Source organism: Lagopus leucura, unplaced genomic scaffold (assembly GCF_019238085.1).
Source record: "Lagopus leucura isolate 7727_CA_CO unplaced genomic scaffold, USGS_WTPT01 Super-Scaffold_100002, whole genome shotgun sequence".
Taxonomy (NCBI): domain Eukaryota; kingdom Metazoa; phylum Chordata; class Aves; order Galliformes; family Phasianidae; genus Lagopus; species Lagopus leucura.
In genome coordinates this window covers 13,228,881-13,300,969 of record NW_024962263.1, presented here as the reverse complement: position 1 = coordinate 13,300,969, position 72,089 = coordinate 13,228,881, and the positions used below count along the sequence as shown (strand labels likewise).

Sequence of the window (72,089 nt, the reverse complement as noted above, 5' to 3'; positions counted from 1 at the left end):
CAAACAGCTGCTCCCTCATGATGCAAAGGATTCCCCTTGCTCAGAAGCAATGGCAGCAGCACACCCAGTGCCGCAGTGGGCCATCAGCAAGTTGCCCAGACAGCATGCTGCTCAGAGAGCCAGCTTTCATCTCTTCTGGGATAGGGTGTGATGGAAGTGGTCTTACCGAGCCATCCTGCCCCACACATGCAATCAGCTTGAGCACCACAGACTGTTCTCCAAACTTATTTCCCTGTAAGTATGTGAAAGAAACAGCTTGAGGTCTCATCTTCAGTGAACTTACCAGCACTAAGGTTGAGAGGATCCAGCGGGCTGATGCTATGATTCACTCTGACCTAGTTTTGATTAAGACGTTTTAACAGAAAGTTAAGGCCTAATGTGACCAGTTCTGGACTCCCCAGTACAACAGAGACATGGATATAATGGAGAGAGTCTGGCATAGGAACACAAATTTTATGAAGGGACTGGAGCATGAAGAAAGGCTGAACGAGCTGGATAAATTCATCCTGAAAAAGAGAAGGCTCAGGGAATGTCATCAATGTCTATAAATACCTGAAGGCAGGCTGCAAAAAAGATGGAGCCATGCTCTTCTCAGCTGCGTCCAGGGACAAGACAAGAAGCAATGGGCACAAGCTGAAAGGCAGAAAGTGCTGTCTGAGCATGATGAAATGCTTTTTCTCTCAGAGGGTGACCAACCACTGGCACAGGCTGCCCAGAGAGGATGTAGAGTCTCCATTGGAGATATTCAAAATAAATGGCCATGGTCAAACACCTCTAAGTTTCCTGCTTGAGTAAAACTAGATGACCTCCAGAGGTCTCTTCTACTCTCAGCCATCCTGTGTCATTTGCTTGCCACACTATGATATGGAGACAACAGGTATGTTACACTATCATATCTGTTAGGGTGTACAGTGGCATATTTTCATGGAATCATGGCTTGGGTTGAAAAGGACCAGAGTGGAGCTGCCTAACTTCATGTACCTCTCTACCTGGCCATTTATATCCCGGTTTTAAGCTGTCAGGCGGAGATGTGGGGAGACCAAAGAGGCAGAACCTGGGATTGAACCGCAGGTACCAAACAGGAAAAGGTGGCCAGACAGTAACCTCCTCCTCAGCCCTCTCCAGGGATTTATACTGTGTGCTGTATGGAAAAGTACTTCCCTTTTTATATGCACACTTCCCATCTTCATTTCTTCATATCTGTACAAGAGCTGGGCGCAGAAGACCCTCCATATGCCTGCATTTCTCCTAAAAGGAAGACCCAGAAAGCTCATAATATGCTTGGCCAGCCTGTAGCAAGGGTCAGTGGGAGAAAAGGTAAAATTCACAAGTCAGAGTCCTCATAGCCAGTAGGCCCAGTTCACTTATGCCTTCTGAATGCTATGCCGATACTGAAACACAGGTGCTTTACATGAGCCACACTTAACATAATAAATGATCTCTCTCCACTTGAGGATCAAATTCCTACAGATGAAACATCCAATCTTCCAGCCAGCATTTCAGCATTACTTTTAAGATGTACCTTCCAGTTCATAATAATAAACGGAATATGCTTTCAAAATTGAGGCACCTGAGTAAAAGAAATGCTCACATCTCAAATACATTCAAGTAGCCGGGCCTTATGAGATGGAAGAAATACTGTAGGCAGCATGGAAAAAGCTCTGAATGTTTCTGTATCTTAGCATACTGTGAACCTTAGTCAAGAAAATGCAGTGCTTCTCCCAGAAAACGTATGACCTGAAAAGATCCATCTGTCCTCATACAGGGTTTTCCTAATTTAATTTTAATTTTTATCAAGCTCAATTACATATGCATTTTGTTTGTTGTTAATGCAGCTCAAAATGTACCAAGAATATTAACGAGAGGATGGAATGAAGAGTTTTTTGGAGCAAAAAAACACAGGAAGTTGGAACACACCCAGTGAAAGGTTAAAGGTTTGATGTGAGGAATTTCTATTGTTTATACACACATGTATTCTTTTGGCTAGGGTGGTGCACCTAAATGGTGTTCTTGCTTCCTCTCGCTGCTCAAGGCCTAACAACAAAACACAATTAGAGGTAAAAATCATTTTCTGGCTTGTTTCTTATCTCTGACAAGTCTCTGAAGTTCTGGGGCTAAAATACATTTCACACGCTTTGCAATCAATCTAGACTGGCTACAGAATTAGGTCCATTCAAATGTCATTTCATAAAGGAAACAAACAGTTCTGATACAGATGCCATACCTAAGAAATAGCCATGCAGCCTGGGACCCTTTACAGGGAAAAACCTGGAATTCAGGCATCAACTCTTCTCAGAGCAGACTCTTCCTGTGGCAGAGAGTTTGGACACATTTTCTGCCCACATATAGCTGTTCTTCATGGCTCCTGTGACCTGAGGGAGAGAGGGGTCACACACAACACCTGCAGAGGACAGCTCATGTTGTATATCCCTCTTTGCATTTACATACCGCTTGCTACACTTCCAGATGGGAAGAGATTGATTGCTAGTGCAGTCATCTTTATAAGGGGAACAACACCTGCTGCAGTCTCCCAAGTCGTTGGCTCACACAGCTGACACCAGCATTTCATTAGCACCGTCAGAATTACAATGAGTGACAGCCAGAAAATCTTTGAGTACTTCAGCAGGGTAGCAGTAGAGCTCTGATTAATATTTAAGCACCCATGTTTGCAGAAGCAGCGTTTTATTTGCTTTGAAAATACTTCTCATTGCAGTGAGGTCTGGTGTTCATAAGGGAAAATAGAGCTGTGTGACATTCATGAAGAGTCCTGTGGTGTCTTTTCATCATTTGAGATATTTTTCACAACCGTATGAATGTATCTCAGCAACTCACACTGTAATTGAACTAGCACTGCTGGATTAAGACAGTTTTCCATTTTCAATGCCTGGCTGCTGAACCAATTTACTCCGGGACTTATCTCTCAATGGAATACTATGGAAATAGTAAAATTTCAGCTTGGAGCTATTGGCTGTCAGGGCTGGAACAGCAGGAGATTGTGCTCTGTGATTTCCCTCTGTTTCAGTCTCATTGTCACAAACCACACCAACTTTGGGGGAAAAAAATTGCTCCTAAAGTTTTGAACTATACCTTTGTCTGCAGCAAAGAAAGATAAAACTGAGGTGCAGGTAGGGTAAGGCGCTGAAACCATTTCATTGGTTTGGGTAGGAGTTCTTGGAATTTCAACAAGCTGAAGTGAACCTTTCCCAAAACGGTAAATGGTCTGAGTTCAAATGTGGAAAATTGTAGACATGAAGTATTAGGTCTGAAAGAAAAATTAATGAGCTGTTGAGGGCAAACTGGAGCACAGCTTAGAACTAGCAGGACTCTTCCTCAGTGGCACTTATACCATAAATTTCTCATGCTCTTGACTGCTATGCAAACCTTGGGAAACTTTCTTAGTGACTGAAGGAGTTACAGAAATAGACTTTAAAGAAGAATCAAAATGATAGATTTTCACCATCAGTGCCAAGATTGCTGTACTTGTAGACACTGTCAAGGCAGCAAAAAATGCAGTGAAATCTAATGGAGAAATCCTGTTTCTGAGTCAGGTCTATGTCAGGTGATATATGTGTAAATCTAAGAAAGAATCATCTTAGGAGTGCTGCAAGCTTGTGTATTTCTTTTGTAAATGGGAAGGACTTCCTTCACTGACTGTGGCCAAACTGTAAAGAGCTAACATATTAAACTGCAATTACTTCTGATAAGTGATATTTTTTAAATAAAAACCTGGAGATGTTATTCCTGATTCAGAGCCATATGGATCCTTCTTCAAAGATAATGGAATGACGTGAGCATGCCCCTGACTGGGAATAGACTTGGTGTAAAACCAGACATGGAATTACTTTGAGTTAAAAATCATCTAGCTCCAGCCCCATGCTATAGTCAGGGCTGCCACCACCAGCTCAGACTGACCAGGGCCCCATCTAGACCTGGTCTTGAGCATCTCTCGGCATGGGGCACCACAGCTTCTCTGGGCACTGCTTCACTGCCCTCTGACTGAAGAACATCTATTCTGCATCTCACCTCTTTTAGTTTAAAATCATTCTCCCTTGTCCTATCACTATCACACAGGATAAAAAGTCTGTCTTCCTCCTGAGTATAAGCTCCTTTTAAGTTTTGGAAAGCCACTTACATCATATGAATCTAGGGCTGGAATTCTACAAAGCAGCTCTGCAACAGTTTGGAAAATGAACCTCTTTAATCAAGGGGTTGATTTTCTTATGATGGTTTTTATCTGTTTTAATTTCTTGCCAATGGTATATCTGTCTACCACATGAGTTTTCAAAGTACTTTCGCAATGCTTACCTTCCCAAACCTGAAGGTGATTTCATGTATCTTAAAGTACCACACATTACTGCTAAAATGGTAGCTGAAATTATATAATTCAAACCATTCTGAACATACTATTATTTATCTTGAAACTATCAATGGAGCACAGGAGAGGATGTTTCTACTGAGTCACAAATGGCAAAACACATAGTTTTTATCATAAAAAGACTTAAATGTCTACCAGTGAGTACAAATCAGTATGCTATGGATCAGCTCTTGATGGAAATAGAAAGCAGTGAGTTTTGTGCTGAGAAACGTTCCATGAATGAGTCCAACTTAGTCATTTCATTTGATAAAGGAGATGTCAGCCTGTAATTCATAAGGCACTTCAGTTCCGTGAGCATTAAAACATGAGCCAGATTAAAAGATTGTATATATTAAGGTCCTGGTCCCTTAGTCATGCAAAATAAAATATTTTGCCTTTGTCAAGGAAAAGCTTTGCTTCGAAGCCTTCAAGATTGGATTGTAAGGGGGAAATATTGCTTTTTCCCCAGGCAATAAAAACCTGGCACTCAGTGAACCAATAACTTTCTGAAATATGAATATGACAGGATTTCTGAGCAAGGCGTAAGTCAAGCGGTTTTGGGTATGCATCTGCACACTGAATGGAGTCTGGAGCAGCTACTCTCCACAGATTATTCCATTCTAATTAGAAGACTGTACTTTGCCTAGGTGTCTTTCCAGCCTTTGTTTTGGAAGGTAACTCATAAGGTACTTTCACACGAATAATAGTGTGGGGCTGCTGCTTCCATAGATGCTTGACGTGGTCACTTGTAACTACAAGATTCTGCTATGCAGAATGGATTTGCTGAAGGTAGGTGGCTTATACACTAAAGTCATCATTCAACTGCCCAAGCTGTCATGGGCTTAAACCTCTCCAGGAGTAGCTGTGGCGTGCCCTGCTGGCAGTCTATTGAGGGGCCAAAAGAGGTAACTACCAAATCTGGTCAGAGCATGTGAGCACAAATGTGTTCGCCTTTATCCATACAGCAATTTGGAAGAAGCCACTTAAAGAAAAGCAGGGGTACTGCTCCTTCTCAACCCTTACCAATCATATAAGCCTGTGCAAAATTACAGACTTAACAATTTATGGATTACATAAACTGGCTGTGTATATTAGTGAAAGTGTTTTTAATAGTTCTTAAAAACAAAACAAAACAAAAAAACTAGCTAAGAGTGTTACCTATCTACAGGCCAGTGAGGGATCAATTAACAAAATTTTACATTATGGAAAGTATTTCTTGCTCTACTAGCCGCAGCAACCTGCAGGGACTGATGCTTGGCTAGGAGGCACCTTCTGCACATTCAATTCAGAAAACAACTCAGTGGCAAGTACAATTCCACCTGTTAGAAAATGTATTTCTACTTGTCCCTTTAAGACAAATACCTAGCCAAAGCACACTTCGAACTCTAGATTGGAGGAGATGAGAAGCAAATAACCAAGACAGAAATCCTCATTTAGACAATAGGGTGATAAAAGATAGTCTGTTCCCCAGGGCTTTCTGAGCAACTCCTATGAAGTATCCCAATCTCTGTGAGGAAGAATATGGGACTTGCAGGTGCTGTCCTGTAAGGCTGAAGACAATTTCTATGAAGACCTATTTTTATGAGGATCAGCATTTCAGGTAATAACATATACTAAAATTAGAACATAGGAGAAAAATATGAGGAAATCTGCTGTATGATTTGTTTCTGTGTCTCTTCATTCAGATGTTGGAGGCAGTTCAGAACAGTCAAGATGACAGTGAGGAGTGGTTGTGACTCTGCCCATGACAGAGGGGTTGAAACAATATAATCTTTGAGGTCCTTTTCAACCGAGGCCATTCTATGATTCTATGATTCTCTGAATGAGATCACAGAGTACCTGCCTCAAGTGTATCACAATCTTACTGAGGAAAGTAAAATCTGAGCTTGATGAAAAACAAGTTTCAGGCTTAGCTAGAATGCAGTTGACTTCCTTCCATCACCAATTTCAAAAATATCTGTGAAAAATAACCTCCTGCTCTCCAGGACAGTGCTTCCCCAAAGCCATACATGGGACAATTTCTACACTAAAGGATTTTCCCTCATACTCCCCAATGTAGTCTACTCCAGATAATTGCATTTATACTGAAATTGAGTGCTAGTGAGGAAAATACCATCTGCTGTAAAAAGCCTCTGGCATCACTGTATTACTTTAAAACTCTTTTTGTCCATGATTTACCTATGAAATACCAAGATTCCATTGTGATCTGTTTTCTCCACATCTTTTCCAAAAACTACTCCTGTTTCACAGTAGCTGGATATAAACTTAGTCAATTCCCCCCACACATATTTTTTTTCCCCTCTAAGAGAAATTGTGGTATAGAGGTGTGCTTGTGTTGTACAGAATGTGACTCATGCCAGAATTGACAAAACATGCAGTAATCAGAAGACAATGGTGCCTCGAGGTCAGCGCCCAAGGCCAAGAAATTTAGAATTCAGGTGACAGCAAACATGTGAGCCATGCAAAAGCCCACACTAAGTTAAGCACTTTTTAACATGCTGTGCATGACTGCATGACAGGAATTATGGCATTATGTTCAAATCCTGTGATAGCATCCGCATCTGAAACCAAAATCCTACATTTAAATGATAAGACAGCAACAGAAATTATAAACTGCATGACAAAACAGAGTCCACAGTCTCAGGACTGAACTATGAGCTTATGCAAGAGAGTTCTGAATGCTAAAGCATCTATCATTTTTATATCCTATAGTCATGACTCAGGGAGAAGATACCATATCTGAGTAAATAATACAAAAGGATACTGATTTCTGAATTCTTTGTGATTGAAAGGAGAGTCCAATAGATTGGGGCTCATGGAGCTTAAGGTCACTAAAAGGCAGTAATTAATCAACCCAAGATTGGCCTCTGTATTTTAAAAACAATTAACACTCACCCAGTCTTCTACTGGAGCCAGTATCCTGCGCTTGTTCAAGCGTACTTTACAAAGAGGTAACACAAACATCAGGAGGATTGGAAAAAAAATCTGTGTTTGTTTTTTGTTTGTTTGTTGTTTTTATGCTGTTACACGGAGCTCCTAGTTCAAAATCTGTGCTTTATTTGATGTTTCTTTTGGTGTAATTTTAGCTTCCAGCTACATCTTGTCTTGCACTTGTCCAGACTTTTCTCTCTGATCGAGACACTTTTCATATCAAACTATTGACAGCTGAACACGGCCATCCCTCACATGGCTTGTATCTCACAGTGCTGTTGCCACTGCTGAAATATACCACCTGCAGCCTCACTGTACTCACATCCACTCTTTACTGCCCATAAACACTCATTAAGTGTCAATGAGTGTCAGTGGATGCCTTTTTTTCCACATGGAGGAATTCAGTGACATCAGTCATACACACTTCCACGTCAGACACTGGTCAGACTGCCCCTCTGATGCCTGCTGTCACAGAGCAACAAAATGTAATGGAGTATTGGTGGGAAGGTTCAATCCCTTCTGCCGTACTACCAATGACCACCTCTAACTTCCTGGGCCAACACAATCAAGTAGGAGGCATTACATACACAGCAGACATAACTTACAAGATGTACCTTTCAGTGTCCAATTCTTACCACACTTTATGCAGATACCAGATAGGTATTTGAAGAACAGTTTTACCAGAGAAAGCAAATACATTTTTATAAACTTCACAGAGTATTGGCAATCTGCATGGACTTCAAGGCCTTGTTTGCAATACAAGTCCTGCAGTACAGATAAGCTTTCTAACAAAGCTCTCAGAGAGTACCAAGAGGCTCGTTCTTAAAGTACATCTTTCCCATTCAATGGACCTATTAAAATGTCAGTGGTTTCTGGGCTGGTTCAGCCCGATTCTGTGACTAATTGGGGCAGAAGACCCACACCCTGGGAGAGGGGGAAGGGGCATGAAGAAAAAAGGCAGGGAGATGGACCTGAAAACAAAACAGTGGCAAAAAGCTGAGAGGGAAAACTAATTTACTAAGCATGATAGCGGAATTTCCCCTTTCTTGTTTCAAGGTCAGTCTAGCACAAGGTGTAATGTATTTTGGAAGAGCACCAAAGTCTGTAGAGGTGTACAGGGCATATGGCAATGTCAAAGAATGTCAGGATGCACACAGGACCTTTACCACCAGTTCCATTGCACCTGAGAAATGCCCTGACGAAGCTCATGAAGGACTTGGGCTATGGTAAAGGCTACAAGTATAACCCCATGTACAAGGAACCTGTGGAGCAGGACTATCTGCCAGAAGAGCTGAAAGGAACAGACTTCTTTAAGGAACGAAGAACGTGACAGCCCTGCTCTGAATACTTCTTGTTATTATGATGCATACGTTTGTACTGGGATGAAGATTTCCCTGCTGATTGCAGCCCAATATTTCTGGAGCTGAGAGTATGAAGTCACTCCGCCCTTGAGATATTCTTGTTTTTTCTGCTGTCATTCCAAAGGAGTTTTGTGAACCACTGCAGCCAGGCAGTATGGAAATACAAAAGTAACCTTAGCAATGTAGTTCTGTCACCCACTGGTTCAAGGGAAGTGGAGAAAAAAAAAGTGTTTTCCACTTTGGCCCTTGTATCTTGTCTTTTCCTTATCTTGAGATAAGGAATATGATCATGCTGCTTTTTAAAATGGGAATCCAATTCAAACGTTTAGAATGTTTATTTTCAGAAAAATTAAAGACTGTATTCTCCCCCCCCCGGTAAAATACGGTAAACAAAATAGAATTACAGTGTAATTCTTCCTTGTATGATGTTCCGGAGAAATTTTCTCCAACAACATTTATTCAACTAATAAACTTGTGGAAATCAGTGCCTTTACATTTGTTTGAATACTTACAACAGCAGTGTGGTTTTGAAAGTCTGAAAATCCTTTGACTTTTGTCATGTCTATTTTCTACAGAAAATGTAAACTATTTCTGGAATTATGGTAGTCATTAAAATTGCTGAAATGGTTGTTTTTGAAGTTACATCACTTACAAAGGTTGGTGTAACATTTTGGTAAATACTTTTGGAAAGCAGATTCCTGATAGCAAAGCACCCTCTGGTATTTTGAGTTGTATTTAGCATGAACTTTGGATTGAAAAGCTGAGCCAGACAAATTGAATGCCTGCTCTTAAAATAGAGAATTTGGCTTTGTCCTCCTACTGAAAACATATGAGGGAGTGTCACACCTCCATGGTAGACTGGCTGGGGAGAAGCCCTGCTCCTCACAGAAAGCCCCACTATCCTCCAAACTCAGCACTGAGCCGAGCAATCCCTGGGCAGTTGGGACAGAGACAGTTAGCACATCCCAGGGCTGAGGACGTGCAAGATGATCAAGGGCAGCTCTCCCCTGCACTGGGGAGCCTATGGCTGGGCCCAGCGCTCCAGCTGCGGCCTCCTTAGAGCTGAGCAGAGGGGCAGGATCAGCGCCCTTTGCACGCTGGCAGCACGCTGGCACCTCGTGCAGCCCAGCTCAGCACTCACCTTTGCGGGCAGCGCTCCTTGCCGGTTCAGCCGAGAGTCTGGCAGGACTCCTGGGTCCAGTCCAGCTGGGTGGCCCCGGCTGCGGTGTGGCCAGGAGGTGTTCCACCCCAGGGGCAGAAATTTGCCCTTCCCCCTGCTAGTTTAAATGGCGAGATCATTGCAGTAACCTGTGCTCCATCTCCGACTTGTTGAAGCCCTCACGTGGTTTGTTAGCACTGCCATGAGTGCCGATTCCTGGTGGTGGAAATAAGGTTGTGTTTCTACGCCCTCCCCAAGGAGCGGAATATGGAGGAAGCGTCATGGGTAGGGACAGCAACACCAACGGCCTGGTCAATAACACAGAGACTTTTTCTTCTTTGTTGTAACAGATGTTCATTTTATTTATTTAGTCTGCAAGCAGCAGGCCGAGAGGTAGATGTCGTCCTCCCGGCCCGCCGGAGCCGTGCTGTGACGGCAGTGCAGTGCCGGCCTAGCGCCGCCGCCGGGGCCGCCTCTTGCGGGGTGGGGACGAGTCCTGGCGGCTGCTGCTGGCCTTCCTCTTCGGGGGGCGCCGGGGCCCCCCACGCGAGCGGTCCCTGCCCTGGGCGGAGGGGCCTGCTGCCTCCGCCTGCCCTGGCTCCTCCTGGGGCTCCTCTGCTGAGGGCGCGGTGGCGGTGCTGGGGCGCCCAGGTCCCCCAGGAGAGCTGCCGGGCAGCTCCTCGGCGCTGGGCCCTGCGGGGCTGGTGGAGCGGCCTGGGCCCAAGGCGGGAGGCTCCTGATGGGAGGTGCTGGTGATGGCGCTGGCTGCAGGTTCATCCTCCCGTCCTCCAGCAGCGTGGCTGTCCTGGTGGTCCAGCTCGTGGCGGATCGTGGGGCCGTACAGGGCTGCTGCGGTGCCGATGAGCCTTCTCACGAAGGGCACCACATCGCCGTTGGTGATTGGCTGCAGCGCCTGCAGCAAGGCCTCCTCGTCCAGTCCATGCTCACAGAGGAAGTTCATGGTGGTCCACTGTCCCGCATGGACTTCCCACCAGTCATCGCTGGACTGCTGCTGGATCTCCTCCTGCAGCCATTGGAGCAGGGGTTCGAGGTCTTCCTGATGTTCCCTGAAAAATGCAGCCCAGACCTCGGCTGGAAAGTTGTGCTCAGGTGGGATGAGCACCGGCTCTGCAGGCCCCTGCTCCTCCTGCAGGCCTTGATTTTGGTCTGAGTGCGCTGCGGGCTGCGGGACAGCACACTCGAGGAAGTCATCATCCGACCTCACCGAGTATCGGATGGTTGTTATTTCGTGCCCGCATACGGCACAACTCGGCTTCTTGTAGGCCCACCAGATGGCACAGCCGTAGCACAGCTGGTGTTGGCAGGGGGTCACGTAGGTGACATCCTCCCGAATTTGCCCGCAGATGGGGCAGACCCAGTCGGATGCCACGTCCATGGCCCCGGGCTGTGCGGTGGGCTGGGGAGAGCTGAGATCGGGAAGCTGCTCCCCTCGCTGGTGCTGCAGCAAGCAGAAGGTGTTACAAACTGCAAAAGAAAGAGAGAGAGCCCACGGTCACTCGCTGCCCCAGTCCCTCAGCAGTAAACCCTCCCAGTCCCTGTTCCCCACCAGCTGCTGCAGGGGCCGTGATGTCCTGCACCACTCACCTCTGCCGCTACAAGCGCACCCTGTGCGGCCCCAGCTGCCCGAGGCAGGCAGGGCTGAGGGAAATGCTGCTGATACTGTGGGACGGGCACCAAGAACTGGTGCCAGCAGCCCCACAGCTCAACGCAACCAACTCGCTCAGTGCTCCAAGTCTCGCAGCTATGCTCAACTGGAGTCCAGGCACGAGTGCACGCTGGCCAGAGCCCAGATCTATACAGAAAGGGCTAGCGAGGTCACAGTCATCTCCATTGCTGACATCACAACAAATTGGTTGGTGACCTCACTGCCCATCATTGCATGTGATGGGGCCCCAGCCTGGGCCTCCATTGCCCACCATCATTCCGTGATTTTCCTTTGTAACGGTGATAGACTTGGGGAAATAAAAATTGCACGTTTCTACTGCCCATGTAACTTGTAGCCAACCTGTGATTAATTGGTGCCACAAGATGCCATGACTAAGCTTGACAGGTTCAATATGCAGCAATGGATCCCACTTTGGCTGGGCTGAGGACCAGCTCCTCACAGTTGCTGTCTGCCCACACTGTGTGGATAATGGACTGCATGCCCTGTTTGCAGAGTGGTCACTGGGGCCTGCTGCTAGTCCATAGCTGGGTACGGTGGAAACAAAACTGGTGGCAGCATGGCATGGTGCATCCACGCTGTCCCAGTTCTCCAAGCCTATGGGCAATGTTTGTCTAATGCCACTTCCATGCTTCCACCAGTTGCGGTGAGCATGGGAGAGCGTGAGATGACGATGTGCTCCCCAGCTGAGATGCTGTGACAGCAGGCGTCACGCTGGAGGAAGACAAGAGACCCCACGGGCATGGGCCGGCCTGGGGAGGGTCCCTCAAGAATCCCCCTCCAGCTGCCGGCGTGAGGCATTGCCACGCTGCCTACCTGCGCTGCTGCACGCGCCTCTCCACGATGTCCCGGCTGCCTGCTGCCAGCAGGGTCGGGGTACAGCAAAGTGGCTCTGAGACGGCGTCTGAGAGCTGCGCTAGCAGCACCCAGAGCACGTTTCAGCTCCAAAGCTCGCCCTGTCCACACTCCAGTCCTCGCACAGTCGCTCGGTCGGAGGCCAGGCACAAACTGCCGGGCCGGGCTGCCGCGCCCGCGTTCAAGCAGCGTGGGCCAAGCAGTCACAATGCGTCGCACGGAGACGTCACAAACCACGGCTCGGCCGTGTCGCCACTGCTCACCTTCACTGGGTGACATCACCACCCGTCCCACAGCGATGTCGCCGTCCATTGCTTGCTCATCACCGTGCGCCGGCCTCACCTGCTGCACGTGTGTCAGCAGCACTCCAAAAAATTTTGCTCATATTTGTTGCTATTTTTTTCTGTCTAACAACCTAACTGCACTTGCTGTACGCTGATACTGCACACTTGTACTGCTCACTGGCGCGGAAAATCACATTCTTCTTTTTGTTCATGGCTTTTTACTTTTATCATTTCAGTGCTGCCCTGAGTGTGGTATCTCAAATTTAAGTCAGATGATAAACTAGATGGTACGTGATATATTTGGTGTTAGGTAATGCAGTAGGCATGCAGCTCCGTGAAATGAAGGACTTCTCCTGTTGACAAGCCAAGACGCCATGCAGTTCAGCTTGCGACTGTCTATATTAAGTACTGAGAGGTTTTGAATTGGCTGGTTTGCAAATCAGTGTTTAACATGGGCTTCCTTTTGGTCTTCCGTTGAACAATGCTGGAAAATTGTTCCCTTTTTGGAACATCCATTTAATTTCCTTGCTGAAAAGGAAGTTGCTGGGATAGCGCCCTTCTTCAGAGACAGCACTCTAAGGCAGAGAACCATGCATATGGTAGTGTGTGGGTCGCTCCGAAAATAGTGCCTCCTACTTTTTTCCATGAGAACTGTCACAGATACAAAAAGCACAAGAACATTATTTAATAGAGAAAATTCTCAGCTACAAAACACTATTTCACCATTCGCTAACCAGCCACAAGTATTATCTAAATTTCACTACTGCTGTAAAAAAAATATATACCCTTCTGATTCCTTCATGTAGTCTCTCTGTATTTGTCTGCTTTGAGATTCAGCTTTCTGTACTCCAGTTGATTTTAGGAGACTAGAACTCCACTCTGTTGAAGCCAGTATATTGCACATTTCAAATTAAACAGTTCTTAATATCTTCAGAAATCTATCTTAAATCACTATTCCAGAAAATTCTTGTCCTTGTTAACCATGCACACCTTTTGCTTCTTCATAATCTGTCTGCCACACCATAAGAAACAACTGTAGTGACTCTGCATGAGCAGCTTTCCCCCATGCAGGTGAGCCCCTTGCTAGATGAGCAGTATTGGGGACAGAGAAGAGTGGCCCCCATAAACGTACAGGTAACAAACTTGTGCTAATGAACTCCCCTGAGTGCTAGGAAGGATATGATCTCACTCCTGAGGACAGCTTTCTTCTCAAGATCATATTTAAAATCCTTTTTTTCTGAACTTTTAGAAAAGCCATTTTTATGATATGATCTAGGGTATTTTGAATTACTATAGTAACCACTGTAAGTGCTAAAGTATATGATACCCTCTATTATGATAAACATTGACACTCATTATGTCTCAAAATGACGTTTTAACCCACATGGTATTATTTCCCTGCTCTGTAAATGGGAACATGACATCAGTAGCCAGTGGGCTTGACTGAGACCTTGATGAATGTAGAATATGACTGAAGCTAAAAGAAAACTGAGAAAATCTGTTAAAACAGATACACCCAGGCAATATCATCACATTAATCTAAGGATGAGGAATTGATATTTGGATGACCGTAGGTTATTCCCACTTGGTGTGAGTCAAAAGCAGTCACCTATCTGGTTTTAGGATAAACAAATAATTTAGATGACGAGTTAATTTCCTTGTTAACATCAATGATCTGAATGACACACAGGCTAGAACCTCTGAAAACAGCAAAACTAATGTAGCAGGATTCTCACAGTTTGTTTCCTGTGCCCAGCCTGGCTGGAGACACCTGGGCAAGGATGTTCCTTGTGATATTTGCTTCAGCACTTCCAATATTGCTGAAGCAAGCAAAACCAATACAATACATTTGAAAAGTCAGACTCACTTTGACCACCAGAATAGAGAAAATCATGCTTTTGGATTATCTGTGAGTGTGGCTGAACCAATTCAGCCCCTTTTTTTCATTCCTGAAGACCACCTCTATTCTGCTCTCTTTCGGAAACTGTGATGAACTGCCCTTTTCAAAACCTCCCCCATGAACCTAAAAACTGAAACTGGTGCCTCCCATGAAACAGGAGGGGAGCAAAGACATCACATCAGCAGGAAGAGAAGCAGCTGATTGCCCTCAAACTGAAAGCTCCTTGCCATTTTCTACTGAATTTGCTAAGCAGGACAAAGCAATTGGGATATAGGAGCTCATTTGTAATGTCATCTCCAGGACTGTTTCAAACAAACAGTGCAAAGCAAAAGCACTTTTCTGTTCAATGGATCATGTTGTGGGTTTTGAATATGGAATGCGAATGAGCTTGTTGCTGGGGAAGAACAACAGGCAGTAGCCTGAAGTGTCCACAAATGGAGAAGTAGGGATGAAAAATGAGGTTGTTTGTGAGGCCGGTGAATGGAGGATAAATGGCCAGCAGGATAAAAACAAAGGAAAGTGAGAGATCACTTGGCAAAGACGTGGCATTATTTTCAGCAAAAAGCTAAGATGAAAATCTGAAGAGCAATCTACTATCTCTGCTTCCCTGACAATCACAAACTAGGTGGGCTCAAATGACCAAGTTGCAGAAAGCTGCATCCCAGCCCAATACTGCTGCAGGGAGGGGGTGCAGCTCCCACTATTTTGGCCATCCAAGGTGAAGCCCAAAGGGCAGGCATCTCAAGGGCTTGGAGGCTCAGTAGTTTCTGCAAATAAGATCCATTTAATGGTCTCAGTCAGAGCACCAGAACAATGAGGCTTTGTTGCTACTGACAGACAGAAACAATCAGTCAGGGACAGAGGAACAAACACGAACAAAGCAAACCTCTCATTTGCACAAAGGAAGCTATTTTTAGATGCAGAATTCAACATCATTAGCATGCAGTCAGATTTCCGTAGAGGAGTGCATGAACCAAAGTTTGCACTCAAGTAGTTACTGTGACCTTGGAGGACTTTCCTCCTGAACTTCACTGAGAGCAAAAGTGGATCCCAAAGGCTAATTCTGTGGTCTGAATTCTTCAGGCTCACAGAGCAGCTGCACGGATTTGGCCTGCAAAGCACAGTGCTACTGGAGGTGAGAAATGATATCAGCATCCGGGCCCAGAGGATTTTATGAATCTGCCCAACTCTGAAAGAACCAAAAATAGACAGATTTTCTGAGCTCTGACCATACAAATGATCCTCGTAAAGCTGTCAGTGCAGAAGACTGACAGACGGTGCCTGAAAGGTCATAAAATCAATAAACAGAAAGTCAGCTCACAGAAAAGCTAATAGGAGAGTAACTGCCCTTTGGCTCAAAGCAGGAGAAAAAGGTACACATCCCTGATGGTTTCGAGGTGGCAGCTTCTTTGTTGCTTCTAAAGGCCAGAGAGGTGTCTTTGTTTTCCATCATTCCACTTGGTTTTGCAATCAGCCCAATCTGCAGACACTGTAATAAAAACAGTTCTGAAATTCAGAGGGAAACATTACCTTTCCCTGATGAGTATGGAATGAGAAAGGTGTTATCTGATCCTCCAACGTTCTGCATGGGCTGTTAGCACAGCTCCTCTGTGCAAATTACACAAGGAGCAAACCTCAGGTACCTGCTCCCCAGGTGGAACCACGAAGACTGCAAGCAAAGCCCAAATAAGCTCTTTTTCACAGCAGCATCTTGAAGACACCCAAGGGATCTGGACCATTTTACACACTGACCAAAATGCCATGGTTAGAATTATCCTGGAAATGACATGTTTTCTTCTCCTGCATAAGGTGACAACCATAAGAAGAGAAAAATGAACTGTGGTTGCAAGTGAGGAAAAAGAAGTGAAAGATGCACAGAGGGGAAAATGAAAGAAAGGACACATAGCTTGTTATTATTCTGTGAGAAACCACAGCAATTCAGCAACAGTTTAGGTTATACACACAGACGGGTAATGCAAGGGGTGTTTGCTCCAGTGCCATTTTTTTGCAAGAGCCTCTTTGACTTTAAGCCAATCTGATTTCTTGCATCCAGTAAAACTCCAGTGCATCGTCTCCCAAAGGCCACTCTGTGTATTCTCAGGATGCAGCTCCAAGTTATACAAGTTACCTGAGCATACAAATTACTCTTCTGCAGTGTTCCCACTGTCCTTGAAGGGGTATGGACTCATAAGTGTGAAAATGTGGTGCTCTGGCAGCAGCTGTACTTCAGAGAAGCTTGAGAGGAAAAAAAGATCCAAGAGTGCTGAAGCAAAAAAAGAAAGGTCATGTTAATCAACAGAACAACCTGCCATGGGCAAGAGACTCAGCTACATTCTGCTGCCAGGGAAAACTCCCAGAGATGCTGTGCTATTTGGGTGTTGAGCTGATCAGCATCCACTTGTTCTTGCTTTCCTCAAAAAAAAACTGAATCAAAGGAAGAGCAGCAGAAGTAAACATCTTATGAATGCAGTTGCAAAGAATGAATTTTTTATTTGGAATTCAAAAGTCAATCAGTAAAAAGAAATCAATGATCTCCACTGATCCAGTTCACCATACTTTTGGCTTTCACACACCTCTGAATAATTTCCTGATGACTGCTGAGCAAAGAAGCACAGTTGAGGATACACTGGGGTGCTCACAGTCAGCTTGTGGTATGCTACGATCTGCAGCCAGTTGTTTTATGGATCAACCCTGCAAAGATTCAAACACACATATTACATCGGTGCATAATATCGGTTTGCATACGACATTCACATTAAATTATTCAAAAGATGAGAGAGAATGGTGTTTTAAAATTTGAGGAATGGTACCAGATAATTGGAGTCATGTATAGGAGAGTATTCCTGTTTGCATGCATGCGTGAAAGAGTTGAAAGAGAGAGAGCAAAACTGCAAAACTGAAAATCTCTGTGTAGAGGTGAGTTCCATTGGAGAGTGAGAACTCCAACCTTATTATTACTTTAGATAATGGATTCTTGCAAGGTTTTCCCTACAAGCTTTTTATATCCTCATGAAAACAAATCCCATGCTCATGAGGCAACTCAGGGAATGCCATGTGAAGTCTTACGACGTGCATAACACTAAACACATGCACATATATATGTATAAGCACATGCACATATATTTTATACATGTATATATGGACAGTTATAAAACAGGCTTCAGTTTGTGCTAAATGTCCTCAAGCTACACACATGGTTTGGGGAAATGAGCAGGAACATTAGTTCTTTCGCTTTGATTTTTTTTAATTGCACACCATATATTTTGAGAGATAATTGCTGTTAGCAAACTTCTCCATCATCCCTGCTGTCAGACTAAAACCATGCAGGCACACAAGAGGAACAATTCACTAAAACAGATACCTACATTAGCAAAAGAAAGAACAAAACCATGCTTTGTCTGAATTTTCTACTGTCACTTGCTTTTGAACTTACTAACCATTCATGGTTTTGTGAAGTATTTAGAAGGTTGTTTTAATTACAGTAATATACAGTTTTGATTGATACATCAATATGCCATTAAATTTTGTAGTGCTTCTCATATGAACCATATTCTAAAATGTCTTTCTGCATTAAATCCTATATAGCTATATCTTAAACAAGTTTTAATTCACTTTGAATTCTACCATGCATTCTCAAGTTATCAAGGTCAGAGCTTTCATTTAAAAACGAGATATGAACACATTTTTAAAGAGGTATTTTAGAATGGCTGCTGCACAAGACCTGAAGACCACAAGACCACAAGAGCTGTAATCTGGAGGCCTGGCAGTTGGGTTTTTTCCTTCATTTTAGTCTTGCAGAAGTAGTCTGCTCTACAGCTAAAAAAAAATATATATAGCATTATGAAAACTTGGATTTATCAAGGATAAATCTCAGCCTGTTTGGCAGATGTGTGTTGGAGACTCCAGTAGCTAAGCTTTCCTACCCACTAAAAAAAATCGAAAGAAAAAACACTCAAAGGGAACTTTCTTGTCCCCAGATCTGTCGATGAGCACAGCCAGGGCACATGAGCAGGGCATGTTCAGGCATCATGCTCAGTGCCAGCAGAGAGCTCAGAGCTTCCCCATTCAGTAGTCTGCCCACAGGCACCTGAAAACTGCCCCATGTTTATCACTGAGGTGAAAGAGCAGTGCTACTATTAGCTTCCCAACAGTGTTTGAACGCCTACACACACTGATCATAGAATCAGCGAGGTTGAAACAGACTTCTAAAATTATCTAGTCAACCATCCACCTACCACCATTGCCCACTAAACCATACTTAGGCATAGGCAAAGAATTCAATATTTTGGGATGCAGACTGTTAACTGGTAAACCACCTGCCCTATATCTGCTTTACTTCTTCCGGATTATCTTATTCCAGACACCTGGTACACCAAGCCCAGTGCTTCAGCCCTGCCCCCTTTTTCCCAGAGATGTTGCCAGGAAGATGCAGGGCCTGTAGAAGAAACTTGTGGAAGAAGATGTAAACAAGAGCCACTTTTTCACAGCACAGCAGGAAACTGGTGCAGAGTCACAGAAGGGACAGATCTGAGGAGAAGCCTGGGGCAAAGCTGGGCACTGGGAAGGGAGATCCTCCTTGGCTCCAACCCTGACATGGGCCCTTGGGAAGGACAAAACACAGAGAGCAGCCAATGGAGGGCCAGTGGAGGAGCTGTGAGACAGGACAGCACTGGGGGGGCTTTGACCACGGGTAGGTTTCACCTACAGAGAGGATACCTAGCCAAAGGAGCCATGATGACAGCCCAGGAATGGGAGAGGATTTTGTCCAGCTGGGTACTACCATGCTGCTGCATGTCTCTGTAAGACAGCCTTGGGACTGTGTATCTGCCATAACAACACTGTGGCAAAACAAATCTGTTCAACAAGGCCTCTTTCAATACATCCATGGGCAGCCTGGCTTTGTTTCAGCCTACGCTTTGTTTACTTTGGCTCTTCCTGGAAAGGGAACCACTATCGAAGCAATTGTAAATTTGTTTTCTTGATGAGGCACATTAGTACTTTATACCCAGCTGAAGGTAATAATAGCTTAAGTATAGCCTTGAGATTTAGCAGCTGAACTCCACCCAGGTGCTTTATTTTTACTGTGTTACACAGACCTTATCCATCCCTTGGTCTCTGCATAGGCAGCTCTTATCAACATTTGAGTGTACACAGAAAAAAAAGGAAAAAAAAAAAAAAAAAACAAATAGAGACAACAATCTCATGGCATAAGTAGAGGAAAACAAGTAGTTTTAGATAAGCACTGGCCTAGTGTGTTAATCTGCTGTTCAGCAATACTTAGTCACACTGAGAGCATTTTATTCGCCATTAGTCCTGGCGTTTCAAACACCACTGCTCACGCAGTGTCTCACTCTCTGAGAATAAAGGTGGCAGAACTGGGCCTTCATGATTTATCCATGCTCCACATTGGACTGCCACAAAAACCTGCTCGATTTGCATTGTTCCCATTACACAGGCATGACTGGGGCTGCTCAAAAGTGATGCATTGGTGCAATTAGTGTGCCCGTCTGCACCTGTGGCCAATTAATTAGGCTGGGGACACTGGAAAGACGAACAGTAGCTTGAGAGCTGTTTGCACGCCACAGATGATGCTAGCAACCTTCTAACCAGGGCAGGAAGGAACAAAAACACTGGCTTGTTTGTTTAATTACTGGTGTTGATTGCACAGAACGTGTCCTAAGTCACAACTCTGTATTTATTTATTTATTCCCCAGCACAGATAGGATGAAAGCCCATCAGATGGAATTTAGAGACATCTTGTTTCTTGAGGTCTAGAGCTTCTGATCCATCCTGGACACAACAGATCTAAAGATGGTGCTGAATCTTCAAATACCTCAGCAGCAAAGCTCTGAATACAGCTGATTGAAGGCCCAAATTAATTAATAGGAGCTAACAGCCTTGATGTTCTGTGGTAACAGATAGCATCAAAGTGAAAACCACTACATATTCAGTGTCAACCATGCTAATGCAATTATTCTAGTCATACAATTTCCAGACCTGCCAGGGAACACAACCAACACCCTTCTACTCATTTTTCTAGGATTAATTTAACCCATTACGTTTTGTAATCAGGTCCTGCCCTGCAGCCTTCTGACTGTTGCTCCATAGCTCTCAACCCCTGACAGCTGATAGAAGCATACAGAAAAAAAAAATTAAGTGATAAACTCAGATCAGGATAATGCTGGCAATAATCTGAGCTGACTAAATGCAGCTCAGGGTGTTTATTCACATAACACTGACAGCAAAGCATATCAGCTAGTTGGTGTTATGCCTTGCAGTTACGACTTTACAAGCTCATTTGCAGCCACTCAGCTGACCTGTTTGCTTCACTCCCCCTTCTCTGGCACCATTGAGAACCATGCACTTCATCTTCAGATGGAGACTGCACGATCTAACATACCAATGAAACATCTCAGCCTTACTGCTCCCACCACAAGGTCAACTTGCAGGCATGCCCATTCAAAGGATTGGAGGAAACAGCCACAGAGGAAATAAACAGCAAGCTCTTTGCTGGGTAATTTGTTTCACTGTCATCATCAACCCCAGCAAAAGAATAAAGTGAAACAATGAGCAGCATCAAGGTTAGATAGGCTGGGCTCAGACATTAAATACACAAAGCAATATACTCATCTGGGTGAAGCCTAAAAATGCCATGGATAACAAACAGCAGGCAGCAAATCAGTGCTTCAGGTAGCAGGAGAAACTTTTGAGAAGCAGTCATTAATTTGGCTACAGTGATGAATTCCTCAATGGTGAAAGCAACAACCCACTTCACAGCTTTACAGATTCATTGCTTACGAGGCCATGAGGAACTGCACAATAATTTAACCTGCCCTCCTGCATAAGACTTCAGCTATCTCAGCAATCTTTTATAATGCCTTCAGCTGGTGGTAGATGGGTGGTTTAATGAGACGTCTTTCACACATTTGAGTTCTTCCTTCCAGCTTCCCATGCAAGCACTGGGGAGAAGGCCCAGCAGCAAAATGACTCTAATTGGCCCCATTTTGCTCTCCTGTTGCTGGAGGTGTTCAAGAAACATGCAGATGTGGCACTAAGAGTTGTGGTAGTGGATATGGTAATGATAGATTGATGGTTAGTACTAGATGATCTTAATGATCTTTTCCAACCTTAATGATCCTATGATTCTGTTGATCTCTCACATTTCTGCACTTGCTGTCCCAGACTAACTCTGCCCATCCTCACAATACACAGTAGACCAGCTTCTTGGCCACTGACTTTGCCCTTTCTTGCCACGTTAGTCCACAGGTGACACAACCCCAGCATTTTTCTCTCACCCCATAGCCCACAGGGCCTCTGAGCTGGAGACCTGCAGCATAGCAAATCTAGCCAGAGGGCTGCAAAGCCTCCAAAAAGGCCACACCAAAGGGCCCATCATTGGAACAAGCCTGCACTGCATGCTATCCCTCAAAACATGTCCTACACATCCTGTATACAGTGCCTGTGACACAAACGGAATCAAAGAATCATTCAGGATGGAAAAGACCACTAAGAACATCTAGTCCAACCATCAACCATCTAACTGTGCCCACTAACCATGTCCCTCAGAGCCACATATGCCCTTATAAATCTCCAGGCATGATGAGTCCACAACCTCCCTGGGCAGTCTGTTCCAGTGTATCGGTGGATGTTACAGGGAGAGAAAAAGCACTGCTGTTTGAGAAAGCTTCCATTTAGCCTGAGAGCTACAGCTGTAGTGGGTCCTGATATTTCCTCACTGCTTAGACTGGAATTTACAGATTTGGGGTATTTCATGCCACATTATCAGTCTCCCTCAGTACTGACTTAACCACTTCAATTTCTCACTTGTGAAGGCACCTCTTTACAGATACAGCGAGCCCTCCTGCCTCTCAGTAGAATTTCCTCTCCCCTAATTCTCTCAGTACTTCAACCAAGTGGCATAACTAAGGTAAATTCAGGGCAACTGTCATCTGCCTGTATCTTGTTTTGATGCAGGCTGCTCTTATTTCAGGCTTGAAGAAGAAGAGCTTGGGGGCACAAAAAATCTTTTCTCCCTCAGCTTATCGCTTTATCTAATAAAACATGCTATCTCACCTGACAAACCTGATTTATACTCTAGCTCATCTCAGCTAAAACCATCATATTTCCTAAGCAATCACAAATGACAGAGCACTATTTGGTTTTGCTTTGCTTTTGATACTAAAAAATGAACAAATGCACAATTTTCAGGCTTTTCCTTTCTTTGACAACGCTTCTGTACATTTCTGCCAATTGGTATCTGTCACATCAAAGTGAAACTGGATGACCCACGCCTAATTGTGCAAAGTCACTAACTGGAAAGTGATGCCATGAAAGTCATGGTATAGCACTGCTAATGAAGGAATTCAGCCTCTTACAGCTGCAGAACTCCACTTGTCCCAGGCTATTTACAGGCAGCCAGTACCACCAAAATTCACAACTCAAGGATAAAATATATATTTAAAATGCTAGTAGAGGCTGCATATCAAAAGAAAAGGAATTTCTAGAAGAGAAGCATAAATAACGTGTAATTTCCTATGGACTGGCTTCTCACTGTTCACTACAAGCTCCAATTTAATTTTTTCTTCTGCTTGAGTCATTTACTGGGGGGATCTCTCCCATACAGACTTTTAAGTAAGATTCAAGTCCATGCTGTACCTTTTTCATAGCTTTGGTACGTACACAATCACCGTCTCTTTTCCTTTTACTCTTCGATCCACACATCATCAGAACAGAAATTATCCTTTAGATGGCTATCACAGTGTTAAATTTCATTTGAAAGGTCATTGGAAAGGGACACAGTGACTCAGTATAAGCATACATGACTCATTTCCATAGGAAACCAGGCTTAAAAATGGAAGATTTACAAGGAAAATGAGCTGCACTTTGGCTCAAAGCAATACACTCACTGGAAACGTCAGTTTGCTGAATATAAAAAGTTAGCTGTATATATTTGTCCTCACCTTGAGTGTTGTAAATCCTCAGAGATCCTCAGAAGACATTGTGTTTATATTCATTATTATCTGTAGCCCACAGATTTCATGTTTATATTCCATGTGTCAGCTAAGGAGGTATGGGAACATCACTAGACACATGTGTGAGCCCAGGCATGTGTATGCACAAGGACATGTACACTCAGGTATCACAAAGAGCATTCACAGGGAGATGTCACAACAGCTCCAGTCCCACAGGACATAGATTTGCACCCATAGCAAGGGCACAGTCGCATCAAACTTGCAGAGATAGAGCTGCCCTAGGAAAGATGGGGTGTGTGACCATTCAGAAGAATCTTTTCTACCTCTTTCTCACAAGTGCATAAAAGCAGCTTTCTCATGGACCACTTGAAAGTCACCTCCACACATCTGAAACTTGGCTGAGGATCTCAGCCTGCCTTTATTACTGCGCTACTCTATTAAAGCTCTCAGTGGAACTGATGAGTGAATGTCCCAGCCAATTTTACTTTTTGTATTAAAAAAGAAAAGGATACACCAGTCTATTGAAAATCATTTTAAAGAATTTTAATCATAGCAAATGTGTCTGAACAGTTCTCATAAAATCAGTGCTTCCACATATACAAAGGACAACACTCGAGAGACTGACCTACAAAAATACAGGGGAAGAAAGGGCAATGGAATGGGTTGGACACAGCAACACTTAAGATACGTTTTAGGACAGGCAAAGCAAGCAAAGAACATTTCCACAAACATTCAGAGCATTGACAGCACTTTGATTTTACCTTTATAAAACTAATACTTGGCAAGGTTTTGACAAGGCAGCCCAGCAGCTTATGTATCAGCAGGGGCTGAGAAGAGCTTTGCAAGAAAAGAAAGGGGAAGCCTTCTAATAATACATTATATTTGTTCTTGCCTCTGAAATGCACCAATTACTTCAGTTCTCAGCCACCAACACAGCCAACCTGCTTACCTAGCTAGAACTAAGGGGAGGAGAGGGAGCCCACAGAGAGCAAACAAACATATAGAACAGAATGTAAAACAAGGAGCAGAGATAGTGGTAGGGTTGTAGAAGACTTGTGTAGTACCTGTACACCCAAGGCTACACTCAACCTCCTTGGCTTTTGGTGCAACCATTAATGAACCTGGAGGCCCAGAGTAGCAAGGAAGAGGACATCATCACAACCAGGCAGCGCAGGGCATGCCTGCCTTCTTTTTCAAAAACCTCTGTTCAGTTCTTGCTTTAAGTGATGGACTCAGTGCATGAACTGAGTGCGTATACACATCTTCTCCTCAGTGTTGAGGGAGAGAACTAGCTCACTTCAGAGCTGCACTTGAGGATGCTCTTGCAGTCATTATGACTGTTCCATACTTTTCCTTTGGCTTTTTAACATGTGTCAAAGTTTATTTGTCTTCACCCAAATAAAAAAAATGTCTCTCCTACTTCCTCTCTCCCTTAGTAATGCAGAAACCTTTGCCAGCAAGGCTAGCACAAGGACTGGCCCTGTGGGATAGGTTTGCTAGAATCACAGCTTACAGAATATTCCAGGTTGGAAGGGAGCCACAGGGATCATTGAGTCCAACTCCTGGCTCCAGACTGGACCATCTAAAATTCAAACCCTATGTCTGAGAACACTGCCTGAACACTTCTTGAGCTCTGGCACCTTGGTGCCATGACCACCACTTTTTCCACCTCTGTGGTTTTCCTAAAGCACAACCTGACCTCCCCTGACACAGCTGCATGTTGCTCCCTCAGGCTCTACAGAAAACTTTCAACATCTTTGGTGTGATTAGGGCTGCTGCAGCTGAAATCATCTGACCTGGTATTAACTGAAAGGAGCTTGAAACATCCATTGGGAAGCTGACAGGCAGCTCCCCCAGAGAACACATGCATGTGTGCAGTCAACTCTACCTTCTCCACTGCCATCCTCTGCCACACTGGCCTGCTGGTTCAGATCACAGGGATCATTGCCTGAATCTACAGCAGGGAGATGCTCCTGCATGCAACATTCCCTCTGTGTTTTCCAGCAGTTGTGGACCTCATCTGCTTACTCCCAGGATTTACAAATAATTTTCTTCTAAACGTCTTCCGCTGAACAAGCTGTAGGCTCCAGAACAGGAAGCCTACTGGGATTCATTCAGAGCACAGCTGAAATGCAGGGGCACCTCCTCTCTCTTAAGCAGATCTAGAACAGATAGCAGAAATGAGGGTTGAATTAAGAATAATTATACTCTTTTTGTTTTTCCTAGTTCCTGTTTTTGTTTGTTTTTTTTTCCAAAGCAATTATAAGCAAAATGAGGCTAGAGGAGGGGGTGGAAGGATGAGAAACACTTTTTAGAGCCTACCAGAAGAGAATCTGAGCAACACGCCAGGTCTCAGCCTAGAATCCTGCAGCCCATTTTGGTAATCTCTTACCTGAAGCTGAATGAAAGGACAGGTCCTTCAGTTCATAGGATAGGAAGTGGCTGAGAGACCTCTGCATTTGTGACAATTCAGCTGAAGGATCCTTACAGAAAGGTTTTGACATTTCTTTCAAACATTAGAATCCTATCTATTGTAAAACAACCGTGAGTTGCAAGCTCTAACCTGGGATGTGCTCAACTACTCTCTTTCAGCAAGGAGAACGTGTCCCTACTGAGCTGTTACTCCAGAAGTTTGTGGCAGGTGACAGCCGTGCTCCAGGCTGTTCAACACCTGTCCCAGGACACCTCCCTCCTTGGACCATGCAAGGAAATGTGGCTATGGTCTGCACAGAAGTGATATAACCAAACTCTCATCTTCTTCTTGCAAAAATCAGGTCACTGACCCGATCAAGGATTTTACAGTCTCTTCAAGAGAGGGATAATTTGCCCTCAAAATTGGTCAATATCTCCTTATGAAAGGCTGCTTCCTGTGCATCTATAAAACAAGGACTGCCACTGCATATAGGACATATGACAAAGAACCTCGCAGGCTGAGTCCGCTAATGGCTTTAAATGAGGTATGAGACCCGAGTTTGATCTCTGAGAACAGACAGCCAAAGCTAATTCCACACCCACTGCTCTCAGTGCTCAAAACCCAAAATGTCTGGGCTTTGCACATTTCAGCAAGCATTTCAAATTTAATAGGCAGCACGTGACATTTCATTGAGATTTTGATGCTACTGCAGTTTTCATCTGTTAGGAGGTTTATGAGATGCTTCAAAATAGAAGCACAAACATACATTTAGAAATTCAGCAGACCTAATCCAAGCCATGAATATGGGTTTGCTTCTTCCTTTCACCCCCTCCCCCACCAAAGTAGAATCACAGAATTGATGTCTCTGATGCACTAGAACTACAACAAAAAGAGCTGACAACGAGGAACCTTATTTGTAACATAGGGTAGTGCAAATAGTTTCTAGTCTCTGATTTGTTTTGCCCCTTATTTTGCTGTTGCTTCTTTTTCCCCCAGAAATACTAGGTAAGGTTACAGTATTTTGAAAGGTATAATAATCCAAAACATTTATTTACAGAGCACTGATGATGATAGCAATACACTGAAGGGATATGACAAATGTATTACATTACTCTGTACAAAGCCCTGGAGATGTTCCTATATGTGTGGAGACCTGGTATCATTTTCATCACTGAAAATGCCATAGAAGTCTCAGGTACGTTCAGATAGGTTTCTCCTTGCAAATCTGCAGGAAAACAGACTGGCAAAGCAACTGGCAGAAGAAAAAGAAACGGGAGACAGCAGTCTCGCAAGGAAGCAGCACAAAGTGCTTTCTAGGCTCCTTGTTACAAAGGACAAAAGAAAGAATTCAAACCCAAAGATGTCAGGCATCAGCAACAACCAACACAGGCAGCATCTAGGGTATTAAAATTTGTCCACTACTCATTTATCCACTACTCCTCAACAACATTTCTCTCTGTCCCTGGGGTTCACTGGAGCTGCTTCATGCTTGTTATGCTTGGATGGCTGCCGAGAGACACTCAGCGTTGTTGCAACGCTTTGTTTATCACAAAGCTAGGCTCCTTGCTGGTAACATTTTACAACTCTTATCACGCTGTTCAATCCAGCTACAACTGTCCAAACCTTGTCTTCTCTAAACCAGATGAGGTCAGAAAGGGAAAGAAAGCACAGCACATGTAGCCACTGCAGTTAGCCAGTTTAGCAAACACAATCATTAAGCAGGGATTCTGTTGTATCAGCCTGTAGGTTTAGCAAATCCCTCAGCATTTCATAACAGCAGGAGAAACGCTACTAGAATTCAATTTATTTTTCCAGAGTTCCCTAACTCATAGTCACTCTGCATCCTTAGGATGGCTTCTGCCATGAACTGGGACTGCGTGCTTTTACTTTTTTTCATTATTATTTCCTTCTATGAGTTAAGAATTGTCAGCCAGGTACAATTGCAATTAAAAATAAGAGCTACAAAAATACAGGTTTCTACATTCAAACACCTGAAAACATCTGCCCTGGGGGACTACAGAGCCTCTGCTACCCAATATGCTTTCGAATAGCAATATCGTCTTCCCCAAAGCACAGCTGATTAACTTCACTAAAAGAATTATGCAGATTAGCAAAGTTTAAAAAAAAAAATAACACCTAAAGGTAAAGTCCAACTGTCTTCAAGAAAGCATTCAGTGTATGGCCAGATCCCTTCACCTTCTGTACATTTAATGCTTTAGCTCTTGCTCAGTATATTAACCTGAATCATGTAAGAAAGTAAATTTCTTATGCAAATATTTGAGAAACATCTGTGACCGTTATTCCAAATAATTTAAGCAAGAAATTATTCATTTGCATTTCAGTCAGCAAATTGGCCATGCCTGGAGACTGATCTTCCTTTCATTCTTGCAGTCAGCCACGTGCATGTGGCACACGATGGGCTGCTTTGAAAGTACCATAGGATCATTGAATCACAGAATGGCCTGGGTTGAAAAGGACCACAATGATCATCTTGTTTCAACCCCCCTGCTATGTGCAGGGTCACCAACCAGCAGACCAGGCTGCCCAGAGCCACATCCAGCCTGGCCTTGAATGCCTCCAGGGATGGGGCATCCACAACCTCCTTGGGCAACCTGTTCCAGTGTGTCACCACCCTCTGTGTGAAGAACTTCCTCCTCATATCTAACCTAAACCTCTCAAAGCAAAAGCACATACTTTTTACAATTGGAAGCAGCTTGCAGGGGATGGATTGTTTTTTTTTCTTCTTTTCTTTTTTTTCAGATCTTGGGGCACATTCCTACCCTCTTAAGCACACACAAACCCTAATGCTTCAGGTCTAGGCAGTGAACACAGTGGCCTATAGGGCAATGCTTCCAAAACCAGTCAGCACAGTGACAGCACACACACATCCTTTTGTCATTCTCAAGATGGGTGAACCAGTAACCTTGAGCAAGAAGGTTAAATTTCTGAATTTATCTATTTACTCCATCCCAAGAACCAAAGCAGAAGGTCACACACCGTTCATCTGATCCTCCTGTCTTATGCCTCGTAAGTTGAGTACAGCAGCAGTACAAAATAGCCACTTCTTTTGTTTACACCTTCTCAGGCCTAAGAGGTTCAATAAATCCTATCCTTAGCTGTTTGGGATTTACAACTTTCGTTACCAACATCATGATTTATCCTGGGAGATGGCCACCTGCTTTTCTTAGGATCAGGCAACACACATGTGAACAAAACAAGCTTTTGTTTTCTACAGTGCAACAGATCCACACACACTGAACATTCACTCATTTGCTTCTTTTTTATCCCAGCTTCTTCCCATTGAACTTCTGCTTAGCTTGTACCTCAGTCCTGAGCTTCAGCAACGTATCGGCACCCTGAAGTATTCCTGCCTACACATCAAGCTTCTCAGTTACATGGAAAACTATACTGAAATAGGCAACTTCCCATCTCCACAGTATTGAAAGAAAAAAAGCAATCACGAGTTTCACAGTCAAGGTATTCTTAGTACATCATTTGACAGAAATGACACGCACGGTTCACTACTAAACATCCCAGTAGATGGTTTTGTACACACAGATCTGAACTTGCAGGTGACCGCCTAATTGACTGCTCATTTCCCTTCTCCTTCTGCGCCGTTTCTTCCTGCTCTTGAGCCTGTTGAGGCCAAGCCTCTTGGTTGCCTTCAAGCTTTCAGGAGCGCTTGATGAAAGTGTTACAAATGAACTCCAAACGAATTCATAACCAGCACTGGAGTAAAAACCCAGGCTTCTAGCTGTTCTGTGACACCCTAGCTTGGAGGCAGTAGTCCTGTGCAGCAGCACAACGTGCCTGCTTACACAAGGCAGCTCAAAGGGAACTGCACTCATCTCATGCAAAAACCAGGCAGCAATACCTGGGCTTTGTGCTATCATGTCATCTATCTCAGCACCGTGAAGTACATGACCTTCCTGAGCTGTAAGCGCCTGGGGCCCTTTTTCTAATCCTCTTGGCCTCTATTACATAAGAGCATGTGCTGTGTGCTTACCTCCACCCCTGAGCATGGCAACACTTCTCCATGCTCATACACGCAGGGTGTCAGTACATTCCCACAAGTCTCCATCTCATTGCCATGCTTAGGTGCCTCAGGCTGGTACAAATGAGGAGGGGGAAAACAGGCTTGTGTAGATCTGAAGGGGACTGTGGGAAGGATAGGAAGTTGTTGGGTTTTTTTTGGCTGTGGATCTCATCTAGTCTCTGTGAATTGCTTCAGACGTATAGGAACTTGTTAGCACAAAAATTATAGGATTTACTTAGAGCTGAAATGAGAAATTTATTGAAGCATTAGGAAACACTTGAAAAACAAGAATGCATTTATTAAGCCTTAAATTTCACTGAACTTTGAAGGTAATTTTTTTCATTAAAGATGCTCAGGGCAACTTCAGAAACGTCTGCAAAATCATTCAACTTGAGGATGAAGCAAGCAGCTTTGTTTGTTGACACAGGCATGCAAGAGGCAAAGTGACAAAGAACAGAACAGCCCCAGCTGTCAAGCCCACGGACAGCATACAGCATGGGAAAGGTCACTAAAACGTGCTGTAAATCCACTGCAGCATTGCCAGGCCATCTCACCCTGCTGAAGCTCAGGCACAAAAACGTTGCCTCCAGGGCCAGCTGATACTTCAACAGCCTCCTGGATGACACCAGAACTCATTTGTTCCCATGCAATCTCTTCTTCCCTCCATCCCTGCTTTGCCTTCATCCAAGCACAGAAGTCTGGAAAAAGACGAATCTCAAGCCACACTATATGTGCAACCAGGATAAGGAAATTGGGTATTAATTTTTTTCTTTCATTTTAGCTCCATCATGAATGTACCAAAACCAGCCCAAAGTCAGCCACCCTTGTTTCAGAAGACCTATGACAAAGGCGGCCCACGGCTCATGGCTCACGGCATTACCACGACTGGGAGGGCAGAGCCAGGTCCCCATCAGTGCAATGCATGTCAAGTCAAGGCCAACAGCCCCTCACTCCCATGAGCACGAAGTGTACTTAATACTTTTAAATCATCTGATTAATCAGATAGAAAAATCTGTTGCATGGCTGAGTAGTCTTCAGCTCTAATTTCATATTCCGTGGTAATTATATGTGAAACTCCTTTTATCATTTACTACAACCCACACTTAACACTTTGCCTTAAAACACTAAGACTCGAATTTCAGCCAACCCCTCATAAAAAAACAGCAACTCTGCCAAATTCCCATCCACGCTCTTTGATAGCAAAGTAACAGAGGTACCATAATTCATTCAATATCATTCTTTTCCTGTTAATGTTTTATTCAGACAGAGCTTCATTAATAAAGATGAAACTTTGGGCTCATGATTGCTCCATGTTCACAAAACATTCAGACTCCTTTACATTGTGGTTAAGCATGAAGAATTACTGAGCACAATTTCCTAAAAGAAATCCCACATACCAAAATTGCATATTTTGAATTTTTAAAATTCACTGAACCAAATTTCACAGAGTGAATCCTAAAGTCTGTTTGCCAGGAAAGCACAAGCCAAAAATGGAAGTCGGGGTCTTCTGGGATAACAGAGAAGTTGGACCCCAACGCACATATTCTTCCCACTAAACAAGCCATTAAATACACATTCACAGAGTAATTTGTTCTAAAAAATGCATTTGTAATTTCCCACAACCACTTTCTGTATAATTTTTGGCCGCTCAGACAGCACTGGAGTCACAGTTAAGTCTCTTTTTTGTTTGGTGGAACTCAGCAGTGACTTTGACTTCTTACTGGACAGCAGGCAACAAAAATTAGCCCAGAACTCAATGATTTTCACACAAGTCCAAATGTCTCCCACAGAAAAAAAACATACAAAGATGAGAATGCTTTTTTAAAAACCAAAAAAGAACAAAACTGATCCAAACTCTGTTTATAGCAGTACTTTTCAATGCCAGGAATTGGACCGTGGAACGCGGGATGACTACTGACATACTTGAGAAGCATTTTTAACCCTGCACATGACAACAAACTATTCAGTTCTCTTCTTATAAGTCAGCAGATACGTGAGGTGATCCGACACGACGTGGCAGCTGCAACTTTAAAATGAGAGTCACAGTCTAAAGCCAGAACAAAAACATCTCTTGAATTTCTGTTAAAAAGAAGGAATTAACGTACACACCGCACACACAGACACAAATCTTGAGGTTTCCCTTATTGCTCTTACACAAGGCCGTAAGCAGGTAAATGGCTGGATCAGAAAATAGGTCAAACATGCATTTCAGCAGGCATAAAGGTACAGGAAATTCATACTAACAAAACAATGCACTGCATTACATAACACGAGATGGTATTCTGCTAATACAGGATGTCATCAACACCAGATAAACTCCATTTCTGCCTGTTGTATAATGTGCTATGCAGTGTGGTATTTTAACCTAATTTCTGGTTGCTCCTTCATACTGCACTCTCCATGTGGGGATGAAGAGGGGCAGTTTTCAAGACAACTTTTGTGCAGTGCAGAGAAACCTTGGCCTCAAGAGCTCCAAGGGCAGCACAAGGTTAGGGTTAGCGCCGTTATCTCCTGCTCTCTGACTGCTTCGTGTCATCAAAATCTTGGATATGCAGAAGTTGATGCCAAATGCTTACATGCTGTTCTCAGAGCACCTCCCAGCTACGCTATGTACTCCTGGTATAAGCATGAATTGCTACAGGGGATAAGGCAGTAGAGGCCCGAGTCCTGTATTTAGTCACTTCCCTATGAGTCTATAAAGGCAAGAGTTTTTGGTGAACTGGCTTTTGTTTACATAATAAGCAGTAGAGTGTGGATGTCACCAGAAACCTGGCTGCTTACTGGGAACAAGTGATTAACATGTTCACAGACACATTCTGGAATTCCTGTCATTCTTTACTGCAAAGAAATCAAATGTGCTGCTGAGCAGTGTCGATGCATTACAATTCTCATAAGTTCAAGGCATACTGCACATCACCTTGCACCAAAAAAAAGGCATTTAATTTGTTATCTGAGGATAATGGTTTTTTTTCTGTGCTATGAATACATATGACTGTTCCTCTCCAAACGTGATCATACGTACACCACAACAATTAAGCACCATATGTTTATGCTATCCTGCAGTTAACAGAAATTAAGGAAGAAAATGGTGGTGTGGGAAAGAGGAGGGAAAGAAATCCAGCACTAAGTCAGAGGTATGTTCTTGAAATTTCTAGTTGAGAATGTTTACTGCGAACCAGAAGCAAAATCAGAAAACCACCACCATCTACAAGGCCAACCTTGGCACTGTACAGTCAAAATTATGTTCTCTGTTGTTATAATACAACCTTGAACAATCTCTAACTAATTACTAGAGAGAGCACTGGGTGGACAAGTCGCTCTTCGGGGAGATTACACGTAGGCATCTGCAAGTACAAAGTATGAGCAGTAAGAACCAATGCTGATCAATAGAATTTTCTGTCTTAGTAAAGGCCTGCTATGTATCTCTCCATCTGATCCTTAAATCTCACAGATTTCAGCATTCACACTTAGCAACTCACACAGAGCTCCATTTAAGCTACAAACAATACTAAATCTAGTGGAGCAAGGTGCTGCTGCAGGTTCAGGAATTTGGCTCAATCTAAATAGAGAACTGCAAATAACTGGGAAATTAGGACATTCATAGGTGGATAGGGATATTTCCTGTGCTTTTTCTTCATATCTGTCATAACAAAGACCAACATTCATATGAAGTGTGGCAAAAGGTCTACGTCATGCTCACCTATGCATTTTAACACCTGGACAGCCACGCTGATTAATGAGGGACAGCACAACCCAGAAGAGGGTTCGGCTAAGCTGTGTTCTTCTTCCAGCTCTGTCACTGCCTCTTATACAAAGGCATAAAGATTGCACAGAAAGGTCCATGGTCTGTTGGCATGGTGAGGCTTCCTTACAGCAACTTCTTTCTCATACTACCCATGGGTGTGCAGCTGTATCTCCTGTGAGATAGGGAGGCAAAATAGGTGTATATTTCTCTAAAAAAAAAAGAAAAAAAAAAAAAAGAAAGAAAACCCAACCTCCAGAAAAAGAAAAGGAAGAACAAATTGCTGTCACGTCCTTGCAGGAAGGAGTCCTAGGACTTCTCATGACCCACTTCTTCACTAATAGCCATGAAGGCCAAGTCTGCAGGAAGCCCGCTTGCCAGATCAGAGGTAAAACAGTATGACTAATGTTCACCATTCAGAGCCATTCTTCATGTGAAGTGTGTTAGGCAGAAATGTTTGGCTGCATTGTTAAGTATTCCTCCTAGGCTCACTTTGCTTCCCTGCTCAGAACCTCCTTCAAATAGAAGATTCTTAAGTGTCACTTCCCCACAGCCGTAAACAGTGGGGAAAAATCAGACACAGGCAAAAAACCACATACCACAGAACCAAACAATTGCTTGTAAAATGTTTCCTTTTAAAAACTATTGTACAACCTCCTAACTTAGTTTAATTAATGTGCAGCTTAAAACATAGAAAATGTCTTACCAACTAAATGATTTCTGTTTTACAAGTCTCCCCTTCCCCCCAGTTAAAAAATAACACATGTGGGTTGGTATCGAACACTTTTCACTGAGTCACAGGCCAGTTCTCCTTCAATTCTACATGGAGCAGTTCTGATTTTGAGCTACCGTGGTTAGAAAAGAGCTCATACTGCATACTTTACAGTACAACCAGCTACACAGATGTCTTTAATCTCATAACACAATAAAAACTGCCATAAATTACAGTCCCCTTGATAAATGACTATGGTGACGCATGCAGTCCTTCTCATTGCCGTTACCATCAGACACTGGACATAGCTTTCTCCACTGGTGCTGAGGGCTGTGGCCAGGCTGGTGCACCACCATCTGGGAACAAAGTGTCCTGCAGTCATCGGCCAAAGTTTCGGTGAATTGTCTCACTCGATACCACCACCACCACCAACCCAACCCCTGGGTGAGCAACCCCGGGGCAGCCCCACACCCCTCAGCCGCATGAGATCACCGTGAAGCGCTTGGAAATGCATGACATGTTGTGGAGGACGATGCCCAGGAGAAAGACCAAGACACAGGCCACCAGGATCACAGTGCAAACCCCCGACCAGGTGGAGCTTTTCACCACGCCTCTGCGGTCAGGCTCCTCCGCACCTGCCTCAGCAGGAAGGCCACCCTGCAGCGGCTGCTGCTCGGCCGGGATCGTCACCACCGCCAGGGACTTCTGCTGGCTGCCAGGCAGGAGGCGACAGCCGACGTCTCCCGGCAGCATAGCCCTCTCCTTGGAGAGGGGCAGGGGCAGCATGTAGCACCCGTTGCTGGGGAGTTTGATGAAGACAGGGGTGTGCTCAGAGGTGTGGGGGATGGCGATGACGGCGATCACCTCAGGGTCATCAGGCAGCTGTGACACAGAGTAGCCCGGCGGCAGCTTGGTGATGCCACGGCACCAGGGACACCGCAGGTCCTTCTGGCTGGTCCTCATCTGCTGCAGGCACACCGAGCAGCACGTGTGCTTGCAGTCCAGCAGCTTGGGCCGCCTGCGCGGGCTGTAGTAGTTGAAGCAAATCTGGCACTCCAGCAGGGAGTCCTGGGACAGCGTCTCCATGGTGGCCGGCAAGGCGCAGCGAGGCACTGCCAGCCTGGTGGGGGTCTGGACACAGTGTCCCACAGACACCTTCACCCGCTTCTTCTCAAGAAGGCTGGGAAAAGCGCAGGGAAACCTCCAGCCCTTCAGCACCTGAGGCAAATAGAAACATGAATCAGTTGGTTACTGACAGGAACGTGAGGAAACACAAGCCTAGCTACAGGTGAATTCGTAAGGTGGCAAGAGAAACAAATCTGCAACTCTTAACAAGCAAGTATTATTTTGTCAGCTTTACCAAACCAGTCGTGATAGCCAGCATTCACCCTTTTCTTGCAGTTATAAAATCACTATCAACCCTTCAGACTTCTACTCATATTTATTCCCTTGAAAGGAGAGGCACAAAGCAGGTCCTTCAGCATCCACCTCATATTTTCAGAACTTTCTTTCAGCCCTTTCTGCACCATAACGATTCTTCTCATTTTGCCCTCTAAAACCGTGATGACTTTTAGCCATTTGGTTCAACCACTAAGTCTGTATGCAAGGTGGAAGGAAAAAAATGTTTAAACAGATGCATTTCCACAGGCTTCCGAAGTTCAAACACATCCATGAATGAGCAACCACCTAACTACATCGAAACACCCACGCCTGTGCACAACAGAAAGGAATGGCAAGTTCTTCAGTTAAATTAACTGTGGGCTAGGTTAGACGAACAGCTTGTGAAATAAACCTCATCCCTGACAAAGGCATCCCCTGAGGTGAAAGGCTCTGCTGAGAACCCAGGACTGCAGCACAGCATGAAGAATGCACAGCACTGAAAGCAAGCTGCTGCTGACCTTGTTCTTAGCTAGTCATTAAAAAAGGATTCCTTGCACTTCCCACTTATTCCTTACAGCTAAGCAAAAAGAGGCAGCTGTATTTACTTCCACAGCAAGTTGTTTAGCCTTGTTTGATTTCAGCCACTCCAACGCATGTAAATATGAAGGAGAGATATTTTTTACAACTTTTTGCTCCGCCTTCCTCACTCTGTTTGAAGAAGTATCAGATCAAATTTGCATCCAGATAATACAAGAAAACAAATCCAAAATATCTGCGTGGGGACCTTGATTGTCTCTTACCACAACGTTATATGCAAAAGAGTTAACACCACGGCTGTTGCATGATTTTTTCCCTTCCACAGTATTATTTCTTTTTCTTTCCTCCAGGTTATAGCAACTGGGGTGCAACACACTAATCAATAGGTGACACCAGCAGAACAGAAATAACGTCATTCAAGACAAACCAGGCATAAACACGGGGTTTGCAATGCAGGGTAGGCCTCTGGACTAAAACGTCCCACATCCTGCCAATATTTGAGCTGGGAAAACAAAATACACGTCATCTCTTCAGATGCTAATGACTTGTCACTGGCTGGCAGCACTGGCCCTGCTGCCGATTTTGTAACAGCAGTAGATTTTGGCTCACAAAATGCTTCAACAAACATGCAGTGACAACCCTGACTCAGGAGGCAGAAGGGGCTGAGGTTATGAAAGCTGGAGCTTGTGAGAAAAGCCACGTTCCAGCTGTGGGAATGAGCATTTTGGGATGCTTTGCCTAAGACCCTGACCAGTGTGAAGCCTGTGCAGGGACTGGGACAAGATGCCCAAGCACCGGGTGTACACTGCACAAGGCTTTAGTGATACCCCACATGCAGAAGGAACCACACACTGCCATGGAGGGGGCTCTGCACTCACAGCTCACATGCAGGCTATAACCAAGGGAAAGGAGCAGAAAAAGAGGAAAGGACGGATCTTTTGCATCACTATCTCCATATCCCTAAGGCAAAGGCAGGCACAAGGAAGACTGAAAGAAAGGATCTTCAAAAGACTGGTATGTACATGAACAAGAAAAATGGAAGAGCGAGGCACCTCCTAGCTGAAAAAGAGTGAGAGGGAAAGGCCAGATTAGAAACAAGTTAACAGGAACTCAAGTCACCAGAACCAGTTTCCAATCAACCACATGTGATCCAGCAATTTTATACAAATTCTTCACAGTCATGCACTCTCTCTGGCAAATGAGCTCAGACATTAACAGATGCAACTCTAATGTCCTAGGGATAGCCCTAGGTATATACAAAACTGTTTAAAAAACTTTGTAATAATACTGCAATACTATTATGAGAGGTAGAATATTATTATGAGACCACTGAAATTCTCTGATCCCATTTTATTATCACCTGTAACAACTTCTCTCCAGTTACAGCGCTCAAGTAAAATAGTTTCTATTGATCTTCAAGCAATTGAGATCGTGCTCATTTTTTTCTGACCTCCTATCCTTGTACAGGAGTTATATATTCACATGCTATTGAGCCCTCCATCCCTGTTGCAGTTACATTCTTAAGGCAGAGAAATGAAATACAGGCAGAAAAACGAAATAAAAGTCACCTCCAAGCAAAGAGTGTTCAAGAAAAACGAAAACATCCATTCCAGACCTGGTCTGAATGCTAAGTAATGGTGTGAGGCACTTATCCAAGAGATCCAAGTTACAAAGCACTGATGGTACTTAAGGGAACGAAAGGAGAAAAAACAAACAAAGAGTGAAGTCAAATTGAAAGGGTGTGATGGGACCTAGGACCTGCGTGATGTTTGGGCTCAACGATCCTTGCAGGTCTCTTCTAGCTCGGGATATTCTATGATTCTTCAGTATACCTGCAGAACACACTGTGACCATGACAGCCCCATTTTGATCTGGTGTTGAATGAAAGAAACAGTCACTTCCAACCATATCTTAAAGTTACATGTTTAATCACAAACACTGTTGTGAAGAGCAAGGCTGCATGATACATATGCCTATTTCAAATCACAACATTTCTTTCCCGCAATGCCTCAAATAACAACCAGAGATATACTATGACTGATCATTGGTGACATCCTGTAAGCGGAGGCTAGTATGATTCCTTCAGAACATGTCTAAGGACAAGTTAAATGGCAGCCATCTAACAGCCATCTAGCCCATCGGTCTTCGCAGACGCTGATGAGGTTGCCTTTCCCACAGTTCACATATTTAGTTTGGTGAGTGAAATGCATCTTCACTCCCAACCACACTGAAAGGCATAGAAGAAAGTCAAGCCATCACCTACAGTAAGAATTAAAGCACACAGTACTATTTGCTTCATTCTACCGCATGCGGTTAGAAAGGAAAAAGCCACACCAACTCTCCTGGTACTTTTCTACCACTTTATTTCAGTAGCTAAGCAAAGAGTTAATGCTGCAGTAACCTCCTGGATGGAAGGCTGAGCTGTTGGGTCTGTGATTAACAGCTCTGTGCTAGCTGGAGGTACTGAGCTATCACAAGTGAGCACCTCGCTCAGAGCTCACTCAGATGCACTCCTTCTGGTGCTTCGAGCCCAACAAACAAGAAGCAGCCAGGCTTTGTGTTTGTCACACAGTGGCAGCCACAGGGGCTGCTGGCAGGAAAACTGTGGGGAAAAAAAATTCAGAAAAGACTCTGTGGGGCTTTAAGAGAGACAGTGTTGTGTATGGATGGATATGGGCATGCATGTGCAAGGAATGGGGAACACGACATTCACAGAAAAAGGCAAGTGCAACTGCAATTAGTAACTCTGCCTGGCATAAATCTGACAGCAACTGGAGCTCTTCAGTGCTGAGATCTACCTAGCAACACAAACAAAAATTAACGGAGTATGAAAAATGCTCCAAAATTCAAGTATCAGACAGGTGCAGCAGCAGCAAAGGAAGTGAGAGGAGACAGACCTGCAAAGCAGCATCAGGAAACCCCCCTGCCTACCCCTTCATCCTTACTGCAGCCGATTTCCAAAGGACTGCTGATGGCCACTGCAAGGAGAGATTAACACACAGCAATAGAGTCTGCTCTCAGGAGAAGAGAGCCAGGGAGGAACCTGAGAAAGTGATGAACTGCAGATGGCTCAGAGCATGACACAGAGGCCCACCTTGCAGTCCGGGGCTGCCCTCGGAGGAGTCTTAAAGATTTGAGAAAATACCACATGACTTGAAAGCAACATGGACACAAAGCTCTGGAGAATAAAACACGGCTCTCAGCTGTTTGTCATTCATGCCATCTGCTCTCCCAATACCTTGTCAAAGGCTGAGGCAGGGCCTCAAACTCTTTTTTTGGGTGATGCCAGGCATGCTGTAGCACTGGCGCCCTGCTTCCTAAGATATCAAAGGGGGAAAGGGCATTTACTGCAGCTCCCAGCTTCCCAACACAATGCACAAGGCGTACAAAAGGTTTCTTCAGCTAATGCAACACAGCTACAGGGGGAGGAAAGAGAAAGCAAAGAGGCTTGATTAAAATTGGGTTTGCTGCAAAGAATGTTGGCACAAACACTAACTATAAAGCAAGCAGAAAAGGCAGTTATTTTTGGAAGCGGTGCAAAGACGGACATTAAACATCCACTGGATGTGAGATGGACAAGTTCATGAACACAACAATGACAAACCACTGCCTGTTAACACGGTATAAGGACAGCCCCAAGGACCATGCAATGAAAAGCACAGTCTTGAAGGGGTGCTGCCTCTACCAGAGAATGAAGAACTGTCTTCACACATATTTCTAACTTATTAAGGCTCCAAATTATACCAGCATGAAAGCCACAAAAAGATATTTTAATAATGCCCATGGAATTTAATACAATTCAGCGAAGGTTAAATATTGCATCATGTTGTTAAAGACTGGCTCCAGGGCACGTTGGTGTAGTTAGCTGATCACTGAAAGCCTCAAAAACTTTGCACATACTTATGCATGTGTTCAGGCACGCTGTGCTTGCTGGATGGCAAGGTTACTAACAGACATCTAGCACGGCGCTGCGCTGATAAAACTTCACCTTTCTCAACGAAGGTTCATTACAAAAACTCCCCAAACTCATTAAGAATTCTGTGATGGTATTACTGTCTATGATTTATGACAAGAAAGGTTCACTGGGTTCAGGTGCCCTTAGGCTAGAAAGGAGAGGGAGGGGCAGCACAGAGGGGAACTAATTGTAAAAGCCCTCTGCCCACAGACATGGAAAGAAATGCCTGCTGCAGTCACTTAAAGCTGACAGTGAATAGGAAGAACATAATTAATATCTGGTTGCATTTCTGCTACAAACTCAATATCTATTAATGTTTTCAGCAGATTTGTGTTTGGGACTGTTGCAAATACCTAGAACATACTACCTGATTTTCTCTGAATATCCTTCAACGATTCCATTTATTTTTAGGCTGTTCTGCAGCACTAATTACCATAGAAACCGAAACAGCACAAAGATTAATTAAATTATTCAGCACAACACCCTTGTTAAGAGAGAAGTATTATCATTATTACACCCTTCTATCATCTAAGAAAAGAAGCGCAGAGAGATGAAGTAGTTGGTCCAAGGTCATGCAAACACCACCCAGGTTGCCCCACTTCTCACCTCATGAGTCAGCAAGCAGGGGTGGAAGACTCTAGACAGATTATTTTTTTGCAACGCAGAAACAAGGCTCAGAAAATCACCTGATTCCCCTAATTGCTCCTATGTGGCAGCATCTCCATGTCCTGTCCAAGATTTTCTGTTCATTGAACATACCAATTATTCCACAGACCATGCAAAATATGAAAGCCTGTGATCGAAAAGTTAAAGCATCTCCGCAGACATCATGCAAACTGCGACTGAGACAATGTCTGCATTTTGAGGAACACAGTTAACAATAAAACAACAAATTTAATTCAATTTTCTCTTGGGAATTACTAATTTGCCAGGCACCTTTCGCCTAAGATGGACAGCCTACACCCACTATCCTTTCCATTTTGTTATTCACAATGGTACAGAAATACTGCAGAGCAAAAGCATTTTAATTTGACCGAATCCTTAGCCAGCATATGCTGGCATTGATCCTTCAGCTTTAATCCAACCCTTGCCAAGAAGACAACTAGGCACACGTACTCTTCGGATGCGTAGAGCCACAGAAAATAACGCTGAATGAAACTATGAAATATGAGCCTGCAACATCCTATGAACTTGTGCCAGGGGATCCATGCTGATGAAGAACCTGCTCTGGGTGATCTCAATAGCAAAGACTAAACAGGACAGCAGCTGGCCTCCCTCTCTGGCACTGAGCACTCAGAAGTGGATCACAGAGCCTGGCTGCAAGGCGTTAACGCATCGCATCTACTTCAGGAATTGCCATCAGCCAGCCCTTCCAACAGACAGCAGAGACATAAAGGCCCACCACGCTACTGTAACCAGTTGCAGAACTTTACATTTTTGGAGCAAAACCACATCAGCTGAAAACAGCAGTCTTTAGCGTTTTCATAGAAACAGAGAGAGACTCACTTGCTGTACATTGCTCCATCTCACCTCAAAAGCTCTGCTGCTCCCTCCTTTTATCTGCAAACTTTGACACGTCCACATTCCCCAGCTCCAAAGACTTTATTTTGGTCAAATATGATCAGGATAAGCTGCACTTTGTTCCAACAGCAAACACAACACTACTAATCACCCATAATGTGCCTGGTCAGCAAATGATGAGTACAGTTTTTTACTGCTGAGTCAAAGCAGTACAGCCATGCTCACCAGAAAGTTTCATGCAGTGTTTTACCAGAGGAAAGGCTATTTGAAATCAAAATATTCCTGATAAATGTGCCTATTTCAGGCACATTTCTTCTGCCTTCCCAGCCCTTCAGTAGCCCTCCTTGCAGTTGAACATGGGGACCAGACCATAGAGTCTGACGTGCTCCTCACCAACTCAGAGCTTCCAGGTTAGCAGCTTTTACAAGGTGACAAGCCAAGCTGCTCCAGAGCCATAGGTCCCTGAAACTCCCAGCTCCCAGCCTGGAAGAGCACAAGAGATCCCTGCATGCACAGCTGCCCAGCCAGAAAGAGTCTCATGTGGTATTCCTCCTCATTTCTGCTGTCTGGAAGTTCTCTTCCTGCATGAGGAGTGCATTGGCAGGATGAGACCCGACCCTCGTCATGAAACATCCCAAATCTGGAAATTCTCCTGCAGAGGATATAAAGCATTACCTCTCAACATGAAAATGAACAAAAACTCCAGGGTTCAAAGCATCTCAAGTGGCAGTGCTCATTTTTGCAGTTCATTCTCACTGTAACTCTGGCAGGGCCATTAGCACTTCATCAGTTTTCTTGGCTGCTCTTAATTATGCCTGACACACTGGTAAACCCTAAGGTGAGAGGAATTAAAAGCCAGGTTTCTCCACCACCAAGTGACAAATCCATTTGCCACTCAAGCTGACATAAAGAGGAATGGGGGTGGAGGCCCAGCAGAAAAGCAATCTTCTCCTCATTCCCTAACTAAAAGCCACACGGTTAGTCATCGATGGCCAGGACACATGGAACAGATGGTTGGCAAGGGCAGATTTAAAGTATCTTCCCTAATTTAAAGTGATGTCACAAATTAAGCCACAAAGGCCAAATTCCAGAACCTCACAGCTATATGCAAGCAAAGAGCAAAGCTTGCTCTGTGGATATTAAACTTGTTCTAAGTAACTCGCAGTGCAGCATCTTTCCAAAAAAGATTTTCATTTATGGCTATGTGATGAGATTCTGTGGTACTCAAAATGTAGAGGGAGAGAGACCACAAAGCAACTGATCACTTAAAATGACAAATTTGTTCTTCCATTACAGCTTTATGCTTCATCTGCCATTGATAGAATTTGCCTGATACCTGAAGAGAAACTTAATTAAAACATTCTTCCATCCCTCCCTCCCCTGAGAATCCATTACAAAATACCACCATCCAAAAAAAAAAAAAAATTTAAATAAAACTCAAATGCTTCTCACTGATACAGTGGGCGCTCGACTGGAAATCAGCTTGAAGTAGTGTATTAAGGCAGTCAACTATTAGAAGTGAATGGAGCAGCTCTCCAAGTAATTTTTGATAAAATCAGGTCAAAATCTGCCTGCATATTGGCTCAAACAGAGGAAGACAGAAAGGAATCAATATTCGCATTTCATATGCTGTTTATATAGTGTGAAAACTATAAACCCCGTTTCACGCTTACCTCAAGCAACTCTGCTCTGTGTTTCTGTCTCATACACAGGACCCACAAAGTGTGACTTCCTGAGGAAGCGATGCTCAGACCCACACTGCTCAGTAGCCCCAGCCACGGCACTGCTCCTCAGGGCTGGGCTGGACTGTGTTTTGTGAGGGTGTGGGTAGGGGAGGTTTCTTCCTTTGCTTCAGCAAATAACAGAAAAAAAGCAAGAGATCTAAGGGAATCAAAACAATACACCCTTGTACATTGAAAAGGATGGGATTAAGCAATTGGAAAACATCGCATTAAAAGCCTCATAATAATAAAGATCTTTTCTGTCCTACAGACCCCAAAGAAACAGAGGAAGGTTTAAGGCAGACAGCACTGAGAGGGGAGCTTTATACCTTTTTACCTTTCTCCTGAAATTTACTGAGCAAGGGAGTAAAGTCCCCTGTTTATCAAGAGAAAAGGTGCAGCAGATGTCATAACACAGAAGAATGACTTCCAAGAGCTTATCTTCACAAGAGAGCAGCCGATAACCAGCTAGCATGGCTCCTCAAGGTCACCCACAAAATGCCATTTCCTAATGCAGACAAATTGTGATCTTCATGCATTCACAGCCTCTGATAAGTGCTACAACTATCCCAGGTCACAGCACTGGTCATTCTAGTTTGCAGACTACACCAAAAGGAACTGGAACCAATCCAAAAGCTTATTGGAAACTAATCATTCACCCCGTAGCACTCCTGGCAGCTAATAATATTAATACCACATTCACTGCCTGAGTTTTGGGAACAGTCCAACACTCACTGCAAATGCAGATCACAAGCAGAGGTAGGCCAAGCCCAAGCAGCATACATATTCATGGCTTCCTATTTCTAGGTGATCTGTTTTCCTTGTATATATCAGGACTTTACAAGAGTAAAATCCTCCCTAAAAGATCTGGCATACTAAAGAGAATAAATAACTTTTTCCAACGGTTTCCCAACTGCATGTTCTACCTATAAGTACAAACACTCCACGAGGTCTGGAGCAGCCAAGTAATGAAGTGAATGATCTGACATTAGCCACTGAAGTTAATGGGATGACAAACGCTCTTGAGGTCAGTCGTACATTTACATATTTACCACGCTATCCATCAGCATAAGTAAAGCAGAGAACTGGTGTCAGCAGCCACAGGCAGATCACTAAATCTCTAAGTGGCAGAAGCCTTCACTTCTCCTTTACCACCCCGAAAATGGGCAACCTGGCAAAACACAACCCAATCTTCCTAGAACAGCTGCAACTAACCTGACTGGTTGCATGTAAAGATTCAAAGCCCTGGTCCCACCAGGGATTATTTCTGACTATAAAGGAGGAAACAAACCAATGCCAGGAAGGGTTCCTGGATCTCCCGTTCATGCCAGTAGACATGGGCACGGCAGTGGGAAAAAGATGATTTCCGTGAATGGTCTTCTAGGATGAAGACCAGAATAAGGTGAGAGAATCTGGATTGCCTCATGTGAACCAGCACAGTTTGCAAGATGAGTCACCTTGCAGCTAAGCACTAAGGTACCCTAGAGGCCAACAACGATAACTCAGGCAGCAACTGGGCCTGCACTGGCATGTCACACAACCCTCTCAGGTGGGCCGAGATAAATTACAGCTCCCCAGAGACTGAGCACAAAGCTGCAGAGCTGCCAGCCTCTCTGCTCCGACAGTTTTGCCATAATGGAGACTGGCCATCAGCCACTCAAATGCTCAGGCACGGGAAAATAAACTCTTCTTGCTCATGTTACTCAAAATCTTTGCTTTCTTTCACAGAGATGGTAGGTATTCAATCCTAACAGCCACTCACCTTCTGTAGCTGCGAGGAGTTTATCAGACCTGCCAAGCTCTGTCAGGTTGTATTTCATTCTTTACAGCGAGTTTCAAAGTTCGGGCTAGACATCACCCATCATACTTCTGCCAGTCAAAGTCTGGCTGCTTTAGAAACACCCTGGTGTGAAAAACACTCCACTTGGCAGCACTTATCTAACAGTATACAGCATTCACTGCATGAAGGAGTGCAGATGCTGAGAAAGGACGGTGTTACGCTACCTTAGAACAAAAAATCAAAATGAAGCAAACTGCTTTGCTGCTTAATCTAGGGCCTAATTCTGCAGAATTATCTTTGAGAACAAGCAGAACAAGCTTTGAGAAGATAATGAGCACAATATTGCTAATGCTCAAGACTTCATCACAATCCTGATCGTACAGAGCAACACCGAGTCCCTTAGGCTCATGATTATCAACAATCAGCTCAGTATTCAGCAAAAAGCTTGAAAACATCAACTTCAGAAGCCTCAGACTCTGATTAGCCAGAACACCCAGAACTTCAGTCTCTATCTTGCAAACCAGTCTCGTGATTCCCTGGGACTCAGACTCTGAGTTACAGCTAACTAAAAAATGCAGTTTCAAATTAAACAAATTCATTGGTGGTTTCAGATCAAATTAAGCAAATACTTTCTCCCTGGGCAAAAACAGTAATTTCCATTAAAATGTCAACTCATTTCAGCTTTCATTTCAGTTTGACTGTTTTCCTTCATAGGAAAAAAATTTTACCTAGGAAAAGCAAAGGGCAAACAAAGCTTTTTGCACCGACTCTGGAATAACATTTTCTTGCTGTTGTCAGAGACTGAATGAGACAGAAGTACCATTTACTCTCACCACCCTACCGCTGAATGCAAATGTCTAAGTCAGACAATACACCGGTTTTCTTTTTCCTTCACAGCCTAGGGAATGCTAATGATCAATACACCCAACTATTAAGCAGTAGTTTCATAGCTGCACATTTGCAAAGAATCATTCATCCTGGCTCAAAAATAAAAAACCACAACATGGAGCATTTTAATCATATAAGTCACATTCCCTGATGTGATTAAAGCCTGAAGGCTTCTCTGTTTGATGGGATTACTGGTTTCAAAGGTGTTTCTTATAGAAGAGCTAGAGGATCTTGATTCGGAAAGGCAGGCAGTTCAGAGTCACACTCATCCCAGTAGTCTCAAAAACACATCCCCAAAAGTCACTAACAGCTTATGAACACATATCAGAGAAGCTTCACCACATACATCCAACACATATTACACATAGCATCACACAGAACAGCACTTCCAGCCAAAAAGGTGCCACTTAGACTGCTGGAAGAAAGGAGGAAAAGCCTGTTTCGTCACACTGTGAAGTGCAGCACTGGAGATGTGATACAGAATTGGAGATATCTACACAGAATTAAAGTTAATTCCATTCAGTTCAGATCTTAATTCTATTTTGTTAAAATAATTCCTGCGTGCCTTACAGTGGTTATGAAGCACTGGAAATATCAATGCCTACAGCCAAAGCAATGCCACAGGAACCATGCGACTTACACCAGTTGAAGTGTAAAACTGAAGATCAATGTGACAAAGCAGATGCGAGACATCTCTCTTCGCTATTATGGAATCAAGTCACATTTAGGATGAAAAATACTTTACTCTGGACCCAGGTTTGCGCTGTGCCACAAAGTACAACATCCCTTGCTTTCTAGCCAAAAGAATTTCCAATTTATTTAGTTCACTGACATCACTGTTACTTTTTACAGTTGGGTCAGCACTGTCCTAACTTTTGCTTAAGTAACTTCATTTGTCAAGTGCCTTCATTCTAATGATTACTCCTTTAGAAATCAAACACGTGCTCTTTTTTATGTCTCGTGTTTTGCCAAAAAGCAGCATCTACTGGGAAAATCATTCTCTAAACTTTAAACCACTCCTTCATACAGTGTTCTGTATTTTTTTATGCAGTGGAACTTGTGCTGGGTTCTTTCACACTGAGTTTGCAGAGCACCTGTCAGGGTGAAGTCCTTGCCAATATATTGGGTACTTAAGTGCTATGACAATTAAAAAAAAACAACGTAGGCATCAATACAAATAGTTAATGCTGTTATTACTAACACCCCCGAGCTTTGGTGTGAGCTCTAATCTCCTAGAGCAGCTGCTTCTTGAAAACAGAGCTAAACAGAGCAACAGCCAGCAGATGGCACTCCAGAATACACAGCACGGAAAAGCAAGGCTTGCAGGACCGAGCAAGCCCGTTCAAATCAGCTGTGCCACCGGCTTCAAGTTTGGTTTGGATTAAAGACCATCTCCCTTTCTCGCTCCCAAAGAGCAGAGACTAATAAATGCCTCCAGCCCCACCTTTGAAAACCATGACTGTGCTGTATAAGAGGAATCATGTCTGAAAGCACAGTGCATGGCACATCCTAAGTGCTGGGCTCATGGCTTGCTCCATAAAGGGGAAAGCTCCCTTTGGGCAGGCTGAGACATTTACCCATGCTGTGTATGGAGAACTGGCAGCCTTTTTCTGCGTCCTACTGCTCTCCTGAACTCCTTCAAACAAGCTGAAATAATGCTGTCTTTTACTGCTTTAAAACAGCAACAATAAACAACACACCCTAATGATTAAGAGACCATTTTCCCTCCTGTTTATTTTTAGCTTCCCCTACACATACAAAAACATCCACAGCCTTGCCTGCACGGCTATGAAGCATCTCTACAGATGGCTCCTGGCGGCACAGCGTCGATTCCCAGCCTCCTCAGAGCCCTCTGCCTCACCCCATCGCTCACACTCCTCCTGCAGCAAATTCAGTCAAACTGACACTTCTTCCAATTAAATGCTGACTGGCAGGAAAGCCTCTATCTAGTATCCTCATCAGCCAGAAGAAATAAATCCAACTCAAAGAGCTCTGGCTCACCCAGTCTTTGAGGGTCTCATGTAACCGTAAGAGCAATTAGTTTGTTTTTCTCCTGGTTGAAAAGCTCCCAATCAGTCTTAAAAACAAGACCCTTTAAAACACCATGCAACCAGGGAAGGACAGGAGGACATGGTACCTTTCAACCCAGGAAGATTGTGCTTTCCTTTTAGAAACTGAAATTTTAAAGCTAGTTGTTTTGTCTAAGTCCAGGTACCAAGCACAGCAGTTCATTTTAAGAGACCTAATGAAATGACTCAGCTGACAAAGATACAATTTCTACACCATCCTCCCCTGAAAAAGTTTAGAGTCAAAACATTAAAGTCATACAACTGGGTGGGAAAAAAAGGCTGTGTTTTATCAGAAGTCCTCGTGAATTATCTAAAAACTACACCAACACTGAAGATATTCATCCCTCATGCAAAAAAAAACAGCAGATATTCTTACCACTTACACTTTCCTTAAAGGCAAATCTGTACCATGGGATCCTTCTGTTTATGCAGAAGTAGGAGAAAAGTCTGTCAGAAAGTAATTACTTTTCCTCTCCTGTATTTGTCAGTGGATCTCTGGCACCTTCCCCCACAAATTGACCCCAGATATACACAGACACAAAACTTTTGAACTTTAAGGTCATCTCTGTGGGTATGAGCAATGCATAAACCAAACAAAATCAGGCAAAGCAACCTGTCCCCCTTGAAGAGCATCCACAATTAATGCCACGTGATATTCACTGCGTTTCTGGAAATTCATACATATCTAGAATTCACAACTCATTCCCAGCAAGCAGTAACACATACCATTTTTCTTGTTGGTCACCAATATTATCCAGCTAAAGAAGCAGGATTCAGCTCAAGATCCATGTATCATACACACACCACAGTTTGCAAATATCTTTTACTACACTAGAATGGGCTGATGACAAAGAAAGAGGAATAGGGCAACTGTTCTTGCTTACTCTGCCTTCCTAGCAGCTATCCCAGTGTGGATTTGCCTCATAAAATATTAATCTGTAGAAAAGTCAGCCATGAAGCAGAACTGTAACCCATACCAATTTTAAACACGGAGCAGCAATGAAGCGTGTAACTGTCTGGTGATTATCATGAGACATCAGAAGTACTTCCAAGTTAGCAAGCGTTGCAGTTATTGCTGTAAGAACTTACTTGATCTCCGTTTCCAAGCTCTCCCCAAGCAGATGGATGTTCCACTTGACATTCCACCCACCTGATGTGGAAGCAGAACTCAGGGGTGCCCAGGCTTCTCTATGCTTTCTTTTCGCTACAACAAACTGCACTGTCTAATGAGCAACCTCTCCTGACAAAGGAGACTGCAATTAACGTGGACTCTTCAGAGCTTTGGTGTTCCCAAGCAGTAGAATATAGGCAAATGGTGGCAAGCAGGTTCAGAAAGGCACACAGAATTCCCTGGTACTGACTGCAGCCAACAAAGATAAAAACAGCCAATTTTTTTGAAAGGTCTGAATTTAAATTAAGAAGAAAATATCATATATTTAATGGAGCGGAGGGACCAAAGAGGGAAGAAATATCAGAACAAAGCTTCTTGCTTTAAAGAATATCATTCTATCCCCCTATATTCTTTTCACAAACAAGCTCAGATTTTGCAAGTAGACTTTCGGACTCCTCAGAATAATAGTGGTGCAAGTGCAAAACACAGCTGCTTAGCTGGGAGTAGTGCAGCTGTAATGGGATTAAGCTGAAGACCTTTTAAAAAAAAAAAATTACATTTTTTCATTCCTTTATGTCTGATTGCATAAGGCCTCTAAAGAATGCAGTAAAGGTCATCGAAATGCACGGTCCTTTCTTGATAGAAAAACGCCACTGTATATTTTTTAAAATCACACAAAAGAAGTGAGCGCTAAGTGCCAGAAACCGAGACCTTTAAAATTCCAACTCAGCATGATATTATGATTTATAATTGTGCATGTATAGGTTACAGCCACCTCTGTATTTCCCTTCACTTAAAAAAAAGCAACAGCTTTATAATCTTATTAAAGGACAAAGTTGTAGATTCTTATCACTTCATTAAATTGCCAGTGCATGATCTTTAATTTTTTTTTGTTCCTGTTTCATAACCACTCATTAACATAAAAAGATAAGAATTTATCCAATGGGCCAGAGTGAGTTTCAGCCAGTAGAAGAGAGGGCAGTGGAGGAAAGTAACCCAAGCATTGGGAAAGATGAGTCAGGCTCCTGAAAACACAGAGCGAGGTTTTGTTTGCTTTCTTAAAGGGAAGGAATCATGTTTTCAAACTTTTCTCTGCGATAATAATGGCTATATTTTAAGAGAGGTGAGGTTCTGAGAGAAACCCATGATTATTGACACATAGGCTTTGAGGAAAAAGCAGCAACACGTCTGTTTGAGCTACAGTGGGATTCTTCAAGGTCTACAACAGTATTCCTGTGGTTACAGGGACATGCTTCCATTGGCCTTCACCACTCATGTTTGGGTCATGCTGGCTCCAAACAACTGGACATAAAGATGAAAGTAATGTCACAAAATGGTACTCTTCCCTTACATAACTTCTAACCAGCATGAGACTGTTAGCAGCCCCCTATCTACTCTTTCTTGGGCCAAGGATGTGGTTGCATCAGCGAAGAGAAGATGCAGATTCTAAATCAAGACTCCAAACTGGAATGCGGTGTGAGGATATTTCCCTAAACTATTTGTGAAGATGGGCATTATTTCCTCTTAAAATGAACATTTCCTTATATAAATGTTTTTCACTGGATTGTTTTGCCCATTTACGAGCATATTCAGGAACGCCAGTATGATTTGGTTTTGTATTTTCCATATATAAATCTATGATTATTTTCATACGACGTAAATAATCACACAGATTCTGCAGGAAAATAAACAGTCTCCTCAAAGCCTCATTTCTATGATTCTTTCAAGTCTGAGTCCTGTCCTGGCAGCCTTTCTCTGTGGCAGTCATCCCCACACATGAAGCGTCTGTACTGCACTGGGCTAAGCCTCTTTCACAGTAATTCTTCTCAAGAGGAGATCTGGGATAGACTTTTACCACAGATCCTCCCAATGGAGAACAGGCGACCCCACAAGCAGTCCCACTTGCAGCAAACACAATGTATGTGACTGGCTCTGTTTGAGAAGAATGCTTCACTCTTCCCAGCCTCTAGAGAAAGAAGAGGGAGGCTAAATCTCCAACAATTCAGCAAAAGCTTTCAAAAAAGGCAACCACTAGATTTTTATAATGACCTCAAAATTATCCTGATGTGTCCTAGACTTCTTGATCAACTGACACTCCCATTCAGCTTCCACTACTTGTGTGGTTTTGGGGTTTTTTTTAATGGTAATAGCACAGAGAGAGTGGCAGCTTCCAAGAGGTTTTAAGCTGAAAGACGGAAGATAATGAAATTGAGAGAACGAGGAGATCAAGTTGCTGTACACCTTAAGACTTTTAAAAGGGTCATTTTTTTGAAGGGGAGTTGCTGATGAGCCAAACTGTAACAGCATTAAGTGGCCTTGTAAAAATAACCGACTACTTACTAAAAGCAAATTTGGGAGCAATACTACTTGAGTATTTTCTTATCAAGTGGCTATTATGGACCAGCTTTTATCTTCTAGACATGTTTAAACTTCATATATTGCTTACTCTGGTAAGCAATGGAGTTAAATCCATTAATAATTTAATGAGATAATAATAATTTAATCTCCAAAAATGGAGAGAGGTGATTGTTCCCCTGTATTCAGCACTAGTGAGGCCGCACCTCGAGTACTGTGTCCAGTTTTGGGCCCCTCACTGCAAGAAAGATATTGAGGCCCTGGAACGTGTTCAAAGAAGGGCAACAAAGCTGGTGAGGGGTCTGGAACACAGGCCATATGAGGAGAGGCTGAAGGAGCTGGGAATGTTCAGCCTGGAGAAGAGGAGGCTCAGGGGAGACCTCATTGCTCTCTATAACTTCCTGAAGGGAGGTTGTAGTGAGCTGGGGGTCGGCCTCTTCTCTCGTGTCATTAGTGATAGGACCAGGGGGAATGGTTTCAAGCTACGGCAGGGGAGATTCAGGCTGGACATGAGGAAGTATTACTTTTCAGAAAGGGTGGTCAGGCACTGGAATGGACTGCCCAGGGAGGTGGTGGAATCACCGAGCCTGGGGGTGTTCAAGGAAAGACTGGATGTTGCGTTGAGGGACCATGGTTTAGTAGGAGCTATTGGGAATAGGTGAACGGTTGGACTGGGTGATCTTTTAGGTCTTTTCCAACCTTAGTGATTCTATGATTCTATGATTCTAATAGACTGAATATATACCAGTAGGCCACAATTACTGCAACCACAGTATTTCTGTTGATTTCCATTTTGGCAAGGTAATCTACCTTGTTAAAAGTAAAATCTGAAGTTTAATATGTAATTTGAGCACATTCCCTTTGCCAATCTCATTCTGTTCAATATGTAGAAATGTTTATGCTAGACCAGCAAAAGGAGTCTCTTCAGGCAAATCAAACCACCACCTCCTACTCACTCTACTTAGACCTTAAAAGAAATTCCATTATTCTGCTGTCATGTTTGTTATTGTAAGTGCCTAAAAAATGATATTTTACTCATGAAAATTAAGCCAAAGTTCTGATTTAAAATTAGTCATAAGTGAGTTTTAAGGAGAATGTGGATTTTCAAATGAATGCCTTATTGAAGGAAATGAAAAACTATGTTACCTGTACTAAAGAAAATATTGCCTTTCTACTAAATAATGGAAATTTGGCAATTTGTTTTCAAATCTGTGAAACACTGCCCATATTATCACAGGGTCTTTACATATGGGATGACTCATGATTCCAATCACCAAAACAGATTGGATTTCCGAGCAAGATTTTATCTCCAACAACCACAATGGGCAACTCAGTGTGAAAAGAAGAGATGCAAGTCAGCCACAAAGCCAAGCCCAGAGGGAAGAAATGGCAAAACAAAGCATGCCAATTAGTTCCCATGGGAAATGGCGCTAACATTCCTAAACCAGGGTGTTCCATCTAATTTTTAGTTACGGGTTATCTGTCTTCCATCCATAAACTAAAACAATGAACTTTCTGACAAAACCTTGGATGCTGTAAAGATTTCCGGAAGGCAGTGCAGGGTGAATCTTCACACTAGCTGTCAAACTAACTGAAGAGGCAAATAGCTTCACCCTATTGCTGCTCAGAAGGCTTTTTTTTTCTGCTAAAGGAATGTTCTTAAGGCTACACATTCTGACACAGCAAGATATTCTGACTCCATCCTTTGTCATGCAGTTCTTCCAGTTTTTAATCTAAAAGAACACTACTATGCCGGACTGAATCTTTAAATCTTCATTCATCAGAATTGCTAAAGGCTTTAGTTAGGTTGCACCTAACTAAACCTTACTGTCCTAGCAGGATAGAAAGACCTCGATCTGCAGCATTCTGTAGCCCCAGTGCCTGAGCCTGAAGTGAAACAGAATTAGAGGGACTCGTGGCTTCTGCACGCTGCAAGCAACCAATCTCATCATGGAATTAGAATCTTAATGGGTAAGGGCTTAGGAAGACAGTAAGGCCAAAACACAGTATCTCCTTGAACGTGGGGAGAAATGGTCCCTTCTCATCATCTCCAGATCCCAGTGCAACTTACTGCAATGAAAGAAAGATTCAGAGAACTACGTACAAACAAACTAGCTTAATAAACCCCATTATTTCAGAATTGTTAAATAATCTAGAGTATCAGTATTGCTGACTACCTGCTCTCTTCAAAGCTTTCTTCTCCTTACTCACAAAAAAAAGAAATACGCTGAGCTTCCATACAGCTGAAGAAGCAATCTGTGTCTAGCATGGGTCTGCCACAAAACTGGCTCACCCACATGAGGGGCTGGTTCCTAAACCACAGTCATCTCTCCAAGAGGTAACCAGTACTTGGTCTTCCTCAAGGCAGAACCTTAGGCAACAAACAAACGAACAAACAAAAAACAACAGCAAAAAATATGAATCAGCACCTTTACTTATATCTTAAAACCAATGTTCTCCTACCAGTGGATGCCTCAGCAGGATTTGAGGAAGGTAACAAAGAAACTAAATCTGCTGCCTGCAAGCTTGAGTTCTCTGCAAAGATTACACCACCATTAGTTAAAAAATAAAAATAGGGAGCACTGCTTAAGAAAAGGTTTAAAGATACTTAGCTGCAATACTGGGTCTGTGAGCTGTACTCAGGAAGCATTTCTAACAGGAGTTACGCACTGGGCAGAAATTTCGAAGTATTAATACAGCCATCACTGCATGTCTCAGCTTTACCTGCATCAGGAAAATCAAAACTGGTCTAAATTTAGCACCAAATATTTGTTCTCTCCAAGTTAATCTTTGTGCAATAGGCTTAGGACTTCCCCAAGCCAAGCGCCACAGGAAGATTCAGTAAGCCTAGACAAGAACCTGAGTTCTTCTATACTCATTGCAGAAGGAAACTTTCATTCACTAAGCATCAAACTGACAAAATAATAATATTCTTATCCTTTCTCCCAGATGAATGTTTTAAGTACCAGCAATTTCAGCAGCTCAGCAGAGCTCTGCCAGTGCCTCCTGCTGAACCCATTCTACTTTGAAGTGCATAATTCAATATTCAGGTCAGAAAGGAAAAGTGAGTATGAGGGATGAGAGAGACCTAGGTTCCTGTCCCTGCTCCAATGAAAATTTAATTATTTTCTATTAAAAATTCATTTGGAGAAGAGCTAGAATCCAGGCAGTCTAACAGCTTTACCTACAAAAAGATCCATGACCAACTGCCACCAGAGGTACAGCCCTACTGTCCTCTGGGTGAGCACCAAACCTCACACAGAGAGCAAACACTAGGCTCCTTCCCTGCTTGCATCTGAAAAGAAGGCATCAAACTCCAAAAGAGAATTAAAAAGAGCAATTTAGCATCTTTCCCTGCAACAGAAGGAGGACTGCAGAGTTAAAAGAGCTACTTTTGACTCTTCCTTGTTGAAGCCAGCCTTCGTTGCTCCCTACCTGAGATGCTGTCTTTTTCAAATCCCACTCCTAGGGCTCCTTTCTCCTGGCATTGCACCAGCAACATTATTATCTGTATCCCTATGCTAAGGTATCTGGAAGCTTGATGCTGCTGTATTTATGGTCTTTTGGGTATCTACTCTACAGCAGTTGTCCATAGCAGATGCCATACATGAGCATCCAGCCAGCCAGGGGCAAGGCAACAGGAGGGAATGGAAGGAAAAGAGGAACCCTGGTACAGCTGCTGCAGTCTCTGGTGGTGAAGAGTCTGCCCTAGGGCTGATCACCTTACAATCAATGCTGGGTTCTGGCTTGTAAAAGCCAAGTGTGCACAGCTGTGGCCATCTCGTCCACAAACACCTGTCTGTCTGCATGTGAACGTAACTAAAACTTTTTTCCAAACAAGTTGCTGGGTTTTTCTGTTCTTTTTCTGTTGTTTTTTGTTGTTGTTTTGTTTTGTTTTATTTTTTAAATCGTTTGTTGTTCAGCTACTGACACCAGTGTTGCCTTCAGCAAAAGAAGCATGCAAAGGATGACTTCCCAGACAGCTTTCCCTATGTGACACAAGAGTAAATAGGAGGGGCATTTCTATTACTTTCTAGAAGGAGATGAGCTCCTACTGAATACCTGATTCAGGCTCTAAGCAATTTTCACCCATCACTTGAAAGTTAAATAATTATCCTGTTTAAAGAAACCTAGCAATTATATTTCCACCCTCCCCCCCCCCAGCAACTACTGCTGTTGCTGTTGTGACAATATTCATCTTGTCCATTATGACTATTATCTGCTGTATAAATATTGATGATCTGAGTAATTGCTGTTCTGTACATACGCTTCTCACAGATATAAATTTCTCTGCCTGAAGTAGGCTGCTGACAAAGTGTTTTCCTCCTTTTGCATGGCAATGAAACATTACTGGAGGTGCCACTGAGAGTTGTTAGACCTCGGGGAAAAAAAGAAAAAGAAAAGCAATGAGTACCAACAGCCTTTGGAGCAGAGGCAACAAAGCTGGTCTGGAACACAGTTCTTATGAGAAATGGCTGAGGGAACTGGGATTGTTCAGTTCAGAGAAGAGGAGGCTCAGAGGAGATGTTGTCACTCTCTACAATGATCTGAAAGCCTCTTCTCCCAGGTTAACAGCAACAGGATGAGAGGGACAGCTTTAAGTTGTAATAGGGGTGGTTCAGGTTGAACATGAAAAAAAAGGTGAGGCATTGAAGCAGGCTGCCCAGGAAAGAGGTGGAGTCATCATCTTTGGAGGTGTCCAAGAAACATGCAGATGTGGCACTGAAGGAGACAGCTAGCATGGTGGGGATTAGTTGATAGTTGGATTAGATGATCTTAGTGGTCTTTCCAATCTTAAGGATTCTACAATTCTGTGAAATGGTGTTTGCCTCGATTGCTGAAACTGAGTAGTCCCAGAGAGTAACAAGTTAGCTACCATGGCATTCAGGCAGCTTAAATTTAGCTTAGGCTGTGCCAAAACCAGATGCTGCTTCAAAGGGCAAGAGTTGTGCTGGCCTCTAGATTGGCTGCTACTGGAACCAGTGCTGAGCAGGGCATGAATGCTTCTAAATGTGCTGCATACAACACGTATGTTGTACCCAGACACAGGCTTTCTGATAATGGTGGTACTCATTCTCAATTAATAGAAGACAAGCTAGTTGTGCACTGGATGATGAATGCCACCTCTGAACCCATGCCTGCAGACAGCCATCAGGTCAAATGAGTCCAAATTGCTCCGGAGGAATCAAACCCCTCTACTAGGACACCACAGACTTGCAACGCATTCTTTTTGCTGGTTAAGTGCTTTTGCCAAGCAGATGTTGTGACCAGTCAGGGAGTCCAGCATCTTCTCACAGCCAGCCAAAAACAGGCATCCCACTGCACATGCTGCATGATCTGCTCATCCTGCCTCACAGCCTGGCAGTGCAAAGCTCTGGTTGGTTTAGATGGGACTGCAGCGCAGCCCTACACAGGCACAGAGTCTCACACCTCAGGACTTGAATTTTGCCCCTGGACTTCAAATAGCCAGCAGCATAGGGGGATTAAGGTTTTCTTAGTGGGCACTGACTTTCTAGGACTCAGAGTCTGAGCCTTCAGAGAATTACACCTCTGGAATTACTGTTAAAGAGATGGGAGATTTTTTCAGACACAGCAAGGTTTACACCAAGTTTCCTTGTAGCACAGCTCCACCCATCCTTTGCACAGTATCTGGAAACCAACACTGGACAAAGATGCTCAAAAAATAAACGTTCTTTTCTAACTTATATCTGCTATAGAAATTTAAGACTGAGATTAGGAAGGGTGCATCAGACTGCAGAAAATAACCTGAGAAAAACACTGGGCTCCCTGCAGGAGCTGGAGACCAGGGCAGGAACAAGAGGAAACAGGGTGGATGGGGACAGGGAAAAGCAGGAAGCCAGGGCGAACTCAGATAAGGTGTGAGCAGAGTTTGGAGTGCCTGGAGGTGGAGAGGGAGGAACTGAGTGTTTTTAATGAGCCAAAGAAATAGTCTGGAAGTCTTACTTTCTTTTCTGCCCTGTTCAAGCAATTACATAATAAACCATTATACATAATCATAGCTGCCACTATTTATATATACATATATTACATGCTGATGAACAGGCTCAAATATTTACTAACACTGACACAACTTATCTTCTCCCTGCGACATCGAGTGTTAAGCCGTGCAATTGCTCAACACAGCAATTCCCCTTCTCCCTTCTGCAGCTTCTTTGATCCCCTTTCCTCCATAATTTAAACAGTGCCATGGGGATTAGTGTGTTACAGCCTTTAATGACAACTGCTGTACATCTTGAAGGGAAGTTGCTTCCAGCAGGAAATTAAAGGTTGAACTCCTACCAGTAACCCTGGGCATGCTTAACTAATGCTAAGCCACATAACATAACCTAATTAGTACAACAGGTCCTTTAAAAGAAATCCACATGACCTCACTGTCAGTTCTTATACTGAGTCATTTTGGAAACCAGTTGAAACAGAGCCCTGCATAATTCCCTATCATCAAAAGTGCACTGCACTGACTAAATAGACTGGATCCTAGCTACAGCAGCCAGGTAGCCTCCACCCTCTCCACTCTGTTTTCCCCCTTCTGGTTTTACAAGGCACAATATGGTGGTCTCCAGCAAATATTCAGCCCTACCTAAGCACCTTCCTAAAGTTACATTTCCTAAGCCTGTTTTGCCTGAACACAGATCAGTACTGCATAACCTGCTTGCACACAGAATGCTCTGCTGCTAATGTAAATTATTTTGCATGCAAACACAAAAAGCAGTGTGGGCCAAGCAATTGTCCCATTCACAAGCAAAAGCATTTGGTACTCACAGGTTTTTACAGGTATATGGTTTGAATGCAACGTGCCCACAACATTGAAAGTCCTGTTAGAACACCTTCAAAAACATGATTCAAATCTGAAGTGCTGAGTTTTCTGAGTCACTAAAAAGTGAAATCAAATTTCCCCCAAATAATGCTCTATCTCCTGGGTAGTTATTAATCCCAAGTTTTGTACTAAAATCTCCACGACTTAATTTTGCTATGACAAGCACTGTCCAACATAACTTTTCCAGCCAACCTGGAAGGTGAAGAAATAAAACCTCAGAACACCACAGCCACATTGCCATCCTTAGAGAGGATGCAGTCATAGTTGCAAAACTGCAGCTTTACCAACTCGCTGTGTTTTCATCAAGAGAGCCGCTAATTTCATCACATCTGCACCAAAATTGCTATGTCCACAAAAAGAAATGCTTTGCTGGGTTCTCATCCTGATAAAGCATCCCTCATGGAGATGTGAAAATGCAATTTCACTGTAAAAATAAATGCAGCAGAGTTAATCATTTCTTGTACTTGCCACACGGTTATCTATTTTCACTGCTTCCAAACATCCACTGCACTCCCAAAGCTTACAAAGCTAACAATGCGTGGCCTGCTTCTCTGGCTCTGGGAGGTGCAGGACATCTCTGGCCTCTCCCTCTGCTACAACCATACTATTCTGCACCAGCTTTTCACAGGAAGGGAATTTACAAGAAGAGATTTTGCCAGTATCTGGAGCTCTGTGCTTTATAAGCTAGAAAATGCAGCAAAAAAAACTGATGGAAGATGCATGCACACTATCATAATCAAATTTATTTACATGATGCACTCCTGAAACAAACTACCACATACTAAATGTATCATCTGATAATCCAAAGAAACCTAATAAGCTGTTTGAGACACCAAGCAATCTCCTGAAATTGCTGCTACTCATACAAAGTAGTTTCTTCTCTTTGCTTGCAAAAAGGTGCCAGCAGTCTTTCAACAGAAAATGGCAAAAAGGGGAAATTTACAAAACAAGTCATATAACACAGTTCACAAGCACTTGTTTACTTATGTGTTTAGCAGCTTCCTTTTACAAGGCACTACAGAACTGCAACTGGTATTTCGTTCTGCTTATTATTTTCACAGCCCTCAAGTGGTGTGTGTTTTCTTCTTCAGCTAATGCCTAGAAGACTCCCAGTCTTCACTTCAAGAACATTCATTCAAGACCCAGAGAGCCTGAACACATCTATACTGACATGAGTGAAGAAGCCATGCTTTCCTGGTGTGCTACAGCCAATTTACAGTACGCTTTTCAGATGAAGCTCATCTTCATTAACCTTAAAAACTGATTTTAATAAGGTCAGTAGGCTTCTGGCTGCTTGGGAAGCTCTGAACAGAGAGCACTACTGATGGGACTCACTGTTTTGGATGACTCGTATCACCAGTCCCCTGCTCAAAGGATGTCAAAAAAGACTGTCAGGACATCAGACGTTGAGAAAGAGGATGCATTAAAGGAGTAAAACAAACAAAAACCCAAACTAATGGTTACCTGGTCTTCCTGGCCTCTTATTTATTTTGCTTCTCAGTAGCAAGAATAAAAAATAAAACGTTAATGATGTCACAGAGGCAGTTACTTAACGAACAATCTGCCAACAGTTTTGCTTTCAAAAGTACAATTAAGGGTTTTTTTTTCCTCTTGGAAAAGATGTACTTAATACAGAAGCTCAGCATTTCTGTCACGTTTGACACTACTGAAGCATTCAAAGGTGGTTTCCCCCACCTAGATGCTCACGTACATTTCTCTGCATCCACTCCACTGCACGAGCAAGCCATGCAGAAATGAAACAGGATCTGCTTGTTACTGTGCAGGATTGGATTTGTGCAAGGGGGAAGCCACTGCATCTCAAGAGCATGGGGCATGTCACACCGATGACTTCAGCCCCTGTGAGAGAGGTGTTGGCTTCTGCTTAGAGCTGTGCATTGCAAATGAAACAGATGGGAGAAGCTCATGAATTGTGATACTGGGACAGAGAAGCAGCAGGCAAGCCACTCCAAGCAACACACGGCACGGAATTGAGCTACGAGCTGCCCACGTCTCTGGTACTAACTAATATAACAAAAGTCAGTGGACTAACAGAAAAAAAAACCACTGGGCACTGGCTATGTGAGACTCTTGACTAGCTTTAAATCGATCATAAACATTCTGGAGTTAGAAAAGGGAATGGGCAAGGAAGTGGAGAACCAAGCCCACATTTACATACTACCAGAACACAAAGCAGAATAACCTGCAAAGCTACTACAGGTTGCTACTAACACCATTTTTTCTTCATAGAAGTAACTTTTTCTAAATCACTGCGAGAACAAACAGCGTTGAAGCACAGGACTTGGCCCCGTGATTTCTCCTGTAAAAATAAGAGTATTCCAATGCAAAGGCAGCTACTCACCTGTTCTGAATACATGTTTAGAAGGTAAGAGAAGTTGGTCCCTCTGCACTTTGCCTGCCCTGCAGTACTTCACCGATTAGTAGTGACATCAGTGCTCAGGATCAGCCAAGCCTCTGGGAAGCCAAGTTACCCCAATGCAACAGCTGCCTTTGTTTCCTTTTGACAGCACAACAACTGGAATTTTCCAGCTTCACTACCACTTTGGAACAAAATAAATGAGTACTAATGAAGGTTCAAACAGCAGATCTCATGAATTACACACACATACAAAAATCCCTTCTATTTGATCCCAGACATCCACAGGTCTGTAATGAGAACTATGAACACAGAGTACTGATCATCTCATCAGTAATGCAAATAACCATACTGGCCTCTCAGTGAGCACCTCCCAGGCTTACACAATGTGCCCTCAGCCCACACAGCCCCATGTGCAGGAGCTGCCCCATCACTCAGAACCAGCCCCGTGTGATAACGCAGCACACCACAGCTCAGCTGCAGCTGGCAGCAATATCACCTCGTGTTTGAGCCCAAGCCATCCCCCAGCTGTCAGAACACCTCAAGAGCACCTCCCAAGCTTGTCTGTCCCCAGCTAAGCAAGGAGCTGCTGGATATGGAGACAACAGGTGTGAAGGCTACACTTGGACAAGCAATGTGTAGCTGCAGTCACTGCTGTTAGCAGACCTGCCACACTGGAACAAAGAAAACAGGCTCCCAAGCACCTGCAAACAGCATAACTCCAGTTCATTTCTATATGATATTGCTAAGAATGAAGTCTTGAGGAATTTAAATATTCCAAACAGCAAGAGGAACAGCTCGGCACTGCATCCTGCTGCCATGAGCCCTTCCCAGCACAGCTCCAGCAGCAGCAGCTCCCTGCTTAGCTGATTTGTTGGACATCAAATGCCTCTATCAGCAAGTTTTTCCCATCTGAGCAACAAGTGTTTGTATAACAGAAATCCTCCTATCAGCACTGCCAGCTGTGCCTGACGTACAGCCACCACACGCAAACACACCACAAAATCTTAACATCCACACAACTGCTTCGTGCCTGGGCTGATGGCATTCAGACTATTGGCTACCTTGCCTCCCACAGCAAGCAGGCTCCTCAGTATGCCACTCTTCCTAATTACCTCAGAGCATTAACACGCCAACCTGCACTAGGATGGGAAACGCAGCCAGAGGAATTCATCTCTAAACCTCACTGCTTGGATTGCAGCTGCTGCCCGGGGAAGATAAGTGGGGGAAAGAGGGAACCTGTCACTGCTAAGCGGACCCAGGACCTCCTTCCAGGGCACAGAGGGAGGCAGAGGGCATGGAGCTTGAAAACCAGCATGCCAGGACACTCGGGCAGAACACCTCCACCCCAAATTAATCACTTTCAGAACGAGTCCACCCAACACCTGAGCACACCGCTTACATAACATGACTGCAGCTGATGGGAGGGCTGCTTAAATGCCAGGACTTGCCAAGTTTGGGACATGAGTCCATGCTTCTGGACAGGACCTTCTAAAAAGGTGCCTCATTCTCTCAGCTTTTTATTTACAAGAAAGCAGGAGGGGGCAAGTGGAAAATATGCTGATGCTTCCTCCTCTTAATTAACTTACCTACATATGTACTTTCTCAAAATAAGTGCAATTAGGGCAAATTAGGCTTTAAGAAACTCAGCAGAGTTTTCAATCCCAGAGGAAAGAAGGACTAGGGAAAACCACTACCAAGCAGTGTTTTTGTTAAAGACTACAGAAAATCAAAATTGGATGAAGAATGTTTTGGTCCAATTCTAGATGAAGCATACTCCACCAAAACTGCTGTCCATGAGAAAACCTCACACAGCACACAAACATCTGGGTTGTGTTTTTGAGTCAGCATTCACCAGAAGTTAGCTATCTAGTGCCTAAAACTGTGATCTGTGCTTCTCACAGGCTGAGACAGGGATTCATCAGCTGGGACATTACTGCATCAGGGATGAGGCAACACAGTGCCCGTGTCAGTAGCTGGCATGGAGCATGGAGGAAATTAGGTCCCATGGCACCCATCTCCAAAAGCCAAGTGGCTCCAGCATCTTGCTCCTATCAATAGAAATGCGAGGTGCATAGGGGAAATGCAAGCCCACCACCTGGATGCCTCATGCAGGCTTGAGCATTTCACCATCACAGGTGAAGTAGGAGCTGCTCAATATAGCCTCCTTTTTTCTTCTTCTTTTTCAGACCTGATTGACTGTCTAGACACAGCACACTGCCACGCAATGCAACTGAAGACTGAGAGCACCAGAGTGAAGAAAACAGACTGGCCCAGGCTTTTATTTTTTTCTTTTTGTTCTGGACAATATATTGCAGTCTACATCAACAAACTCATTGGAAAAAAGAAAAAAAAAAAATGCTTGATCTGCCATGCACCTTAGAAGCTGGCTGCTGAAAAAATCCAGAATGCAATTAAAACATGGATTCCTTTTAAGTTTCACTTCCCTCTGCAATTTTATAATCGTCTCATCCATCAATTCTGAAAGAATATTAATACTGGCATCAGCTGGCTCTCCACCTCTTCTGCTGAGCCAGCTCTCCCAAAGTCCTGTCCGTGCCTTTCAGCATCCAACCAACCGCAGGCGCTCTGAGGAAGAGGAGAGGGGGAGGCAGAGCTGGAGGTGGAAGGATGCCAGCAAGGCACATGCAACACGAGGCCACACCACAGGGCAATGGCCTATGTCCCCATGTAGCTGTGATGACTTGCGGTGCATAAATATGCCCTCAGAAGAAAAACACACACAAATTATCCAGAACAAGGCTGCAGCAGAGATCACCTGAAGCCAACACGTGACCCTTACTCAAAATCAACCAGATCACACACGCTCGTGGCTGCCTTCCAGGCTGGAGGTGGCCAGGTCAGTGATGTGCAACCTTCTTCCAATACACAGAACCATTTCTTTGCCCCTCTGAAAGCTGTGTAGGTCTCTGTTTTGATACAAGCCATTTTTTCCCCATTACCTTTCCCAAACTCTTCAGACGACGTCCTTGGCTCCAAAAACCTGCAGATCAGAGCCAAAAAGCAGTGCTATGCTCCTTTGAGTACCTTTTTCTTTTTCAAATAGGTAAAGATCAGTTCCAAAATACTTGGACTTGTTCACACATAGTGTCAGTGCTGGGAGAAATGGCTGATGCCAGATTTCAGTATCTATCTTATTAATTAATTAGTAGAGACATACAATCTGTCAAGTCATCCAAAACTTTTAAAGATGCTCTGTTCTGTCATTCTTTTATTATTCTAATTTGACATGTTTCTTATCTGTCGTGATCATGATTAATATCACAAATTCCCAAGAACACAAGTCTGAGTTTAAAGCCATTCTCATCCCATTTTGTATCACTGCAGGTCAGGCTGGCCATTCCAAGCCCAGTCTCAATTGGCAACAGTCACTTTCTTTGCTGGTATCCACTTTTCTTCATCTATTTTAATGAAACAAAAAAGCTCCAAGAGCGTAAAGAAAGCCAACTGTTACACTCATTTCACCAGAATCAGAATTTCTGCTTCTTCCTTTCTTACTGCAGTGTGAGGTTTATACCAACCTTCCTTTCCCACCTCTCCTCTGAACAAAGCTCTAGGAAGACATTCACTGTAAATTGGTCAGCATAATTTAAATACAGGCCAAAAAGCATCTAATTGCTGGATCAGACTACATGTTACCTCCAGGAAGTGACTGAGATGCACCAATTTGCTCTTCCGTTGAAGCCCAGCCTCTAGAACCTACATCCACACGCCCCTCAAAAAACTAAAAGAAATGTAAATGGCCAGTCTTCCTCATTCTTCTATGCAGCAAAATAATTTAAGCCTCATATTCAGACCTATAAAACAGCATATTTACCCAGGCTTAACAGTAGAACAAGCTAGATGAGATCAAGTGAGACTACATACAAAGAAACGCTGAGAAACAGAGCACAGCATATTCTTTAAGTAGAAAGCTGCTTTACAGGGTTGGCCTACAGCAGCCATTTACCCCACTGCCTGATCTCAGAGGATGTCCACAGCAATAGCTGTACACTAAAAGCAAGGAAGATTAATCCCCAAAGATGCTTCGCTCAAGGTTTTGGACTGGCCTTTACCTACAGTCTGAAAACATAAAAATTCTAGATGTGAATTTCAGTCAAGATGACACACAACACCTCTATGGTATCTAGATCCAGGACCTCTGAAAAATTATAGGTAGCACTGGCAGCACTAATGGAAAGGCCTGGGCCACAGCTGTGGCACCAGCAAGCCAGAGGAGAGGCAGAAGGCAGGTGTTGTAGATGGATAGGACCAAAAAGGATGGAAGGGGTGAAAACCGAGGCAGGAGGAACAAGCAAGTCACAGAGGAGTTGAGAAGCAGCAGTACCTTGCCTAGTCCATCCTGAAACGGGACCTGGGCCAGAAAGCTTCCCCAGCACAGCATACGAGCTGCTGAGCAGTCACCCCGTTCTAACAATTAGTACCATCCAAAGCCAATTGGTGCAAACTACTAGCTCATGGATTAGAAATTAATGCTGCAGCCCAAAGGTCTAAGCCCCGTGGATGACCCGGGTCACTGCAGATTCATGCAACAGGTCAATTTTTTTTATTTATCTCTCCCATTTCCCTTTGTCCAGTTAGAAAATTACATAAAGGCTCAGATGCGGTAGATTCTTAATACAAGGTCTGTGAACTTTGAGCACTCCAAAATTAAGAGGTATCACGAGAACTGCCTCAACCTTCACCCAGCTCCTGTAACACGTCTTCACTGATGCTCTCTCTAATTCTAAAGCAGCAAATCAGCTTCTGTAGGCAAAAAAGATAGGGACTGTGCAATAAAGTGACAGTGGTCCCTCAGACCCTGCCCCACTCAGTGGAAACAAGGAAGATAAGTGAACAAGACATGGCAGGAAAAGAGAGACAACTTTACTTGCAAAGTTCGATGCTCCACCTTGCAGGCAGGACTTGCCTTTCTCTCACGTTGAGTATTTGCAAAACGCTCAGCAAGCTCAACTGCTAAAAGCAGTTTTTCCCTGCTCTCTGCAAATCCAGTGCATCTAAGGCTGCCCTGCAAGAGTGCCAAGACTTCCAGCTCCAGTCAGCTGCCCCTGTGTTTCTAGCAGATGAACTGCTACATCATGGCAGGCACTCTGGGGTGAGTGAAAAACAAAAACATCCCTCAGCATCATTTTTAGGCAGCCAAAAATTGAAGTTTCCATCATTTGAGCTCTGTTTGCTCTTTGCCTCCATTCCTGAAAATGAATGCAGTGCCAGCATCCTGAGATGTTGCAAGAGTGAGAACTTCCCTGCCTGCGAAGCCCCCAGGAAGGAACTAACAGCACTGCTCAGCTCGAGGTTTGGGTGGGGTGTAAAATAAATACGTGGAGACGCATGCAGAAAGTAAATGGGGAAGAGAAAACGAATTATGCAGTAACTACCTATCCACTAAAAGAGGGACTCTGAAAGGAAAAAAATGATGCGATTACAGAATTAAAGATTGTATCATAATGCAGATGCAAAGGGGAGCCGTGTAATGTTAGTTCTGGCACTTCCTTGCTTTTGTCCGCTGGATTTTGTAACCTCATTGTTCTCCTACTGTCATTATTTTGTAAGTAATTTGAAAGCAACATAATTATGAGCTCGTATGTTTATATCTTTTCATCATTAATAACATGTGGAACAACCAGCAGACTGCTCCCAGCGTGATTGATGCCTCCAGCAGATGGCTACGAATGATTCTTTTTCCTCCCCAGCTATCAGAGGTAAAGAGCAGGGAGGAGAGAGGGAGATTTCATATTTGAACTTCAATTTCATGCACAAACATTTGGGGATTTTGGGGTTGCTTAAGATGAGGAAACCAAGACCGATATCAATCAGTTGCTCTGAAATGAATCGTAACAGATCGGATTTGAAAAGCAGAACCACGGAGCAGCTGATGTGTTTTGCCCAAGGTCAAGATGAAAACTCCCAAGGCCTGGATCCCAAATTACCCAGCTGACAGCTCCAAACCTCCGAACCCCTCCCACACCAAAACTTCTTTAAGCATAATTACCGCTGTTAACTGCAGGTCAGGGAAGAAGCCGATCACCTCTAGGCTGTGTTTGCTGGTGAATGCAGCCAAAGAGCAACTTCTAAGAGTGTGTCATAGAAAACACAGCTGCGAGCAAACATTATGGTTGTACGTGCTCATCCTGGATGATAAGCCTTACATTGTTTGTTGCTGGTATGTTTTTATGTGTGGTTTTGTTTTTTCTTTTTGTTTTTTTTTTTAAAGTAAATTACTCTGTGCACCTTGGACTTCAGGCTGCTTGCCAACACATTTCTCAGAGTTGGACGAGTCTGGCTCATCCTGCTTCATGAGGGAAAGCAGCTGCAATAGCAACAACCTGACTTGCTTTATTTGCAGATGATATTAGCTGACGAGAGGCAGCATGTCTGATGGCACACTCACTATATAGGCTTTGTGCTTTTAAAAAAACTCTATTTGTCTTTTTATGCTCCCATATGTTAACACCCCCTTCTTCTTTCTTTCTAGTATTTTTACCTTGTCTAGCAGGTGCTGGCAGCAACTGTCGCAAGCTTTGCACGCTGCTTTTCCTAACAAAGCAAGCTTTGCTGCCGTCCTTCCTTGCCCTCGGAACCTGGGTAACCTGGAGCTACCAGGTCCCCAGGTTCAGACAGAGCCCACAGCATCCCTTCCCCAGCTCTTGGCATAAAACCTAACACAGAAAGCACCAGCCCATCACTAAGCATGTGCAGCTAACTCAAAACATCCAATGCTGGTTAACACAAGCAGGCAGGGATGTGGCAGCAGCAATGCTGGGCTCCTGTCCCAGGGCTTCTCACACAGAAGCTCTAAGGCCAGCGCCCTCAGAGGAAGGACCTGCACACATCTGCTGTGAGCCCCAGGCTTGCTGTTATCTGTCACAGATGTTTGCTGTGTCACCTCACTAGCCACTGCTGGGCTGGGAGAAGGACAGAGGGACCTGCAGCCCTCCTGCACAGTCTGGTGCTCTGCGCCCTGTAACCTGCCATGGAGTTCCAGCTATACAGCTTCTCGTTCCACCTCACTTTGACAGCTGCTTCTAATCTTAGTGACATAGCACACAGTTTGGAAGGCTGTTAAGAGATCCAGCTTAGCCCACTAAGGTGATCCTTATGGTTCTGACATCAAAGATGGATGCTGGAAGTCTCTGAAGGGCCACTCTGACAGTGGGTACCTAACAGGTCAGGAGGGGGCTGCAAGGGAATTAAGCTCCATTCACTGAAGCTATTGTAGGGGAAACACATGGTACTGAGTGCTGTCTTCAGGACAACTGAATCACCACTGAACTCAAAGAGATGAGGCCTGCAAGCACCCAGATAATTGCAATGCTATTGCACACCTCTGCCAAAGTCCTCCCTGCTCATTCCACTCAGTTCAAGGAGCCCTGGAGATCACACAGCAGGCTCCCATCTGTGGCCGCCAGCCTTCTGTCCCTCCCAGGCTTCAAGCAGCTCCTACTTTATGAACCAAAGAGCAGCCATGCTGAGAGGAAATGCAATTTGCAAGCCCTGCCTACTTGAGGTACACGTCTTCTGCCCTTCTGCCCTCCTACTGCACTACTTCACACCAACCCCTGCCGTGGGGACCATGCACACCACATGGCATGGCCAGGCCTGCACAGGCCCTGTGTTTGACCACTACAAGTCATCTCTCCCCTGCCAAAGACAGCACTGCTTTGAGGATTTCCCATCTATCCAGCCTCTAGTCCTACCAAGTGGGAGATCAATGGCCTTCAGGACTGTCAGCCATTGCTACAAGCTGGAGGATTGTTACCCAAGGATGAGTGTGGAAGCTGCTGGTGCTTCTTGCTCATTAGGATCGCTGCCAGGGAGGTACTCCCATCCCAGACCTCAGCTCCTCACCTGGGGCAGTCACATCAGGCAGCAAGACACATCACGGTCTCCATGCTGGTGACCTACACTAAGACACACCAAGCCAGTGCCTGTAGGATGGATAACACTGCTGTGGGCGGAAAAGCAGCTGCCTGTAGAGGGGGCAAAGGCCTCATGAGCTCAGGAGACTCTGGCAAGCTGGGAGGACTGCCCTTGACACCTCTTGCAGCTGGACATCGCTCCAGAGGGCTGGCTTCTCTTCCCTTTCTTTGCAGGGCCCAGAAACAGCAAAGCTATTTGTGGAGAAAACAGCACCAGCACAGCAAGCAGGCAACTCTGGGCTGACCCAAAACAGCTGCGGAATTTCTTCAGAAGCTCTGCATGCTCTGAATGAGAGGCAAATCCACCCTCCAGCCCACTCACCAGACAGAGGCAAAGCCTAAGAACAGGACAGAATTTAAGGCATGCTAGAATGTCAGGCTTTGGAAATGCATTGTCCACATTCTCCACTAAAGCACTCATGCCCCAAATCCACCATCTTTTATTCACAGTGTACATCATTTACTCAGCTGAACAGCCAGCCACACTCAAGCCAGAGAAATTACTTGCCCGAATAACTGCTGCCTGATGCAAGAAGGACGGTGGGACTGCCTGACATGTAAATATAGATATACAGTATTATATAAAACCAATAAAAGACCAGAGCCATTGGCCAGACCCTAAAGTCAATGCTGTGTGCAGAAATACAAATCCCTGGGTCTTTGGTAGAGTCACACTAACTGATCACCTACATCACATGTATCACTGTAGAGATGTACCCTCTAGGCACGAACTGGTGAATGGGGTCATAGTCTGAAAAATATTTCAGTGACTTAGAAAACTTAATTCTGCTTGAAATCCTCCACAGAACTCCAGAGAAGTAGCACTGCTCCTTCTTTGTATTCACTGGTCCCAAGTGAGGGCAGCTCCCCCATTCCAAACCCAGCCATGACATGGCATCTGTTCCAAGCAGTATGCAAGCACAAAAGATGCACAGTTCACACCCTGGAAAGCTTATGGAAGGCAGCCCTTGGCTTAACATCCCTGTATGCAAGCTTGCTTGAGCATATCATTCTTCAATTTCACCAGAACAATGAATGTGATAAGTTAAAACCATGCTGAAGCCTCCGTAGGGCTGTCACTAATAGAGCTCCTGCTCCACTCCATCAAGGGGTCAATGCAAGAACCCTGAATGGAGCCAGAAAGAGGCACTGGAAAAACACACACACAGGGATTCTGGCAGAGCTAGACAGACCCACCGAGTTGACTGGGGAGCGGTGCCCAGAAGCTTCTACCTGCCAGCTCCCTGCACGCTCTGCTATGCCGGAGCCTATCTGGATGAGTGGCTCCTTCCAAGCTACTTCATTTGCATGTATAATTTAAACATATCATATTAAGGCAGAAACAGCATTGATTGTCCTGCTGGCGTTTCTAATCTGGATGTTCAGCATCATCAGCCACTGCTTCCAAGGAGACTTCGCAACATGTATAAAACTTGGACCAGGTACTGCCCCAATAACTTCTCTCCCCCCAAGTCAAGCAACAGCAAACACCTTTCTCATTTGTCTCCACATACCTGGCAAGCTGTGCAAAACCTCCAATAGACACATCAGACTTGAAGCAGAGATGTGAGCTTTTGGGCCGTGTCACCAACAGAAGCATGTGCACACAAGGAATTATCTGCCCTGATGATACATCAGTGCCCCTGACAGCCATGGCCCCAAGTCATCCTGACCCCGTACGCCTCGGCGATAGTTAATGCCATGTTTCACCCCTCATGCAGTTAACAAAAAGCTCAAACCCAATCCCATTACATAGCCAAGAACAGCGTTTCCAGCAGAAGGCTTTGTTTCTGAATCACGATTATCATCGTGCTGCGAGTTCTGTGCTAGCTCAGACACCGCGGGCATTTCGGAAGGGCTGTGACCTCTGCCTGAATGCAGGAGGCTACCAGCAACACCTTGGTGACACTGCAAGTCAGAAGGTTACAGGTATTTTCCGGCAGCCTCAGGCAGACCCAAAACCTGAGCCAATCTGTATCAAATGATCTCTGAAAGATAGTATTTAAAAAAAAAAAAAAAAAAAAAAAAAAAAACCACCAAACCATGGACCGTATCTGCAAGAAGAGTTTCACTGAGAAAACGAGAGCGGAGGAATTACAGTGTTTATAGCTGCATTAACAGGACCTTATCAGAAGCCTGTTTGCTTTGTTCTCCTTTTATTTTCTTAAAACATACACCTATATGACAGAAACACACGCCCTAGCGCCTCCCCGCCTGCCGACCTGAGGCATACCCAAGCTTCAGAAGCTTCCCAAGAAAGTCTCTCCAGCGCGAGCCGGCATGTCGGAACAGAGCCCGCCGATGGATGCTGGGCTCGGGGAACCGCTCGGGAGATCCGCGCCGCGACCTGAGCCGGGAGGCGGCATCTCCGCCCGCACCGAACTCCGCGCCGCTCTGCGGGGCCGGGCTGCGCGCGGACCCTGCGCTAAGCGGCAGCTCCCGAGCGACCGCCTATCCGCTCCGCTAACTGCCAGCATGGGAAGGGGAAGGAAAAAAAGAAAAGAAAGAAAAAAAAGGAAAGAAAGAAAGAAAAAAGCCATAGACTCCATGTAGATTATAGCGCTGATAACCAAAAGTCCGCAAGTAACCCGGCTTTACCCGCGAGCGAGGCGCAAGGACGAGCCCACCCCGGCGATGCGGCGGGCGCTGCCGGGCAGCTCTCTAAGTAACCTTCGCGCCCCGCCGCCCCCGCGCCCGGCCATTACCTGCGCCGCCACCACCGCCGCCGCCGCCTCCCTCCCCGCAGCCCGCGGCTCGCACCGGGAGGCCGCGCCGCTCCGTCCTGCCGCCGGCGAAGCCGGGCGCGGCGGCCGCTTACGAAACGCGCGGCTGGCTCCGGCCGGGGCGGAGGAGCGGCGGGCGGGAGGTGTGGCGGGGGCGACGCGCCCACCCCGCCCCCGCCCCCCCCCTCCCCCTGCGGCGGCACCGCGGCATCCGTCGCGCCTCGCGCTCCGCTCCCGGGCGACGGCTGACCTTGCCGACGGCCGTCCTCGCCGCCGACCGCCCCGCGCCCGCCGTAGCCGGCGCCCTCGCCCCGGCGGCCGGCACCGCCCCCCGTCCCCCGCCCCGCCGGGTGCAGGGCCGAGGCGGGGCTCGGGCGGCGGGGAGCGACGGAGCCGCCCCGGCGTGCGTGCGGCCCCCGCCCGGGGGGCGGCCCGAGGGGACGGCGTGCCCTCCGCAGCAGCCCGGTCGGGGGGGCGGCCGTCCGGCCCCGCCTGGG

At 44.4% G+C, this 72,089-nt stretch overlaps 1 protein-coding gene across 3 annotated transcripts; it reads right to left on the bottom strand.

The window, feature by feature from the left end:
- Positions 1-33,318: 33,318 nt before the first annotated feature.
- RNF152 (ring finger protein 152) lies at positions 33,319-71,888 on the bottom strand. Of its 3 annotated transcripts, none has more exons than XM_042869889.1 (2): positions 71,843-71,888; positions 33,319-35,621 (listed from the first exon to the last, which is right to left on the bottom strand). In XM_042869889.1, the coding sequence occupies exon 2, from the start codon at positions 35,487-35,489 to the stop codon at positions 34,878-34,880; it is 612 nt and encodes a 203-aa protein (XP_042725823.1). In that variant the 5' UTR covers positions 35,490-35,621; positions 71,843-71,888; the 3' UTR covers positions 33,319-34,877. The 3 variants fall into 3 exon arrangements, with proteins under 3 accessions (XP_042725823.1, XP_042725822.1, XP_042725821.1); XM_042869888.1 differs by lacking the exon at positions 71,843-71,888 and adding an exon at positions 43,470-43,752; XM_042869887.1 differs by lacking the exon at positions 71,843-71,888 and adding an exon at positions 36,584-36,607.
- Positions 71,889-72,089: the final 201 nt, after the last annotated feature.

Bases quoted from the DNA above. Each gene is read 5' to 3' on its own strand.
- RNF152 (XM_042869888.1), bottom strand. From the start codon at position 43,502: ATGAGACAGAAACACAGAGCAGAGTTGCTTGAG. The intron at 35,622-43,469 runs GTAAGCGTGAAA...TATTTGCCTCAG, and splicing joins ACAGAGCAGAGTTGCTTGAG to GTGCTGAAGGGCTGGAGGTT.